The sequence below is a fragment of the Cinclus cinclus genome, chromosome 4, assembly GCF_963662255.1.
Source record: "Cinclus cinclus chromosome 4, bCinCin1.1, whole genome shotgun sequence".
Classification (NCBI taxonomy): domain Eukaryota; kingdom Metazoa; phylum Chordata; class Aves; order Passeriformes; family Cinclidae; genus Cinclus; species Cinclus cinclus.
In genome coordinates, this window is record NC_085049.1 from 69,835,654 (window position 1) to 69,907,742 (window position 72,089).

The 72,089-nt window shown below is 40.5% G+C and overlaps 2 protein-coding genes across 9 annotated transcripts; one reads left to right on the forward strand and one right to left on the reverse strand.

Moving 5' to 3' along the window:
- Positions 1-7,531: 7,531 nt before the first annotated feature.
- YARS2 (tyrosyl-tRNA synthetase 2) lies at positions 7,532-19,550 on the forward strand. Its single transcript, XM_062492583.1, has 6 exons — positions 7,532-7,649; positions 14,772-15,648; positions 16,542-16,709; positions 17,805-17,960; positions 18,281-18,451; positions 18,718-19,550. The coding sequence occupies exons 1-6, from the start codon at positions 7,532-7,534 to the stop codon at positions 18,875-18,877; spliced, it is 1,650 nt and encodes a 549-aa protein (XP_062348567.1). The 3' UTR covers positions 18,878-19,550.
- Positions 19,551-22,130: 2,580 nt separating this feature from the next.
- On the reverse strand, positions 22,131-57,283 carry DNM1L (dynamin 1 like). Of its 8 annotated transcripts, none has more exons than XM_062492448.1 (20): positions 57,123-57,283; positions 46,043-46,190; positions 40,905-40,943; positions 39,685-39,731; positions 38,548-38,619; positions 37,981-38,067; positions 37,221-37,383; positions 35,824-35,944; positions 35,076-35,207; positions 34,602-34,808; positions 34,324-34,444; positions 33,291-33,446; positions 33,086-33,175; positions 32,281-32,373; positions 30,442-30,498; positions 29,156-29,233; positions 26,788-26,955; positions 26,019-26,128; positions 24,839-24,998; positions 22,131-24,407 (listed from the first exon to the last, which is right to left on the reverse strand). In XM_062492448.1, exons 1-20 carry the CDS (start codon positions 57,222-57,224, stop codon positions 24,351-24,353), a joined length of 2,208 nt encoding a protein of 735 aa, XP_062348432.1. In that variant the 5' UTR covers positions 57,225-57,283; the 3' UTR covers positions 22,131-24,350. The 8 variants fall into 8 exon arrangements, with proteins under 8 accessions (XP_062348432.1, XP_062348430.1, XP_062348427.1 ...); XM_062492446.1 differs by having other exon boundaries at positions 29,114-29,233; XM_062492443.1 differs by having other exon boundaries at positions 29,108-29,233.
- Positions 57,284-72,089: the final 14,806 nt, after the last annotated feature.

Sequence of the window (72,089 nt, forward strand, 5' to 3'; positions counted from 1 at the left end):
ACAGGAGACCTGGGAAGAAGCAAAGTGCTGAAATGAAAACCACATTCCATTAAGAAATCTGCCTCGGCAGTTGTTCCCTCTGTGTCTCAGACTGAACTGCGTCTCTGTGTTTTTGCCAAGTAGCTTTACCTGTATCATAAATCTTTGGGTTAGCCAGACAAAGGGGAAGTAATAAATTGGAGCATATAGAACAAGATAATAAAATGGAGAAGTTTTATACTGCTGTCCCATCAGCCTGAGAAAATATATGAGATCTTGGCTCTAGCAATGATCAAGAAACACATTAAGCAGCATTAATTCTCTCAAGTGCTTTCTTGAAAAACAACTTATCTTATCTTAGCCCCAAAGTCACCTCTGTTCCTTGCAAATTTCTGCCTTAGTCCCAGCAGAAGGATGGCTATGATTTCAGCAGTAAAAAATTATTTGCAAAGACAACAAACCTACTGTAACTGAAGTGACTGATGGTCCCACTAATCTCAAAGGGAGGAAATTCACATAACTTAAATTTCCCATTTTATTCATTTTTATGGATCTCTTCAGCAGTTCAGCCCACATTAGCAGAGACAGTGGGGTCACAACAGGTTCAAGGCACACTTACACCATTACCTGAACAAGTTTATTTGTGCTGTAAAATCTATTTCCTACCTGGATTACAGGACGAAACATGAGCTGCATAACCAATGCTTCTAAAACTGGTTTTATATGCAGCCCAATAAATGATTTATCTATCTTTGACTTAATCAAAAAAGTTATTTCCACTAAGGACTAGCCTCTGCCTCTTCTGGTTGAAATGTCTGGGCTATAACATCCTGCAAGGAAGTCTGCTGAAATCATAGACAAAATTTCAGCCAGACAGGCACAAGCAGGCATTAAGTGAGAGTCATGGATGTGATTTGTGTCAGGGGAGTGCCACTGTCAGTGTGCCAGAGCTGATGAAAAGAAGAAAGAAGATTGAAAGAAGCTGATGTACAGCCCTGCCAACATGAACTAATTGAGAAACTGCTGCTGGCTCTGCCCCCCCAGCACACTTTAGCTCCTCATGGCCCAGCACAAGGACTATGGAAGCCCAAAAAGTGCACCATTAGGCCTTTTACAATTCAGTGTGCACACAAAGCCTGTCCTGAAAACGTCTCCACAAAAAAAAAAAGAGCAAGCCCTTCCCAGGCAGGGGCAACCCACCAGCTCTGTTGGTTCCCCTCAACTATTCCCAAAATTGGTCTCCATTGGAAGGAGCTGGTTGACAGGCCAGGACTTCCAGCGTTGATTCTGCCATTCTGTTAAAATCACATTCCTACACAGCTCAGACAAGGAGAGCTATTGTTTTAATACAATAAAACAAAAATTTCAGTTTTCACTCTCTCAAGACTTGTGTGAAATAGAGCATGCAGTAAAAAGATTGTTTGCATGGGGCATTGTGCACACTCAAAAGCCAACTGTATCATCAATATTGAAAATTGATATAGATTTCATTTGCCTTTTTTGCTGTACCTGAGAAACAGTAATGGGACACCCCCCCAGGGCTAATTATACTTTTGTGAACAAAGCATCTGCTTCACATCTCCAAGCAAATGAATTTGAAGTCTTATACAGAGCGGATTGCATTAACCTTTCTAATTATTTTTCTCCTGAGAAAGCACTTCCAGATTTCTCCTGACAAAACATATTTCATTCCTGAAGTGTATTTCCTGACAATAATTAAACAAAAATAGAGCTAATGCACACACACTCCTGTAAAACAGGCAGCCCAGCAGCAGAACCACCAATGCTAAAGAGCCTTACAGCTCCATAAAGCCTTGGAGCAGCCTGTAAACACAGCTGATAACAAATTCCACCCAGCAAAAAAATGCGTGCTAGCTACAGATTAAACAACAAAACCCCTGGAAGTTAAGGTCTGACACCAGGAGTGTGTTTAGTCCTCTCATTTGAAAAGCCCTGTGTTTGTGTTAAATGCAGAGGCTTGACATGCTCCAGCAGAACGCGTCTGTGCATTCCAACATGGCAAAGGATCAGAATTTAACATCAAACAACACCAGGAACATCCCCGGGGTCCTCAACTGACAGAAAACAGAATGTGTGTCCTCCCTTTCTCTCCCTGCCCCAAATGGTGCACAGCTCTGTGTGATGTTACTCCACAGGACAGCTGAGACACTGAATGGTATCTCCCTGTGACAAATAGGCACATTTATTGGGAACTCAGCACATGCATAAAAATGAAATGAACCGAAGCAAAAGCGCAGTGATTCACCAGTGGCTGGTCCCTTTGAAGGGAAGTGGAAATCACAGATGGCACACTAGGAAGGATCACCTTTCCTCTGCCTCTGTCAATGCCATTTACATGCCACTTGCATTTTTAGCTCAAATCTGCAAAGGAAAAACAATTCTTTCATAATGGCTGCATTGAGCTGATAAACAATGGAAAATTGCTGATTTGATTCTATTTAAAAGAAACACAGAATTACTTTGGACTAGGCACAATAGCACTAAGTTCTGTTATAACTTGGTATAATTACAACTAGCCATTCACATGCTGAACTGACATCAAAGAACAATTTATTCTGAGTAATAGTCCATAATTCACCCTAACATATGTAAAAAGAAATGAAATTTAATATGTGCCCAGGGTACTGAGAGACAATGGGAAGCACAGACTTTTGAACTCATACTGTGAAGGAACTGCTTAAAAATACGACAGCTAAAGATTAATCACCTGTCACCGTGCAAAAGATCGGGTAATATTAAACAACTAAACAAAAAATTAAGCTGCTGAGCACAAAGGAAACCCATTATAAGCACAGTGGAAATTACACATGCCAAAGGTAAATTAATTCCTGGTATAACTCAACTATTGTGAGAAGAAAAAATAAAGAAAAACTATTTAAAAGGGACTTGGGCGTCTGTTTGTGCAGCACGTGGTAGTCCCAAAGAGAGACTGAGGCTCTGCCTTGGTTAGAAATGGCCATGCAGCCTCCCAGGACTGCAGCCCTGGGGAAGGGACACATCCCAGACCACTGAGCAGCTCCGACGCTGCAGGAGCCTCCAGTGAGTCCTGAGGGGTCTCAGCTGAACCAGTGGCAATTGCTTGGGCTAAGTAATCCCCTGGGGAGGCTCCCCAGGGATCCTGGACCTGTCCTGCTGCTGTTTTTCACTCCTCGTGGCTAACACAGTGACACAACATCTGCATTTCTCCAGCTAAACCCTCCCCTCCCCTCGGTCTTCCCCCCCCCGCCAGTATTTGCACACAGCGGTCAGAGTCCTTTAGGTAAGCACTAAAGGACCACACTATAATGTACCAGGCAGACAACAAAAAGAATAAATAATCTCAAAATGCTGATGTGAAAACCTCTATGTAAACTGGAAAGAGCGAGCGGAGTACAAATGTGCAAAAAGCTTTCAACTGTTAAATTGCTGTCTTATGAAAAAGAAACAACTGCTGCCTGTAAAATACAGTGACTTATCTGCTTCAAATAAAATAAATGAAGTAGAAATATCACTGTGATAAAACATCTATATCGTGTAGCACATAGGGAACAGGTACAACTCAAGGCTAATGACTCCCCACCTTTCTAAGTACTTTGTCCCTGTAGCTGCCACACATTTTCTTGAGATGGTGTCTCACTGAAGCTTTTGTAACTGATTGATAGTCTAATAATTCTGATTGCATTTAATGGATTTACCACTTACCTTCGAATGGTTGCATTTAAATCTTTTTTATCCTGACCATTTCTCAAGGTATTCTGTGATTCTACCTTGCTCCACCCCTCACATCAACACTGAAACTGGGCTTCAAGAAGAAAGCAGGGGATACCTTTTATGCCCTGAGACAAAAATGCTCTTTTACTGAGGCATTCAGGCAAGAGAATACAGTGAACAGACAGAGCTCCCTTTGGGTTTAAGTGTTGTTGGGTTTGGAGGTTTTTTTGACTAGGCTCTTCTGCACTCTTCCTATTCTCCAGCTCTGAACTCAACTCGTTGTGTGCCAGGACTTGTGAACAGCTCAAGCTGAAACAATGCCTTGTGGAGGGCACGTGGCTCTGAGCATCTCCATTTGCTGCAGTGGGAGGAGAGCTTTTCTGAGGCTTTTGTGACAGGAGATATGAGGAGGAAAGCTCCAAAGGGCCAAGTGCAGTAAGTCACAAAAGGACTTCAAATGTTTGTCAGTCCCTAGTAAATACCCCAATATAGTTTGGAGGTAACCAACAGTTGCTCTGGATTACTGAGATTTCTGTAGCACTCAGAGTACCATCAAAGGAGCTGCCAAAGCTGCCAGTGCTTAGTGTAGGGACCACACTTCTGGGTCTTTTGGTTTGGTTTATTTTAAGAAGTTGGCTTCTGAAGTTACTTCTGTTCTTCCTCTTTACTCAAATGCATTTGACCAAACAAATGTCAGCAGGCCATGATCTAATTCTGTGGAAGACAGGTAGCAAGAGCCAGCTTGCATTGGTTTTAGCCAGCTGGGAAAGTCAATAGCCAGGGTGACTTCCCTGTGTTTTGCTCTTCCATCTTCACATGAGTTTCTGTGAACTTTAACAGGACTACAGGGCTGTATTCATGCATATGTATATATATATATATACACACATCATTCCTATATACACTTTAAAATTAATCCCATATGTGCATGTAGAGGTACAACCTGTTATATAATCATAGGTCATATAGTAATATATAGTATGGGTTATATAGCAATCACGGTTAACCCTAATAAAATGTTAATAACGATCCACTGCTTGTATGTAAACACAATATCAAGGCCACACATGCAAGAAGCTCCTTTACCCACCATGTTAACAAAACTGCCATTTATAAAAAAATGTGTTTGCTTGTGTGTGCTCACGATAAAGACTGAGTAATGAATTCCTCAGGGTTATTTCAGGTTCACACACACACACAAAAATTTGAAGTGCTTACACAGCTGCACCCAGACTTCTATTTGGCAGCCAGGAGTTATCCTGGGCTCTGGAATAGCTTGTCTTGTTTAAGATTAACATTAAGCAATGTAAACAGCTAACAATATCCCATAGTTAGCCATAACGGCTAAGATACACATAGCACTGAGGAGCCCTCACTCTCCTTATTTGCAAGGATAATTAAGCAATTGTAGACAGGGAAGTAGGGGGCCACTGTTTGCCTGGTTTTCAGGTCGCTGAAGTCCCACAGAAATAAGGAAGACTGACCATTGTCAGGTCCATTTCAACAGGATGAGGAAATTTCTAAGTCTCCGTTACCCAAATCGCGACTGAGCAGCTTCAATTTCCACGGACATCTCCCAGGCTGCAGCTGATGGCCAGGGATGGATCGGCAAAGGGAAGGCAAGCAGGCCACTGTAGGAGCACAGAGATACTTTCAGCCGATAATGACAATGAGCATTAGGCTAACCTAACAGTCTTTAGCAGACACTGCACCCAGATCACTCCTGGCACGGAATCACCATGGAGAAACTGCTATTTCAGACTGCTCTTCCATCTCTGCTGGCCTGGCCTGCCCAACTTCGCAATTTCACAGCTAAAACAGCACTTCTGGGCTGACAGACACTTCACCCAGACTCTCCCTGCAGCTCAGAGCCAGCAAAAGCCACTGCTGCTTACAGAGTTCAAGACTTGGGGCTACTGCTTTTTACCGGAGTCACACAGAAGGGCCGGCGCGTCCTTGCAGGGTTAATGGCCCCAGCTGCAATGCAGCTGAGCTTGAGGGCAGCTGCAGCCTGGGGACTAATAGCTGCCTCTTAAAGGGGAGGGAAGGGGGAGATCCAGGACCACGCTCACGCCGAGAGCTGCAGCTGAAGGCAGGCGCTTTTCGGGAAAGACGGGAAACAAAGCCCGCCCTGCTGAGACACCCGGCACCCCCAGACGTCCTGTGTTTCACTGATAGACCTGCCTGAGCCTAGCTATAACCCTGTAGTGCCACAGTGGCTGCCCCAGGACAGGGCAGGGCAGGGCAGCAGCAGCAGGGGACAGAGGGCAAACCCCACACCGAGTACAGCAAGGGGTGAGCCAGCACCAGGGTGTTCAAAGGGGGCCAGGCAGGGCTGCCCCTATAAAGTAGCCAGGACAGAGATCCTGGGCTGAGCTGTAACAGGGTCCCGGACCTTGCATAAGGTGGGGAGACTCCAAGGCAGGCTGGGCAGGGCAGTGAGGGATTGTTTCTTCAAATTCAACGGCTGCTTGTACCAACTACCGCTTTGCTTTGTATTTAAACTACAAATGTGTTTGGGTACAGGTACAGGCCAATGCTGTTTACAAAGGGGTCTTGTAACAAAGCATTTCTGGTAACAGAAGGAACAAAGTGTATTTCCTTTTAGTGAATCCTGCTTTAGGAAAAAAAAAAAAAAGAAGTGGGCTTTTTTTCTACAAACCTAGAAGAAACTTTAAGGTTTCTCCTCCTCCTGCATTCCATGCAGCCTGTTAACTCCGCGATGGCTGAGATACGATAGCACCTCAATACACAGCAAACGTCTAAACATGATTAGGCTGGAGTACCCTGAAATGTCACTGGGAGCTGACAACATCCCCTCCTCAACAACCATTCACTAACCAACTACTTGCCACATTGTTTATAGGTATTTCAAACAGCACTGATCTTACCATTGATCTGTAAAGGATTCCAGTTGGTACACCCCCCCCCCCCCCCCCCATTGTGGAAAACAAACATTTTTCTCTATCTTTTATTAGTATATGCAGCTTGCCTAATCATGTATTTGAAGAAGTCTGTGACATGCTGAGGAAATTTGCAAACTTAATCCAATTAAAATCCTGGCATTGGGGAAGAAAAGTAAACAAGAGTGAGGAGAAGACTGTAAGGAAATGAAAGGCTAAAAAAAAAATATGGGAAAATTCCAAAACCAAGTGAAAACATTAAAAGTGAATGGGATGACAGGAAATGCAGGGAAATGGGCCAAAGCTTGCCCAAATAATCCTCACTGAATTCACAAGATTTCATTCCCTTTCCTGAAAGGATATCCTTCCTTTCAGGAAAGGGAATGAAATCTTGAAATCAGAGAACGAACTCTGACAAACACTCTGGAAAGGAGATATGAGGGAAAAAAAATGCAATAAAAAAAAATAGAAAATTAGGAACTCGGGTGAATACAACAAAACAGACTTAGATGAAATGAGGGGCAGTTTGAAGGAGCATAACTTGACAAAATTACTCAAAATAAAATCCTGAAACTACAGAATAGAGGTAAACAAAGAGTGTAGAGAAAATGCAAAGGAAATTAAATGTTACAAGAAAATAGGGGAAATTCCAAACCCAAGTGAAAACACTAAAAGTGAATGGGATGACAAAAGTGCAGAGAACTGGACCCAAGCTTGCCCAAATAATCCTCCTTGGAATCACAAAACTTCCTTCCCTTTCCTGAATGAGGGAAACTTTCTCCTCACTCTTTGTAAGTAGTAGTTTGTAGTTTTGTAGTGCAGAAGGCAATTTTCCTCAATGAATTACAGCTGTAGTGAGCACCAAGCAGTGGAAACAGCCTTGCCTGCCCAAGGAGGATGGGTGTTATAAAGGAGCAGGATAGCTAGCCAAGACTAAGATGCAGATGGAGCTTGAGAATCAGGATGTGCTGCAGTCTGGGATGGAGTCTGCTGGCAACGCTGTGAGGAGGAAGGGACAGGCAGTTGTGCAAGGGACAGACAGGGTTAAGGGGCAAGGTAAGGGATGGGTTGGGATTAGCCAGACACGCAGGAGTAAGAAGGAAACTTCTGCAGAGAAGAGGCAAGGAGTTAGTGCTGTGTGGAGCTGCCTGAGACAAGACATGAGAAGTTTTTAATAAGGGACTGGTGATGGTGCCAGTTGTGTCCATCTTGACAACTGCAATACCTTTCTTCCCCAATGCCCAGATTTTAATTGGCTTAAATTTGCAAAGTTTTGATCCTTTCACTGCCTCTTGTTTCATCTCACTCCATTTGGTTATAGTCACTCCATTTCCAAATTTTCTGGGGTTCTTTCCATTGCATTTTAATGAATCATATTTCCTTTTCAGAGCATTTGTTAGACTTCATCTTCTGATCTCAAGATTTCATTCCCTCTCCTGAAAGGAGATATAGAAAAATATATATATATATATATATATACACACACACATATATACACACACACACACACACACATATATGGAGAATAACTACCAACCCAGAATGAACACTGACAGTGATGTCTGTGTCAGGGAACATCATTTCATGTCTTGCTTAAGTGGTCATCAGGTTCCTTCTCTTTGGCTGAAATATATACTAAACAGTTTAAATCAGAAATGAGCAATACAACAAATGTATTCATTTCAGGGTAAACACAAGAAAAACTCCATGATAAGAGAAGACACTGTGCTGTCATCATTTATTTTTCTGGAAGAAAAGTATATGGTGTGTAGTCTCTCTCTTTAGCACTGTACTTTCAGGCTAGTGGTCACATTCTGTTCCTCTTTTCCCTTTCAAATTCTCTCTTCCCAAAGGCACATGCTATTCTGTACGGTCATAGGTAGCACAGTAATGTTCAAAACCCATGGGTTAATAAAAGTGTGAAATTATTTGACACCACAGAACAATTCAGGTGGACAGAAATACTATCTTATCAACTCAACACTGAGTTGAGTTATCCTCCTGCTGGTACAACCACTTACTTGTTATCCCTGAAAAATGGCTCCCATTGTGCTCTCTATGCCCAGCACCTTGCCCACAAGCTGGTGGTGGTAACTGGAGAAAGCTGCAAGGGAGAAGCAGTAGCCATCCAGTTCCCCAAAGATCATGTCCCAAAGCTCACACTCCTTCAATCACCAGACAGGTTCTCAAAGGCATTCCTCAGGTAACCTGCCAGGAGCATGGCCTGAGGCTGTGCAGCATCTGAGCAAGAAAGTTGAGAAGTGCATGCAAACAACTTCAAGAAGGAGGCTTTGGGGATCCTGCACGTTTTCTCAGGAGAAATCTGTTGTTATCAGCTTTCAAGACAAAGTTTGTTTATCAACTGTCTAAGCAGGCTGCTTGATGTTAACAAATAGGGTTAGAGATCCTTTTGAAAGGCACTTGGGCTGTGGTGTATCTGCTCCTGCCAAACCCAGGTCTCCCTTTCTGCAATCTCTGTCAACTCTTAAATCCCATGGCCATCATTGTGCAGAGGGTCAATCAGCCCAATCAGTTTCCTTCAAGCTTTAATAGCTGTGAGTCTTGAATTCTGAGGGGACAAGGGCACACGTGTGCCAGTGTCCCTGGTCCAGCAAAGTATCCAAACTGAGAGGGGCCATTATTGCCTGTGCAGAAGAGCTTTGTGTTATTTGAAAACACAAGGCAGTCCCAGCACCTGTGCCACAGCACTTCTGACAGACTGAACATCCAACTTACAGGCAGAATTTTATCTCCAATCTTTCTTAGGGAAGTTCCCTTCTCAAAAGTTATTTACTCTTTTAAGGCTTCCTACTATGGCCTTCTCCTTACACTGCTATTCATTTACTAAACCATGAACTTGCATGTACATGAAAGACATATTTGCTAACAGACTTCACAGTTCATTGTCTGATTGAAAATAAGATTTCCCATAAAGCACTCAGAGGACAACTGTTTCCATGTCAGGAAAAGATAGCAGGCTGTTGGCACTTTCATGTGAAATAACAAAATGCACATCCATAATTTCTCCATGTTCAAATAAATACTGTGGTGAATATAGTGACATGAGACATCTGCCAAGTCCACGATCCATTTCTTATGCTAGAAGCTTTTCAGTCTATCTGAAGGAGAAAACAGAGAACTCCACCTTCTGAAAAGCTGTAGCACTGACTGCTACTGGAAGAGCTAGTGTTAAAATAGAAAATGTCTTAAAATACTTTCTCCATTACAGTGTGTGGAAAACTAGTCCTCGAAAGTACAGGATATTGTTACTTTTCCTAATGCCTGAAAATGAGAAGAAAGGATGAAAAACACTGGAAGTTAACTATTTCCACCTGACACCAGTGTAGAATGTTCTTATAGGGCAAAGAAACAAGCATCAGCCATGCTGAGAAGTGCATCAAAAACCTGGATGAAAAGACAGACTTTAATGTTGTGAAGAAATCACATCTGGGAATTCCACACATGTGAGGTGTTCAGGTTTCCTTGGCCTGCAGGAAGGTCAGAAGTTAAAGCCAGGAGAAAACTCAACAGCAGGACACCTGTATGTTGCCAGTGCATCTGCTTTCTTAAGATATTTTGCTTTTAACAGCAGCTGAGTTCCTTGCATAACATCTCTCATCCACTACCAAGCCTCTTAAATAAAGGTATCAATTATTAGCCACAAAAAAGGCTTCAATCATTGATCCAGAAAATCAGCTTAGTCTCCCCTGGCTTTTGCATGAAGTCAATTATGCAGATGTGGAGCACGTATTACACACTGCCAGAGAAAGCCGAATTCTGCAGAAACACTGTAAATACATTTCTTTAGCTAATACCCCAAAGCTTACCCGGCACAAATGCTATGAATACCACCAAAATTCAGGATATCAAGTCCTTGTATTGCCACCTCGTGGCTGATGCACGCATGACTTGGCTTTACCGGGAGGAGAGCGGATCAGGAATTCCTTCTATTGCATAAGAAGGGGGGAAATGCTGGCATAAATTGAAGCAGAGTTTTAAACTGAGTTACATTTAATAATGATACTTTGTATTGGAATGAGGATCTTCTCTGGAGGAAGAATATGAATCAAATACTGGGTGAAAAGTTTCCACTTCACGCCTGAGTTAAGCGAACACTTCATCCAAGATGCATCAGCTCCCTCAGACTGGGAGGACACAAAAGACAACAGTGCCAGTAATAAGTGACTTCAAAATTATGCCAGTTAAGTATCCTGTCTGGAGATTCTTGTAATAGTTTCCAAGGCCCCTGGGTGACCTGATATTCAATGGACATGGAGAGAGTTGTGGTTTACAGGAAATGTTACCCTTCTTTGAAAATTAGATCCCACAGTACTATAAGGGTTGAGTTTGATTATGTCTGCATCTACTTGATTATAATGAGAGCAAAAGAGCCATGGGCCCAGTGAAGAACATGGAGGAAAATAAGTGGAGGGGTTCCTACCAATGGAAGTGACATCAACTAGTGCCCAGAGAACTGTGTGGCTGCTCCTCAGGCTCCACCCAGGCCTTTCATACCAGCATTTTATGTTTACTTTAATTTCACATAGCAGTTCCCCGAACCCTCCAAGTAATTTCCTTCAAATCACCTGGAAGTGGCAAGCAGAGGGAGTTCCAGCTTTTATATTTACTTCTATATTTTCTGAAAGCAGAATGGTTTTCTCCTTTTCATCAGCATCATCCAGAAGTCAGGCAGCCAGGATAAAGGATTCATCCTCAACAACTAAATCAGAACAAGAAACATTCTTATTTTCATTATCTCTTGTTAGCTCTTGTTCTGATCTGTGTTATTTTTCCAAGTACATTGCCATAAAAATAATGATCCTTTCGTCACTATTCTATTTATCATAACGGAAGCTAAGCCTTTACTATCAGCTCTGGATTTCTTGTGTGCAAATGCTTTCAAAATGCCAGCAAAAATCATTTGCTTACCAGACTAAAATAAATTGCTTTATGATTTATAGGAAGACAATCACACATAAAGAGTGATGATTTATAATGGAAAGACTAAGCACCTTAATCATCTCTAACTGCATCCACATTTCTTCTAATTAGGCTTAGCCTGTCTCCTAATGGGATTTAGTCCTGAACACTTCCTACTTTCCCTGATTACATTACTGGTATCCCATTATGCAGCCAAGAGAGATCACCCTTGGCTCTGCCTTGACCTCTTAAGTGATTGGTTCTCAGAACAAATCATTTGACCATTACAGTACGGCAGGGTGGCAAAATAAGTCACTAAAGTTTTCTCAGCTATGTCACAAGCAAATACTTTAGTGACTGAGTTAATGAGTGATACCAACCCATAAGCTTTGGGGGAAAGATGCCATGTGCCTGTACACATTGTGTAATAATTTAAATTTCATGGGAGATGCAGAACTTTCTTCCCAAGACTTTCATCTCATTTGAAAATTAAGTCTATGCACGACTGTTTGTAGAGAATGGAAAGATTCTGGACTTAAGATATTGCCATATCTAAAAGAGCTGTGTAAAAAAGAATAATTTCTGAAAGCTATCAAGACACAAATAATAACATTCTCACAACAGTATTTTAAAAATAAAGGGGATTTTCCTGGTTAATTCTGGGTTTTGGGTTTTATTAGAAAAACCCAGAGCTGAAACTGAATTTGAAAAGCAGCTGTCAGCACACAGTCTGCAAACCCCTAGGTCATTGTAAAGTCAGCAAAATGATTTACCACGGAAAAATACGAAAGCATATTCCATATTAACTGGTCTGACGTTTAAAAGATGGACATTAAATTTATATCTGAATAAAGATCAATAAGGCACAAAGAACAATTAAACACAGTTGTGCACCTATCAGAGGACATTATAAGAGGTCCATGAAAAAGAAACAACCAACCTATTACAACAGAGAAAGAGAGAAGGAAAAAGGAAAACACAAGCACCAAATACCCCTAGGTGGAGAGAGACGAGGAAACAGGGAACTAGCTACTTTTCAGCTGAAATAGATGACAAGAAAAAAAAAAAGTATATATACTGAGAAATGAGATCAAATGAAATAAAATAAATGCGAGGGAGGATGACAAACCACATCAAAGAAAAACTACTCATTCAAATGCTCTGATTAATCCGAATGATAAAAGCTGCAGGGGGATTAAGGACTGCAGAAAATAACCAGTGCCCTCTTGCCTGCAGACAGCACAGTCAGGTATGACTACCCCATAGATGTATATTGAAAGCAAGGACTTTTCCCACCCCTAGGCCTCATAAAGAAACAAAACCCTTGGAGTACAGCATTAGCAATAACAAGAAAAGAGGTGTATTGGTATGAGGTGTGCTTCTGGTAGGGAGTAGGAACAACCAGAGCACCTGCCATCACAAGGTGATTAACCCAAAACCAGGGAATTTACCCTAGAGGGGCTGGGGGAGGTGTACGCTAAAGCTCATGTTGTTGTTGTGGAGCTTTATGCTGGTTCACCATCCCAGCAGCCAGAGACTGTCCCTGTGAAATGAAAGCAGAAGTACAGGAAACATGAACAAAGAACAAAATAGCAAAGATTAACTCTGTAACAAAATTAACTGGTTCATTGCAAAGGGAGGGGTGCTAACACAACACAGCATCTCAGAGATTTCAAAGAAGTAAACTTCTGGTCCTTCAGCAGCTCCATCACCCTTCTCCAGACATGCTCCAGCATATCTCAGTGTCTTTCGTTGTCATGAAGGGCCCAAAACTGGCCATAGCATTTGAGGTGTGGCCTCACCAGTGCTGAGGACAGGGACAAGCACTGCCCTGCTCCTGCTGGCCCCACTGTTGCTGACACAGGCCAGGTGCCATTGGTCTTCTTGGCTACCTGGGCCCACTGCTGGCTCACGTTCAGCCATCCTCAAACAGCGGCCCCAGGCTGATTTTCCCCAGGCAGCTTTCCAGTCACTCTTCCCCCAGCCTGTAGCACTTGCAGGGGGTTGTTGTGAGCCAACAAAGGAAGAAAGAGCAAGGGATTGTCTCAAGTCAGTGGCCCCTTCCAGCACAAAGCAACTGAACTATCAACTCCAAGTAGGCATTTACCTGAACCTACAGCAAGTAAAGACTTGCCATAGTAGCTGTTTTTGCTAGCACTTACATGTGCTAGAGAATAGGAATTTCAGCTGAGTGTGAAAGTGGTGCATGGAAAACATTACCAGACCCCCTAAAAGATAATGCCTATTTTTTGGGATCTAGTGCATCTGAACTAGATATTCTCTTCTTGTTAGTATTATTTAGAGAGTTAATATTTCCTATGTCTGCAGAGTATTTCCATTTATTGATCTTCCCATTGTATTACCACCTCTACACACTAGCTCTAACACAGAATGGCAACGATGTCTATAAAATGCTTGCCATTGTCTCAAAGGTAACAAGGTTTTTAGCACCATGACCAACTTGAGCCCCTTTTCCAGTCAGTAGGAACTTCGCCAGGCTGTCGGAGCTCCTCAAATATGATGGAAAGTGGCTTAGACATTTCATCCACCAGTCCCCTCAGGTCCCATGGACACATCTCATCATGTCCTACAGATTTGTGAGCCTGCAAGCTCCTTAGATGGGCTCAAACCCCATCTTCTCCTACAGCAGGTAGTTCATTTGCCTCATCGTTACCTTTGCTTCTGCAACTCTGCTGGGACGCTTAGAACACTTGCCAGTGAAGAATGAGGCCAAAAAAAAAAAAAAATCATTGCATAGCTCAGCATTACCCATATCCCAGATGCTCCATTCCGCTGTAGAGAGCCCATGTTTCCTCAGTCTTCCTTTCATCACCCACGTGCCTACAGCTGCACACCTCCATCTATAGTTTGAGTCCCCTCCTCCCAAGCATTCAAAGCACGTAACAGTCAAAAACATCTAGCAACACAGCTAATACGTTCCAGTAAAATAGCTATTACATTCTGGTAGCATGGATAACAACTTCTGGGGTCTGTACATTCTAAAGCCCCGGCGTGCGCGACTAACTCAGGGGCACGTGGTTCCCGCTCCGCCAGGCGCCTTACTACCAGCTGAAGGGCTCATTTCCAGCGCCTGACACCACCTGAAATCCCGGTGTTCGGGGCTGGGAACAGAGCAGCGGAGGGGGAGCCAGGACACGCCGGTTTCCTCGCATCTTTAACGGCGCGGAGGAGAGCCGCGGGCCGGCGCGCAGGGCGGTCGGCGCTCGGTGCCCCCCACGGTCCCGTCCCCCCCCTCAGCTCGGCTCCCGCCCCCCGCTCCCGGTTCCGGGGCGGTCCCAGCGCAGCGGCCCCGCCCTCCGCGGCGGTCCCGGCGTGCCCCGCGCGCGATGGCGGCGCCCGCGCTGTGCCGGCGCTGCGGGCGGGCGGCGGGGCCCTGGGGCCCGCTCCCTCCTCCGCCCCGCCGCCGGGCCCACGAGCGGGCGCGGCGGGCGAGGGGCGCGGCGGGGCTGCTGGCGGCGCAGCGCGAGCGCGGGCTGTTCCAGGAGGTGTTCCCGGCGCGGAGCGCGGAGGAGCAGCTGCCGGCGCTGCTGGAGCCGGGCCGGCCGCCGCTGGCCGCCTACTGCGGGTTCGACCCCACGGCGGACTCGCTGCACGTGGGGCACCTGCTGCCCGTCATGGCGCTGCTGCACTTCCAGCGCGCCGGCCACGACGTCATCGCCGTGGTGGGCGGGGCCACGGCGCGGCTCGGGGACCCCGCCGGGCGGGAGCGCGCGCGGGAGCCGCTGCCGGCGGCGCGGGTGCGCGCTCAGGCGCGGGCGCTGCGCGCGGGGCTGGAGCGGCTGTTCGGGAACCACCGGGAGCTGTTCTGGGAGCCGGGGGCCGGGCGGCTCGGCCGCGCCGCGCTGCTGGACAACGCCCGCTGGCTCGGCCGGGAGCCGCTGCTGCGCTTCCTCGGCGGCGCGGGCGGGCGCCTCCGCATGGGCGCGCTGCTGAGCCGGCAGAGCTGCCAGGCGCGGCTCCGCAGCGCCGAGGGCATGAGCCTGGCCGAGTTCCTGTACCCCGCGCTGCAGGCCTACGACTTCCTGCACCTCCACCGGCGCCACGGCTGCCGCATCCAGCTGGGGGGACACGACCAGATGGGAAACATCATGTCCGGATACGAGCTCGTCACCAAGTACGGCGGGAGCGCGGGGGGAGGCGATGCGCGGGGTCCCGCGTTAGCAGCAGCGTGTTCGGCCGGACCGGGCGCGTCGCCGTCGCCCCGCGCTGGGCGCCGTGTCCGGCCCTGGGCCCCGCTGGTCGCTGAGCGTCTGGAGCAAGTGCGGGGAAGGGCGGCGACGGAACGGGACTGCCCGGGGATGGGGTGGAGTCGCTGTCCCCGGTGGTGTGCGAGGAGAGAGGGTACATAGCGATTGGTGCCGGGCTCCGGCTGTCGCGGTGGCGTTCGGTCACAGGTTGGACTCGACGGTCCCCGAGGTCTTGTCCAGCCTCAGCGCTTCTGCGGTTCCGTGACCGAGTGCTGTGTGAGCTGGTGCTGACGGTCTCTAAAGCGCCGGGAGCAGAAGTCGGGGCTCCAGAGATTTGGCCACGCGCAAATCTCTGTGACTTGAGAGGAGCAGTTAATTGCCCTGACCGTAAACTCGGTGCATACGCACACTTTGACCAGGTTTATATGAATTTTTAACAAAAATAATAAGTTCTTGTATTAGCGAATCCAAGAACCAAAATCAAACGCGCTGAAGCGTGGGACAAAATGGAGACAACTCTGCCAGCGCAACACCCCCTGGTGTAATCACACCCAAGTAGAGACGGTTGTGGCATATAACATATTTAAACTACTTAAAGTACATGAATGTCTTTCATACGTACAAAAGAACTTAAAAACTTAGGGTGCTGGGTTTTTTCCCTAAAGCCCTCTTCACACAATGGTGTTCTGGCATCTTTCTGCCCATCAGCCCCAACTTTAAATCAAAGATAAAATCTTGCAGAATACTTGTATTTTAGTCAGCTTTACCAAGTTATCCATTTTTTTTTTCTTTTTAACATGCAGTGACTCTTATTTTTCAGGATGACAGGAACAGATGTGTTTGGAATTACTGTACCTCTTATTACCAGTACTACTGGTGATAAACTGGGAAAGACTGCTGGAAATGCAGTTTGGTTGAACAGAGATAAGACTTCCCCATTTGAGCTGTATCAGTTTTTTGTCAGACAGCAAGATAACGTAGTTGAAAAGTAAGTTTTTCTTCACCTTGTTTTTTGTCATTGTTTATAAAACCCGATTCTAACTGTTCACCGTAACTGCTTCATTTAATTATGTGCAACACAAGCTCTATGTAGAAGTGTTAATTATAACTGTTCATGAAATAAACAGGTATGACTGGTTCCTAAGTAAACGGGATAGTAAAGGATAGTCGAATTTCCATATGCTGAAATATGCACCAGAAGATTAGAAGGTAGATGACAAAGGAGTGAAGCATGATGCATTTTGTTCTGCCAGTGGTTTGACTTTTACATGGCGTATTAGTTTCAGTACTGTAGCATTACAGGTTTTCTCAGTACACTGCATTGCTACATTGATTTTAATAAGTTGCTCTATGTTCTTTTCTACATCTGCTTTACTTTAAGCATCAATAGCACTGTTAAATCTGAGCTACTTCCTTCTCATACTGGAATCTAACTCATAACTTACCTCTCTCAAAGATTTGTCCTCAATAATTCAAATCCATGTTCTGATCTCCAACACCTTTCAGACTGAAAAGAAGGGTATGTGGGTACTTAACACTAAAATATTTCAGCCATTCAGACATTTTACCAGTAAAGGTATCTTTAATACACTGCATGGGACTGAAAGCTCATTAAAATTGACTTTGTTGTAGATTTTGGGATGCATCTTTAAATGATTATCCTAAATAATCTTCTTGCTGAGATACTTGCCAACACAAGTATGCTTTGTCCCATGATGGCCACAGACTGGCAGTGGGATTTTGTATCAGCATATTGTGGATCTCTTAAGATAAATACAAAACCCTGTTACTTGACACATGATTCTAATAAATCCTGTAAAAGTTTCAAGATGAAATTAAATTTTTGCTTGGAGTACAAGCTTCATAAAAGCATCTGATTCTATCTTATGAAGACTTTACCCTCAGGTAAAATATTAAGTAAAATGTGAGTTTTAAAGGTTTGATTGAAAGGACAGAGCAACTTAGTATGTATTTATTAAACTGACTACAAATCACTGTAGTGCAGTTACTGAAGTTTGAATGACAAAGGCAGGAAATCTGTAATGATGGCTATATAGACAAAATATTTTTTCCCTGCTCATAGATACCTGAAACTATTCACCTTCCTTCCTCTTGAGGAGATTATCCACATCATGGAAATGCATGCTAAAGAACCTGAAAGATGGGGCCCTCAGAAACGACTGGCTGCAGAAGTAACTAAGCTTGTCCATGGTAAAGAGGGGCTGGAATCTGCTAAGAGGTAAAGTCTGACTTTTCAACCAGTTTTGTTTCACATTTATTCTATGGTAATTCTCCCTAGCTTTTCAGGGACTATTTTAATCTATTAAGTTGTTGCTTCGATGTTAAAAGAGAAAAATGTAATAATCCTGTAGACTTAAAAATATGCTGAAAATTGCAGGGCAGTAGGGTACAATAAAAAAAATGGGGGTGTATTTAAAATATTTCTGTTAGTTTGTGGACTCTGAAAGGAAACTGGGGAGGGGAATCTGACGAATTGAGTAGTACTTTGTGTGAAGAGAAGACTTAGCTCTGTATTTTGAGTGCTCTTTGTTCTCATAGGTGCACTAAGGCCCTTTATTACAGCAGTGTGGAGGCACTGGAAGAAATGTCTGACCAAGAGTTAGAGGAACTTTTCAGACAAGCTCCTTCTGCTGAATTGATGCTTGAACCTGGGATGACTGTTCTTGACTTGTGCCGCAAAGCAAATGCCATTCCAGATGGACCTAGTGGGTAAGTTCTCACCTGTGCTTGTGGGTAATACTCAAAACAGTACTGGAGTAGTACTGGCTAAGGTTAATTTCTGTCACTGTTGGCCTGGACTGAAAGTGAATTGCAGGAGAATTAAAATTTATTAAATTACTCATCCAAAAAAAACCCAACAAAACAAGCAAACAAAAAACACCAAAAAAACCAACAAACAAACCCTAAGTGAACTTTCAATTCTTAATAAACAGCTTTCTCTTGCAATTAACAGTTATTTCTGTTTTGTTTTTAAGGTACCAGAAAATTACAGATGGAGGAGTTTCAATAAATGGGAATCGTGTAACTGATCCTGAGACTGTTCTTATTCTTGGACAGCATATTCTGAAGAATGGAGTATCATTACTTAGGGTTGGAAAGAAAAATTACTACATTATAAAATGGCTGCAGTTGTGATAATGGAATATCTCCCTGCAATGACAGGTCTTTAACTCTGCTGCTTGAAGATGTATTTGAAAATATTTCTGTACTGTGCAGATCACAGACTGACTTTTTTAAATGCACCAGAGTTCAAATAAAGGAGGCGAGTTACACCACTGAAGAGATGGTGGACACTCTGTCTTACTCAAAGCAGCAGTCACAAGGATCTGCGTAAGAAGCGATGGAGATGTGCTTCCCCTCCTTTAACAGCCTTTGGTGTTGTAGAACAGTGGCCAGTTATTCCACAGGATAGCCCAGAGGAAAATGAGCCAAAGCAAACTCAAACCTACTCCTTAACAGCCAGTGTGTGCTCGTGTAACCAAGAAACCTTGCTGAGGGCAAAGACAACCATGGGCATGTTTCTCTGAACAGGTTTGCTTTGAAAGAAGCTGCAGAAAATTCATAATAAAGGAGTAAATGATTAAGCACCAGTGTAAGTTGGTTCTTGGGTATGTAGGGGGACACATTGCACCAAGGCTTTCCTGCTTTCATGTGGGAATACACAGCAAATTCACTTTTGAAATCTGGAAGCAGAGAGCTTTTCAAAGCTTTAATCAACCTAATGAAGCCCTTTTAGGCCTTCTGTGTGCAGAGTATGACTTACAAGGAGAGTGGCGGCAGTTCCACATCTTTGGTCCTGTGAATGACATGGATGCATCCATGCTATCCAGCATTCTTTGTTGAAGGAATATGCTGGTAGTAGTTCTGTAGGCTCTGCAGTCAGCTGGAAGATAGCACATTATACCAGAAGACTTGGAGCATGTACATGAAAGGGTTTCCCTTAAATGTTAACTGCCCAGGAGTTGTGGGTGAACAGCACCACAAGGATCTCTGGATGAGGAAACACACGAGGGAAGCTGAAATACTTTGCAGTGTTGCTTTCAAGGACCAAGCCTCACTCTTAGATGGTGGAGAATAATTTCCTGGTGCATGAAATCGCCAGTACAAATTTGCAGTAACAGCAGCTGCAAGGGGGGGAAGCCTTAATCTTAGCTTCTAAGCTATAGAGTTGGGTTGGGAGTTGTTATTATTTTAGGTATCTTTTTTATGTTTCTTTTTACTTGATAAACTTGATGCTGATTTCACTTGCACCATGACTCAAGATTTCAACAGCAATAAAATAATAGTGGCTTGCTTCTTATAGATGATGGTTTCTTCTGACAATAAAACTGAAATATGGTACTTTCAGAAGCTCAGCATGTTCTTAGTGTTAATTTCAGTTTCCAGATCCTACTTGCCTGTCTCATAATGAGACATCTCTAACCTAATCTCTATTATGTAACAATGAAAAGTAGTTGAGTCACTTCTACCTCAAAGCACAAGGAGGGGAAGGCAAGGCAAGGGAAAAATTCATCCACCTAACACAGCCATCTTGTTCCTTAAATGAGAAGCATCAGAAACATGCACCTGGGACCAAAAAAACTCCAGTACGCACCCACGTTCACCTCCCGAGAAATCCACCAGAGCCCATTTGAGAGTTTCTTTGTGCTGACAGGAAAAAACTCCTAGGAATAAGTAGTGTTTCACATCTGATCTCCTTCCTGCCTGTTTTCTGTATCACCAAATGGTGCCGACACACGTATTTGTGTATTATACGTGCACTTCTAATAAATTAGTGTATTTATTTTTTAGAAACGTGACACACACACAAAAATGAAGTTCTTTGCATGCAAGGTTTATAATAAGACTCATAAACCCTGAGAAATTTAGTCCATGCTTGCCTTTGACCAAGTCCTAGCAACCCAAACCCTTCCCTGATTTCCCAGAGAAACAGCTGGATACAACCACTACTTGCCATGACCATACAGGGCCATCACAACTAAGCATTTGAACACTTGGGCTAAGGATCAAGGATGACTGGAAAAATCAACTGTTCTTTCAGAGCCTGGTCTTATTTCTTATATACAGGTACATTCAGATAATCAGAAAAATATTGTCCAAACTTGTTCAAATGTGAACAGGGAGTAATTAATATTGAAATATTTAACATGGCTACAAATGCATGATTTGAAAGTGCAAAAAGAAAAGTAAGTATTTGAGCAAGATATTTTTAGAAACCTAAACCAAACAAACTAAAATAGCTCCCCCAAAAACATCTGTACACCACAACCTGGAAGACTTGAATTTAACCTTACTGTGGCAGCTAGCAGTCAAGAGGTGAAAGGTGAAAGGGCATGCAGCAGGTAAACTCAAAACTCTGGGAGAATGAAAGCACCTTCACTAGTTTAAAGTGTCACTGAGAACAAAACCATATCCAAGTGGTATTAATCCTCTAGCTCTCACCTCAAAGCACAATTTAATTAGCAACAAAAAGCAAATGCCGCAGAGATCCTCAGTAACTACAGAAAACACCAGCTACCCATTGCTCTCACAGTTAAAGTGGAAAAGTGCAGAAAAAAAGAATTACTCAGGTAAATTCCATTCAAGTTCCCAACAGGGGCACAGCAAAGGGGCACGTTGTTTCCTTCCCCGGCTGTGGTCCATAAAGCAGACCCGAGTCTGACATACCCACTCGGGCATCTGTCATTCATCCACAAAGCAGTGAATAAAGGCAGCTATCACACAACTGCTCTGTTTCCTTCAGAGTAAGGGCTGAAGCACACAGACACCGCCACCCCCTTTACCCATCTATTTCACTAAGTAAAATTTGAACCTGACTACTAAATACAAGCTGTTCACATCAGGATACTGTGCTTTAGTTACAGCAGGACTACACAACAGCTCAGGTAACAGTGTCAGACATTTACTAATCTGAATTTGGCTACAAGGAGTTTTCCCCTCCAAGATTCTCTCCCCACTGGAGAGCAAGCTAGCTAAAATTTGTGCGACAAAATTGACGACAAAATTATTTCAAGTTTAAATTAAATTAGGTAATCCAGAAGACACTTGTAAACCATCAGTCTAATCTGGAAATTTTTCAGTTGCTGCCCTCGTTAGGCTTGTTTCCACAGCTTCCCCATAATTTCTTTTAATGCTGGTAGTAATAGTGGCATTTGAAGTATTTTTAGCCCAGTCCCAGAACACAGCTTGTTTCAAGCCTATCACTAGGCATGAGCAGCCTGTCTACATTATGAGTTATGGAACTATTCAAAAACGCAGAACTGAGTGAGAACAAGTGAAATCATAACTAAGGCTGTGCACATACACGTACTTATACTACTAACTTACAACTGCATGTAAGTCCTGCCACCAGAACTACAAGGTCAGTCCAAAACTATTTCTGGCGTAATTAATTTTGTGTATGATCTGTTTATTAAATAACAGGATTGTTACAGCATGGACCTTCAAAGTCTTGCATTAAAGATTACAAATCAAGTTCATTTCTTGGCACTCAAACATTACTAAATTGAAACTTTTTATGAAACTTAAACAAAAAAAAAGTCATAACATTTCAGAAACCAAATTAACACTGGAAATTTCACATGACATTACAGAGCCAGGTATCGCTTGCAAGAATTTCTTCAATAGATGAAATTCATTTGCTCTACGCAGCATTTCAAAACTTTACAAATCAGAGTATTTCTTCCCAAAGAGACTGTTGACTGAACTGTGGGAGTTAAAGTTTAGGTAGCAGATCACTTATGGATGGCACTGCCTCATTGGAAACTTCTTGGATGTTGAAAGCAAAAGGGAGAGAGGTGTCAGGTGAACTCCGAACTGAAACGTAATGTTTTGACAAAACTTAAAAGTTTTCACTGAACACCAAATTGATTTAAAAAGTGGTTTTCACTTCAGTCATATTTCTTAAATCTGAGAACTACCATCCCTGGATACAATGCAAGATACAAGTACCTCCTTTGTCTTCATTACACGTAATGCATACACCATGACTTTTCAGGCTGTTTAAAAATACACTATATATATATATTTCTGTGTTCTGCATGGATTACCTCTGATGCTACATGAAGTATCCAAAAGTTGCATCTGTCAGACTTAACTCTTTGTGCTCATATTGTTGCCAAACTGAAGATTACCATGAGAAAAATAAATTTTTAAATAGAGCTTCTTGTAAAGTGAATCTTTAAATTTTCAATCTTTAGCAGATTACCAAAGGAATTCCATTTTTGCTGATTTCAGGGGCAAGGAACTGCATATGGCAATAAAAACCTCACTATCTTGGCCCAATACCATAAAATCAAGCCATAGAGGTTAATAGCAGAGTCCTATTTTTCAAGCAAGTTGTGTTAAAGTACCAGCAACACTATAGTAAACATTTTCACTTTATACAAAAAGAGTGAGTCTGCTTGAAAAGTACATGCAAGTATGCTGGCTGGAGTTTAAATAAATTTTTATTCATAAAAATTAAAATGTTTACTTTTTCAAGGCTAGTGTGATCAATAGTTATCTGTATGAATTACAATCAGAAAAAAAAAGAAACTTCATCAACTTAATTTCCAACCTAAAATTTCATCATTTTACGATTGTCCTCAAAAAAAAAAAAGCTACTTACAGCACTATTTCCTCAAAAGCAACTGTAATCTCTGATATAAATATTCCAATTCAACAGACTCTTTCATACTGTCATACATTCCAAAATTTGCAGAAGTTGTGGGTATCCCCTTCTCCCTGGCCAACTTCATCTGTTTTTAAAAGAAATGCTTATTATCCCATTCCATTTTTGAAATCCAGTTTTATTTTTCAGTTCTGCCAGAGCAAGTTTAGTACCAGATGGTCCAGGGGCTTGGTCCCAGGGGGGAGGGAGGGGAAGCTGTCCTTGTGCCTGATTATAAACCCCAACATTCATACACAAGCTCCAGCGCACGTTAATAACTCTGCAGCCACTTTTTAGTAGGCTGTTCCTGTTCACAAGCTCCAGGTTAATTCTTCCTACATGATACTCCATGAAATCAAGTCTGTAGTTTTATCTGCCATTGAAACATTTGGGGACAAAGAGGAAAAAAAAGGGAACACACATACATAGCAATACGCTCGACATCTCTACTGTGCTATAAAATGGAGACCTCCATCTGTCACAGTGCATGCAATATATTCATGAAAGAAAATACTCGGTGCTCTCTTTTCTTCACAGTATTGAAACTTCTACTGGAAAAGCAGCTTAAAACTATGCCACAAGACTACACCGGCCATCTTAACCACAGGCAACCAGTTCAGCAAGTCAGGCACTGGAACTTGAACGTTTTTCCCCAAGTTCAAATGAGACTGTCATTGAGACAGAAGACTTGGTCTGCTATAATTTGCACCAGAATCCTGGTAAGGAAACATTTAGAGCCATTTATTATATGGATTAAATACGACTTCTTTTGCAAAATACAGCATATTTTTCTGTTTGCAAATCAAACCAACTGTCTTTACATGAGCAGATTTACACAGTCGCAGTACACAGATAAGAGGAGTTCATAAATAAAAATTCTACTCCGTATACCATGCCTAGCAATTGTCAAGCCAATGTAACCTCCAATGCATATAAATAGTGTGGCTGATACAGTCTTCACCAAAGATGTGTCTCACGAATCTCTGCAATGATCTGGCTGGCTCGCTGCAGGGCCTGCACACAGGAACACACAAAAACCAGAGTCAGTTATGCTGGAGAGATTTCCCAGGGACGTAACAGCAGCAGTCTTGGAAGTAAAAAGCTAAAAATTAAATCACAGCTAATCAGTGTCATCACAAAATGAGTGGCAACCCATTAAATTCTCAAGAAAGGCAGACTTCTTCACCATACACACTTTTAATGCTGTAAAGCTTAAAAGTAGTAGAGAAACTGCACCTACTTTTTATCTAGTCTCCTAAACCGCAGATTTAAAAGCTTGTATGTAATCCTTTCTGGTCATGTATTGATTTTAATTCCTCCAGCAGAGAAAAGCAATACACTGGCATAGTCTTAAAAAGCAGTAAAGAAGAAAGGAAGACAAGTCTTCAAAAAGTCTCCCACTGATATGGTTAAGTGCTCCCTTGAGCTCCTGATCTCTTCATTACCTTTAGCATGTCAGCTGCCTCTTTCCTGCGCTGTGCCATGTCCTCAGACTCCGTGAGGAGGTCATCCAACAACAGGGATTTGTACAGCTGGCCCACCAGCTCACTCTGGAGAGTGTCCTTCACGTGGTTCACCAGAAAATGCATCACTGCCTTTGGCACACTGCAAGCACAGAAAGTGTTTCTTTAAGGTAACTGTTCAAAACCAGGTCTGCTCCAGATTGAAAAATGCACAATGAGGGCAAGCAGCTACACACAGCCTTGGCTCAAACTACCAGGAATCTATCACTACCATAAATAAAATCTCTCTCAAGTAAAAGCAGCATCACGTACAATATTAGAGTAGAACGAATTCATATAAAATTAATTTCTTCCAAATAGAGAAGCTGCATTGCAAAAAAACATTAACAGTACAAAACACAAAATATGAATAAATAACTTTGTTCATTAGGTATCAACCTATCTCTAATGTGCTACGGATGACACACGTTAAAGTATGTCAACCCTAAAACCAAATGTTATGCGTAAATGGGAAGGGAAAGAGGCAAAGAAATAATTCACCTCTGATATTACATAGTACAAACAGTGCAGTAAAGTCAAGCTAAACAAAGCACTCCCCTGAGATGAAAGACTAAAAATTACATGGAAGGTTTTAGTTTACTGGATAGACTAAAACACCTATGAGCCTCACTAACCTGCTCTGAAGTCTGGTTTCCAGACTCCTGTACTTCCCCCCCAAACTTCCCATATACATAAAAATATAAATCTATTTGAAGTTAGACCTTTCCACAAAGACTATTTGACTTCCCATTAAAAATAGCAGGATGGCAAAGCTGAATTCTGTCGGGGTACACAGCACCTAGAGTTCATTCCAGTTATTTGCTGCAAATCTTCCATCTGAATTAAAGCATCCTCCAGAAAAGCAGGTATCTCCTAAATAATTAAACCTTTTACTTAGTATTACAAAGAACTTGAAACCATTAGAGAAAACAAGTGCTTCTTCAAACTGCTTCATTCTGTGAAGGGTCAAGTTTTACTGCTGCTGTCCCTTCTAAAAAATAAACATATTTGCTCTCTTCTTACAAACATAAGAACATGATAAAAATAACATGATCATATATACGATTATTGAAATATCACAGTATTTGCATGGCTTGAATATTTCAAGGAAGTTTGGGTTTACCTGTCCTGAATGTTCTTCCTGACAATAAGGAAGTAAGATTTAATAAGTCGTTCAATCACTTCACAATCTCGTTGCTCACGGGCAGAAAGTTTGCGTGCAACAGGTACAGGCTGTGTGAGAAAAAAAAACCCAAAAAAACCAAAAACCCTCAGCTTACCAATTCTGCTCATTTGCATTTGTAAATAAAACTCAAAACTGTAACTACTGCTCTTTTAGCCTGAGTCTGAGAGATGTAACCCATCTTGCAACAAACCTGTAAGTCATCAGAAATAAAATTAGAGACATATCAAAATCCACGTGTGTGAAACAAAGGTCAGAGGGCACCACTACATTTTTTCTAAAGCTCTCCAAATACTTCAAATATCTCCATCTGTTTTTAACTTAAGTGGGTTATGTCTTTAATGATTCTTCTCCTCTAATATCAACATTAAAATTCAGCAGAAGAAGAGCAGGAATTTGAGTTGAGCTGAGATTTGTTTCTGTACTAACAGCTATCTAGACAAAGAGCTCACTTGCACAGGAATTTGTGAAAGGAAGCCAGTTATCCCCATTGTAGCTTGAAACTGGAGCAGGCAGGGAGGCTGCAGGAAGATTGGAATTGGGCAAGGAGCAAAGCAGAAGAAGACTGGCTAGAGCTCCCTGTAGCTATAATGGGAATTATTTACAACGATACCACATATTAGCAGCAAATTTACAAGATCTGGAATTCAGGTGTTTTCTTCCCTGAGCCTCAACTACAAAGAAAAGGAATTTGTCTTCCAAGACTCACCACATCTAACAGGTTTACAGCATGTCCTTTTTGAGGACTAGCAGGTAGGGCTGCAGCTGGCTTGGATTTTTCCTCTGCTGATACCTCTTCTGCTTTGGAGGGTTTCAGCATTCCTCTCCAGCTGCCTGTTCCAGACTCCTGAGATGCATCAGCTCCTACAGAAGGAGTCTGCACAAACAGCACATTGAAAACACATGGCAGAATTAGAACTCGGGCACTGTAGAGAATTGTCTGATCAAATCATTACAGGTAAAACTCACTGAAAAATAAGATTTTCACGTATATTCCCTTCATTCTGTTCTTCACATTCCACACATTTATTCTCCCTTTGCTGGTTACTGCTCACAAAAGGTACCAGCAAAATGAAAGCTTTTAGGACTCTTACTCTACCTAATAAGGTGTATGAAAATGTCTCACATGGAGAAGCATCACAGCATTTTAAGGAATATATATCACTTCTGAAATATGGGGTGGTTTTTCTAAGCGATTTGGCTTTGACCACACATCCTATACTATTAGGATTATTCTGAAAGTATATTTTGAAGATCACTATAGCTCTTGCAATACTCAAATCTGAATTCTTCAAGTTTTATTTAAATACAAACTAAAGTTTCTTACAGCAACAGCTAAAAATATGCACATTTCTGTTTTGAGGTACCACAGCTATGATCCTAGTTGTGCTGTCAGAATTTACTGAAGGCTTTTTTTGTAACAAATCAAAAACAAAAATCTTCATCCTCTGGAAGTGAAGATGAGAGATTCTGGGGAGTTCCAGACAAAGAATGACTCAATAATCTTCTGCAAAAAAAGATGTAACAACCAACTCTTAAACATTAGGACTCACTGGACAAAAGAAATATTAGTGGATGGTATCTACCATATGTTAATTATTATTAAAAACCCTGAAGTTTATTTTGATGTAGAATAGGGGCAATGTTTATTTTGTACCTTTCCACAAGCCTAATATATCTTCTATTTCCTCTGTGCTTTAAAATCTACTCCCGTTTGAAAAACAGTCAAGGTCATTCAAGGGTTCAGATATAGGAGGAAAAAAGCTGAATTGATCTACTGTGCTTACAATGAAACACCACAAGACTGATCTTAAATCTAAAAAAGAGTGAGAAACAAAGCATAGCAAATAGAATACCAGAGGTAGCATACAGGAGGAAACCCAGCTAACCTGTGAACATCAAAAATTTTATTTAAACTGCACAACTGCTCAGAGGCATTGTAGAACACACCAGGAATTCAAATCAAACTCTGGTAAAAAGAGAAAATTATTGTTAAGGAAAGCTCCACTGCATGATTTCTGATTGCAAGACAGCTGTTCAAAATGACAAAACCTCCCCTCTCCTTCTGTGTTACTGTGGAGCCTGCTCTGCCTTCAAAGTACTTTAAGAAACAAAGCTACACAAGAGAGCGTGAAATGTATCACAGCTCACAGAGGACAGGTTTTATGGGAAATGCAAGCCAAATCTAGCAGCTTCCTGCAACTTCCTAAGTCACAACACTATCTTCACAGTGGCTCTTGATTTCTTTTTCATTTTTGCAGCATATCAAACTTCTAAACCATTGATGAAAGCAATAGTCAAAATTCTGCTATTGATTAGATGTTGACTTCAACCACTTTGTTCAGGACAGAAATGGAAGCTTTGCGTTAAAATTTGAATTTGCAATCAAGCAGAAAGCCTGAGTCCCCTTGGTCCTCCTAATACACAAACTTGTGACTGCTCATCTTTTCTAACTCCAAGCAAGAGCAATTAGCAGAAAAGCCTTCAGAGGAATAATGAGCTGTTATTTCAACACATGAGACAGCAAGCACACCTAATATGTAAAAAATCACTTTTCTAAATATAAGCAGAACACATTTCAGAAATGTAAGTAAACCAGGGATTCAACAGTTATGTGGAACAACACAAAGGAGGTTCGGTTTGAACACAGGCTGTAAAGATTCCCTGCAGGAAGCAGGAAACTCACATTTTAGCATATCTTCTGTCCTCCATCTTTAACTGTCAACACATTAAAAACATGCAGTTTAACAGCCATGCTGAAGACTTTTGATTACAATACTGTTGCACCCAACAATCTATTGACAGTTTGAGGCAAATTAGGTGCTTATTTGCACCACAATATATTGCAAACAAGAGATCAAAGAGAAAGCAGTGACTTGGCCACCTCATGGCATGTCTTGACATGCCACTGCACATAAAACCAGTAGTGCCAAGTAAGCCACACTGGAGAGGATCTCCAGACTGGGTAGGACATACTGTTGGTGACAGAACGCTAGAGACAAACTGCTTTCCTTACACCTGTGGGGCACCACAACAGAAACGTGCATGCAGTGCTTAGAGGAAAAATCAAGACAGACCTTGCCATCAGCCTCAGCAGAAGCAGCAGTAACAGCCTCCTGGGAAGCAGGTGCCAATGCACCTGGAGCTTTAGTAGACTAAGGAAGGTAAAAAATGCAGGGAGGGAAAAAAAAATTCAACTGAAGACCACCAAATTTACCTAGCAAATTTCATACACTTTTACCTACTAAAAAAAGTATCTTCCAAAATCCAGAAAAGACATACTTTAAATTTGCAAGAAAAACAGTAACAGAAGCAGAAAAAAGGAAGAAAGAAAAGAGAATGAAGAAAAAAAGAAAAATAAAAAGCATCTCCAAGACAATAATTTTGGATTATCTGACCTTCAACTTCATTTAAGCTCCTACACTGATGATATAAGTATGAAATCAATAAAATGAAGGATCAAAGAGCACTGAAAGCAATCTCTAGACAGTTACCTTAAATTCCCAGTTCATCCATCAGTTGTCTTAGACTGATTAAAGGCAGCAGTATTAGATCTACTCTGGGACTTTGTCTCACTTTTTAAGGTAATGAACTTAAGTCAACAGATTTCTATCAGATGTAGAAACTCCTGTTACAACCTAATGAGGATCCTAAACTTCAGTCTCTACTTTTGAATTCTTAATAATTCACATGGTATTAAATAACTGTCTAAAATTCCAGCTTAGTGTCAGACTGTTCTGTTCTACAGCCAGACAATATTTTCCATGACACTTGGTTGGTTCTTCCACTCCAATCACTGCACTAATCCCAAAACCTGGTAAAATTAAGCAAGCTCCAGAGACAGAGCTGGATTATGACAAAACTGGATTATGAACAACCAAAAATGTCACCTCCAACATCTGCTCCCAAAGAAAGCAAGACTGCAATAAACTGACTCTTTAAGAGTGACTTAAAAAATCCAACCACAAGTTTCTGTGTTTGTAGTAGATATTTTAAATCACTTGTTTATCTTTGGAAATCAGTGTTTCTCAGCTATAAATGTAAGCATGAAAGTTCTGAGTTGATCTTCAACATCTGCAGGCATTTTATATCTTACCTGAGATGACATTTAAGTAATAAGTGTAATATTACAACATTTATAGACAAGTCTTCTGAAATATCAGATTTAAAATCTCCCAAAAACTGCATCTTTCTAAGTAAATGACATTCCCCTTCTATCTTAGGAAACTGAAAGAAAAAAGCTCAATACCTGGAACTTCCCAACACTGCTACTAGGGCAGCATATCAGAATTTCCAATATTAGATTGGATCTAGGAGAATGCATTAAAGCTTTCTGTGAAAAATAAAATCAAACATTCCTTACCTTGTCTCGTGGCACAGCAGAAGGCAGTTCCCGGGCTAACCTGTTCCTCCTCTGTTCCTTTAAAAACAATCCCACAAGACCTCAATTATGTATTACTCTGTATCAACACACAGGCAAGATTCACACTTTGCAGATGACTTCCATTTTAGACAGGAACATGAGCCATTTCATCTCATCCTGTGCCATGCTAATACTGTGGTCTATGAAACCCTTGGTTATTTGGATAATTGGATTACTTGGACAAAACTAAATTCTCAATATAAGAAGTTCTGCAAAATTTTTTTCGCACCACACTCCCTAATCAAAACCTGAGCCTTGAAAAAGCATCATCAAAGCTCCACTATTTGGCTCAGCTCAGATACCCTACATTAAGCTATAAATCCTCCAAGTAATTCAAAGGATTTGATTCTGTGGCCAACACACAATTAGCCCCACAATGAAGGAGGAAGCAGAATTTGCTTCATAGCAAAATAGAATTTGAAGCATTCGGACAAAGAAATATCTGATTTTGCTTGAAATTAACAACTGACTGTCCACCAAATAAGGCTTGGGTTTACATGGTTCGGTCTTCAAAAAATTCCGTGTCCTGTTTAGGAAAACATTAGGAAAGATATTTTAAGTAACACATGATGATACAATTTTGTATGTTCAGCTTTACAAAGTCTTAATTTCTGTACTCACAGCAGTTTCCATACACTTTATTTTGGAACTAGATTAAAGAGCAGTCTACCAAGGCAAATTCAAATGCATACCTAGTCAGTACCAAGTATATGTATTGAAGGAAGGAAGTAACAGGTTAAAACTAGAGTAGAAATTGTAATGTAAGCACTTAAAAAAGGAACACTACAAGAGCACGTAGTGACAGGACAGGGGGGAATGGCTTCAAACTGAAAGAGAGTAAATTTAAATTACATATTCCATAGGAAAAAAAAATCTTTATTGTGAAGGCGGTGAGGCAGTGGCACAGGTTGCCCAGAGAAGCTGTGGATGCCCCATCCCTGGAAGTGTTTCAAAGGCAGATTGGATGGGGCTCTGAGTAACCTGGTCTAGGTGAATGTGTAACTGCACATAGCAGGGGGGTGGGAAAGACATAACCTTCCAAGCCAAGCCATTCTATGACTGTGTGATGAATGAAAACAACAGGTTGGATAAACACAAGGGTATGAACAAGCTCTTAGCCAGAGAGATGAAGTATTGCAACAACACCAGAGTGATTCTTCCAATCTAGCAGACTGGCTGCTGAACTGCTTTCACAGGATGATGGCAGAAACAAGTATTACCAATCAGAGCTGGACTTGAAAAACACAAGATTACTGTTGGGAGACTGATGGAGAGAATGTATCAAGGAGACTGAAGTGTGGAAACAGAGATTCAAGAACAATGCCAAAAGCAAGAAGAAATCAGAACCTGAACAGAGGAAACAATGCTTCTATTAGCCTTTCATGAATGAGAGGAACAGTATAGATACATTGTGTCAGAGACTAAATGCAGTTACTTCAACATGAAATGACATTTCACAACTACATATTTAAACTTCCCCTTAAAAAATATCATTTTATAGGCAATACTTAATTAGGTGCCCATCTTATTTTTCAGGCTGAAAAACAGGCAGAATCCTTTCAGTGAAGTATCAACCAGTGATTCTGAATGTAATATGCAATAGAAATGAACAAATCCACAGATCACAAGAGTATACACCATATTCATGATCCATCACATTTCTAATGCCTCAAAATGTAGAAATGTGCTTCAAGGAAAGAAGTTGAAGCATTTGTTATTTTATCAATTTTACTTTCACGTAAAGAGACAAGAAGCTTTTTAAGAGAACATACTTCTTACCTCTATGTTGTTATTCATTAACCCACAGGCATCAGCAAAGTCTGGATGTTTGGTATTGATATAAGCTAACTCAATGGCCACCAGATTATGAACCTGCAATGCAAAACATTCCCAGATCAAAAATTCAGGGAGCAAACCTAATGCCAATGCAGAGCAATGACCTACAATGCTGGCAAGCACAGCTTAACTGCCCACAGCAAAAGACCACTTAGACACAAACCACCTATAACATGTGAACCAGGGGGAGATGGCTCACTGTGGGCGTCACTGAGCATACAAAATTTTTGCTTTTCACATCAAATGCAGAGTCAAATACTGAAACACTCTTTACTTCCCAACACACAGTCAAAAGCAAACTTTCATATTAAAACATATTTATTAAAAGGTACAAGTTGAACTTTTACTTTTCACTAGCTGAAGGGCATTACAAGCCTCTGAAACACACAGAATAAGGATTACAATTCAATTTTCATCACTGCATCCCAAACTCTACCGTAAATGCAGCTTCTGATACAAGGGAGGGAAATAACCTATATGAGCAAGGCTACAGGATGTTAAATTGAAATTTTGTAAAATTCTTCTGGAAAATTGAAACATAGGGGACAATATGCTTAACCCTAACCCCACCACTTTGTTTTACATGTATCTATATTCTAATATAAAGAAGAATATTAAAGAACTATCAATTTAACAAGTAAGTTAGGATTCTTTTAATAACTTGGGCTCCTGAATCTGCAAACAGAAGCATCAAGAGTCCAGAAAGCATGCACTTTTACCAGTAAAGTTACAGTAGATGGAAACCTACCATTTCATTTGTGACAGGAAGCCTCCTACGCAAAAGACAGGTTACTACTTCAACTATGGCATCATGCAATTTAGGAAACCTCAGTAATTCCTAAAAACAAACCAAAATTTTACTGGTGAGACTTCCAGAAGTTTTTAAGCAAGTAATGCCACCCACACACACGCATCAGTAATTACAAACCCAATTCTAAAGCATGCACTTTTACCTGTGTACTGTAATTACTACAGTGCTGGATAATCCTCTGCATTTCCTCATGAACCAGCTCCACACAGCGCAAGCTCGGTTCTTCCAAACGTTTGATTTGCCTTTTTACCAGCAACTCAAAGGAAACTTCAGGAACAAACAAGGCAGGACGAGGACCCTTGTTCAAAAGGAGGGAAGAAGCTGATAAATTGCATATAAAATAAGATGCATTTCTAAGAAGTAGTATCTGACGAGGCCCAGAATAAATCAGATCACAGTGATCACACATGACACTCAGAACAGGTCTCTAGAGTAAAATATGTTACGAGAATATTTAAAAATGAAAGCTATAAAGTACTATCTTTAAGGCATCCTTATAGAATCTTGGAGATTTCTACCTACTCATGTCACTTTCGGCTTACAAATCTGAACAATGCTTTTTCACATTTGTGGATCCACATTTAGATGAAATCTATTCTCGAGGCAAAGATGTTTTCTTTCTAATTTCAGAGATAAAAACTGACATTATTTATTGGACAATCTTGGGCATATACAGTACCATACCAACAAGACAGGTGGGTTTTGGTGTTTGGAGTAATTTCATTTATCACCATACAGACCAATGCTTAGCTACACATATAGCTTTTTTTACCTGAAATACAACATCTTTCCTGTTACTAAATATTGTTTTTACATTTCACATTTACAAGAGGATAGAACATATGCAGACATCATTGCTATGGAGTACCTCATGTTCCAAGACCATGCAGAAACCTGCCTGTCTGTCCACACAAAACAGACACAGTACAAAAGCAGACTGACATGTCTGACACACAAAGTCAAGCTTGGAGTGAACATTTTATTATATACTGCAAAATTTAAAAGGGGCCTTACTCTGCTAATTCTCAGCAACACCATTTCCCACATTAGCAAGAACCCAAATCTGTCAGGAAAATACTGAACCATCTCAAAGTTGTGCCTCTTATAGAGAATTAAACCTTAGCTCCCTATCTAATATACAGCCACAACACTCAGAAATACAGAAGAACACTCACAGTGGCATTTCTAATGGCAGTCAGAATGTCAATTGTGTTAAGGCCACCCAGAGGGTCAACAGATTCTAAAGTTCTTCCAAAAGTCTCATGAAAAATATAACAGATTCTGGCTCCACCACATCTGAAAGAAGAAAATGACAACTGAAGTAGCAAATAAGAAGAAAAAAAGCTAACATTGAAAACATTTTTACAGTTGCTTGTATTCAAACATTTTTTAGCATGTTATAGTCCAGTGTAGTAATAATGCCAGTGAGAGCCAGGAAAACATTTGTACTTACAGCTCAGAAGTCTCTATGTATTTTGCTGTTCCTTCAATAGTGTTACAATATTCTGTGGCAAATTTGGTGATCAGCTGCAATAAAGTAGCACTTTTGTCTTCAACAGGTTCCCCATAGCTGTTCAGTAGAGACTGGTACTGGGCAGCTAAAACATTAATTCTGGTTTTCAGTTCTGGCAAGCAATCCCTGATATGATGCATCAGCAATCTAAAAATATAAAACAGTCTCTTCATTAGAAGGGTGGAAAAGTTTCAGCTTCATCATCTCCATCAAAACAGAGAAGCAGCATAAAATAACCACCAAAGGAAAACATCTACTTGGGAAAACTACAGTAAATCCAGAAACAGCGAGAACCAGAGTTTGCAACCAGAGTTTTCTTTAATGCATTACTGTACAGCACCAAAAAGACACTAAGGGTAAAAAGAAAGGTTTGCACATATGTCTAACACATCAGTTTATATCTTCAAGTAATACCTGTTCAGTGTTCTAGCAAGATACTTGGTTCCATTCCGATTGGCAAGGGAAGGGTATTTCTTCTGAAGAAACCCATACTCATCACGAATGGAATCGGCCACGCTCTTCTTATTGTTAATATCCAGCTGACTCCTGAAGGCAAAAGGCAGAGTTACACACCAGTTAATGGGTGCAAAGTAAAAGTAATTTACACTTCTGCTTTCCTGGACAGAACATGTAACAACTGGGTTTTGCTTTACACACATAACTCACCTTCCTCAGACTTCAAAGGTTTTTATTTGTTTCTCCATGAAGGCTAGTCAACAAATAGATATTAGTAGCAACTATAAACAGAGTAAGCAATGCTCTTATTGAAACTACATGAGATTTGACCTAAGTAATGTAAAAAAATACAGCAAACAGTACCACAGCCATATGCAGTTAGGACTAATCTATAGAGGACCTGTGCTGGATCAGAGCTAACGTGAACAGCTGACCAGAAGCACCCCTTCAAGCTGAGGAACAACAGCAGAAGAGGTGGCTCTACAGTTCTTTTAGAAGTGTCTCTACTCCTCTCTGCATTAGCAGCTGGGTGAATGGAAGAACAAAGGCTTTTGAGAAGTGAGCAACAAGCTTCTCACTTGCTTATTCAGAAGCTTATTTCAACATTGTCACCTTGTTCTTAAAACTACATTCATGGCTGAAAAAGCAAAAGCATTACTTCATATTAACACCATTTTGAAAATAGCACCAATGTGCCCACACAGACCTATTCACTACTCCAATGATGCCAAGTTTGACTGGAATCACTCTTCCCATGAGCACATCCATAGCATCAGTGCCAGCATCCATGAGATCCAGCTTTGTGATAACAGCAAGGGTTCTTCGACCTACCAAAAGGAAAACACTCAGAGGGATGTTCTGATTTGATCAGAGTAACTAAAACTCATAATCTAGCAAAGTGGAGAATTAGTGACCTAAATTCATAGAGTAGGTAAATATTGCCAATCTTAACCAGTAGCCTAATACACACAGGATTTGTCCGGGACCTTAATATTTCCTGAGCTCTTGGTCCGAAACAAAAATGTGCCAAGAACATTTTCTTTAAAATATAAAACGCTTTTGGGATCTAAAAAATAAACCAGCATCTCAGTAAAATCAGTAAGTTCTTGGGTCTTGAAACTTTCATGTGAGTATAGCTACTTCAGTACTGTAGGTTCCCACTATATAGCATTACTCTTGCAGAACCTGCAGAACTCCTGCAACATGATCTGCGACTCTAGACCTTTAAGTTTTAGAATTTTGGGAAGTGATCCAAAAGACACTGTCAATCATTTTTAGAGGAGTAAAATAAAAGAGGTCTGATATCTTGAACCAGGACAGTTTAACTGAGCAGATTGCCAGAAGAGGTTTTCCCTTGAGGTTGGCAGACAAGCCAAAGCAGACTTGGAGTCTGAAAACAATCAAGAAATGTTACATTTTATGGAAAGAAAATTTTGAGGGTACCACCATTAAATTTTAGCCTAATTTCTGTATGCTTGTTTTCCAAGTGTATTAATCCATGTACTTCCAAATCACACAGTGCCATTTGTTAGTCAGTGGCACTGACAACATTTTACAAAGCAAGAAGCAGGCTTAGGTAAATATAAAATTATAATTTTCCTACTCCATTAAGTCAGTCAGTTCTGCTCCATAAATACAGGGCATCAAAAGTCATCCTTACTAAAAGACACTAAACTTACAGCTAGACAGTCAATTACCAGCTTCAGGGTGGCATATATTCTCTACCAAAGGAAACAATGCTGGACAATAAAGCATGAAGTTGCCCTAACAGACCACTGTGAACTACGAAAACTCTGAAAATCCCCAGCATTCTTAACATCATTTTGCTGCTGTGAAAACAGAAGCGACTCCATGACTATTAGAATAGTTACTTGGTCTGCTGGCAAGCCAGAAATCTATCAGTTACTGATTTATCCCAGCATTCTCTTGAGTTGCAGAGACCGCAGAAAGAAATCTTTAAGCAAATCTAAAACTTGTATTTTCTAGGAAATGTGGTGACATTTACTTTTCTTACTATATTTTGCTCAAACAGCATCAGTTTTATTTTAGGACTAAGTTTTAAAAAGCAGTTGAATTCAGCAACCAGTCAGCCTTGGTGCTTACCATCTGGATCCACCTCCCGAGCTATTTTCAGTGCTTCAGAAGTGGCCATGTCGGTGTTAGCAGCCGTGACTGCCAGGATAATGGAATTAGGGTTGCTGATGAACTGAAGGATAAGCTCTCTTATTTGAAGTTCAATGTCTTTAGGCTGATCACCAACAGGCACCTAGAGAAAAAAAAACAATATGGAACTGTTCAAAATTAGGTCTTTATGCCTGCATGAGGCTTGGTGTGCAAGAACCACCTGCACAAGTGGCAGAGTGGGGTGTGTACGTGTGCATGAGCAGGGAAAGAAGTCATCTTGTGTTCTTCATGTCTCAGAAAATTATTCCATATATAGCTTGAACAAGCAGGATTTGAACATTTCCCTCATATCCTTATCCTCACTTTATACAGCCTCTTACACAAAATACACATAGCCACTCCTGGAGAAGCAGTAAGGGAAACATTTCCCAAGCTGCCAAATACTCATCTATCTGCAAAAGAGTGCTACCTCTTTTGAAAGGAACACACAGCCCACACACCTACTATCACTTAGATGTAGAAAGAGGAAAAGCATAAGCAAACCTATCTCTGACATCAGCAAAGTGCATCAGAAACCCAAATCTTACCTCAGAAGACAGTGACACGTCAAATTTCTATAACAATGCTAAACCCCAGGAAAGCACTTTATGTAACAATGCAGAACAATGGCAAAGAGTGAACAGGCACACCTTGTTCAAAAATACACAATGAGTCAGAAGAGGAGCATTCTTCATCTTACCTTTGTCATTCCAGGTAAATCCACAAGAGTCAGATTTACAACATTAGACGAAAAAATCTTAAGATGAATTGGTTCAGGGCTGATCCCCTAGAAATACATGTTGAGGAGTACCAATTACTGCCCTGGATTATTTAAATGCATCATTTGAAAATCCAAAGGCTGTAGTTTCATACTACAAAGACTTTCTTTCACCACATATCTTAAAACACACAACAAGGAAAAAAAGCCAAAGACACCTGTCAACCAATTATTATGTCTTTGGCAGCAGCCAATTTTGTAATTACACATAAAGCAAGGTACATAGAAAAATGAAAGCAAGTTTAATTCAAAGTTTATTTTTGCACTTTTATTACAGAGTCTTGAAGTAAAGCAACAATTCTGTCTTTTAGCTGAAGCAATTTATCTCATGAACACAGTGAAAAAATCTCAAGATAGCAAGCAGTATTCCTGTGTTCTTCATTAGAACAGTTAAGTGCTTTTCACTGCTAGCTGCCAAAACTCTTTAAGAAAGGTTTAAGCAGCAGGAAAATCAATAGCAAGACAACAGATGGACAGTACAGGATTTACCTTATTGTTTCCCGAAATCCTCTCTGTTTCATTTTCTATCTCCTGGCGAATTTCATCAAAATCTGTATAGACCTGAAGGAAGAAAAAAAAGTTCAAAGACAGAATTCACTTAGCTGCAAAATAATGTTCTCTTCTCCAACGGATGGTGAAAAACTCTCTAAATATACAGAATATGAAAAAACAAGTAATTACTATTAGCCCTTAAGCTAATGCTAACAGGACTCATCAGTGCTAAAAATTACAGAAGTTTATATTTAAGCTATTGACTAATTCTGTGAAATAGCAGTTACTAGCACTTATAACAAAAGTCAGACACAAATTATTAATTCCTGTCCACCTGCATAGAATTCCAAACACTTAATTCCATTTTGAGTCTTGCTGGAATCCTCTGAAGTTAATAAGCAACATGTAGACTAAACCACTTTCCATCTTGAAGAGGACAAAGGGCAGTTTCATTTTCAAATTTTTCCACTCTTGTAAAAACTGTTCTCCTGTCACCAACACAAAAAAGGTTAGCACAGAGCTACCCTTGCACTGGTTCCCTCTATATTCCTCTCTAGCTTTCCTTCAATTCCTAGCACTGCCTAGAATGTGAGGAAATAATTTTAGAGTAATAAACACTTATGTAATTTATCTACCAACAAAAAGATTACTTTCTTCAGGCCAGAATTAAGCGTTGACTCTCTTCCTGATGTGCTTGGTCATCTCAGTTTCTGCTCCTTGACCCTGATGCACATGAGGCTCTTCTGTCTTTTTCACAGCTTTCTAATTAACCTCTGAAGTAGCCAATTCTTCAGTGGACTGAAATGACTTATGCTTATACCTATCCTTGTCTTTGTGACATCCTTTCTAACTGTGGCAATGCACAAAATACAATAATCAACAAAATAACCCCAAAAGGACTATGATAACTCAGCATAATCAATGACATGCACAACAGACATTTTATCTTTTTAGACGTTTTCTAGTCATAAAAAGCAAAACACAAAATCCTCAATATTCTGCTATACAGTACAGCAGGTATAATAATGCCAATAAACATCTTTTCACAAAAGTCAAGGGAAGAGATAACAGAATTAAGCACATATATGTTAACATATTTATGACACTGCTACTTCATTAAGAGAGTAAATGTACCTTATTTTTGGTATGAAGAAATTTACCCCATTCTGCAGCATCGACCTCTGAAAACAAAAATGGATACATGAGAAAGAAGTAGATGTTTCACTAACATTTTTCCAAGGCCTGCTCATTGAAAACTAAGATTTTTTTTTCAAGCAGCAAAAGAAAAAGGAGTTAGCTTTCTACAGTTAGATGTCAAACAGCTCAGTATAAACAGATTTATGATTCTGTCTTTTGAAACACTGCACCTCACAAGTATGTCTAATTTGTCTCGCATAAGGTCCACCTTCCTACCTATGACTGAGCCAATCACCTATCCTATAAGTTTTCAGAAATGGTCTTGTTCACTAAATATCAGCTTGTAACAGAAAACAAAGAATTATTAGCAATAGCTTAAAAACCTGGGGGGAAAAAAGCTAGCTTTTAGAAACTTTTTTTTTAAACCATGCAAGTGAGATCAAATTACAGCTGAAAGAAAAAGTTAGAAAAACCTGTAGGACTAAAAGCAAGCAAACAGAAAACACATAAGAATTCTGCATAACTAAGAAGCCTTAGGAGAACAATGTCTCTTCCCAAATCTGTCAAGGACCAAACATCTTGACTCTTGTCAGTCACCAGTGAGGTCCAGAATTACTTGGGGACTGTGCAAAAGCAGTCCTAGAAACAGCACAGGAGGTTTTGCTCAATTCTGCTTTGTAGCACAGGCAGCAGTTTGAGTCACACTGCAAGATTCACACCTTCACTATTAGGTTTCCAAGTAATAGTGGCAAGCTCCATTTCCAATTTCTTGTTTGCAGTCATTTCCTCTGTGCTCCCTGACACAGCTATCTGCTCCACAAGAACTGTCTACAAGAAATCTGGCCTTTTGGCAAACACATGGTTTTCCTACAATCAAGTAATCTTTCAAAGCATTTTTTTTCCACTTAAGCTGAAATTTAAGAAAGTTGATTGACAAAGGTTTTTTTTTTTTTTAAGGATTTGGGAATTAAAAAGTGCAGGCAGTTTTATGAAGCAGCAACAGCACAGAAGAAAAGCAAAAATCATCTCATTCTAATGCAAAAAGGTCAGAAAACTGAAAATCAATCAGATCACAAGACAGCAAAATAATCACCACAGTAGCTAAAGTGTAAAAGGAAAAGTGTAATCGACAATTATGTGGCATGAAATGTATGTGATTAGTGTATATAAGCATGCACTTCAGGTGTAGGGAGAAAAAGCAAGTGGATAAAGGCAACCTTTAGCAAGGTGTCTTGGATTTTTCCATGTAGCAGGGTCTGCAGTTAAAGAGAAACAGCATTGAATGGCATTTAACATTTTTAATCATACTTAATATAGCATTTTATTCACTTTCAGTACCAGATTCTATTACAAAGAGCACAAATGCATGCAGATAGATGTGCATGCTATTCTAGTATTGATGAGTGTGTAACATATTAGCAATATGCACAGAAATAAGACCTTAACTAAACACATATAAATGATGCCTATAAATCAGATATTCCATCCAACAAAGTTTGTTTGATGATGACTATTCTTGCCATTAACCTAATTCCAACAGCTCAAAGTGTTTTCTTATCTAAGCACAGAAAACAGCACCACTGGCTTCCACAAAGCTGATCTTGTTGGCAAAACATGTTTCCTCATAATTTAATCATGGCAAGAACCAGAAAGAGTAAAGAAACATTTATAATGTCATTGGAAGTAGTGTTACTGTATGTGAAGGAAACCTGATGCTGTGCCTCCGTATTTTGAAGATTCAATTGAAGAATAACATCAGTTCTAAGACAGATTTAAGAAGAGACAACATATGCATTACCCTTCTCAACTTTTAATTTTTTCAATTTATGGAAATTTCATTATAAAAAACCTCAACTTCTTATTGAGGAGTTGATGAATTTACAGCTCTATTTTCCTGTGATCTCTGTACAACACCCTGAAAGTGCAATCAGCAAAACAAACTGGTTAAGATACTCTTGGTTTGTGCCTGTTTGGTACAAAATTCAGGCAACATGACCATCATCAACTCATCTGTTTGAAAAGCTTAGTTCATCTGGAGAGCTGATGTTTTGCTCAGTCAAAGGTGTGTGTATCACCAACAGAAATATGATTTAGATGGACTGGATGTGTTAAGGAAAAATTTTTAAAACCAAACTTTCATCCCTGTTGCTCTGCAGGCATATGAGCTATGAAGAAAACCAACAGGAAGAAGTTTTCATTTGTGTTGGTCAGTAAATAGGCAAAATGACATACCAGTCTCCAAAATAAGTACAAAATTAAAGGGATCCTCCATTCCAGGTTATTTAACAGGTTTTACTTAACTGTTCAGAGGAAATAAAGTAAAATGCACATAAAGGAACAAACTACAGTAAGTTCATTACTGTATTGCTCATCTCCTCTTGAAAACTGAATCTAAAGGAGTAAAGAAAGGCCTAAAGCCAGGAAGAAAAATATACAGCAAGATACAGCCACTGTTACATTTGAAAGATATGGACCAAGCATTCTCTGGTTATGTCCCTCCTCGGGAGATTATTTCCTTCTCAGACACTGTTTTAGTCTTATATTATTCTCTTTCTGGTGGCATGGGAATTTGCAGCCAGGTACTAGGCTTAGCTCTATGTAGAAATATTTTTTTTTCTGTATTATCTATAAGCTTCTTAAAATAAATGTTAAAAAGACACGCTTGGGTCAGAGACACTGCATTTTAAGTTGGCTAACACCTATGGAAAAGTTTCCCAATATATCTAATTTAATGGAAATTAAATTGTTGTTTTAGGAAAGGAGGAAAGAATTGCATTTCTCTAAATATAACAATACTCAAGGCAAGAAGACAGTGGCTTTAATTAGCCTACATTCAGCAACCTATTGTTTCCACATAGATTATTGTTTTAGCATTCATTTAGCTAGTACATCAGTCTTCCCTCAGTTATGTTATTTTTTGGAAGCTTTTCAGGCAATACCTTCAGAAGAATTAATTACCTGATTACATTAAAGATTAAATGCTAGATAAAGGTGTGAGGAAATGACACTTTGCTCATGATGAAATCCAGTATTATCCATTGTAAGAAATTACTAAAGCAACAGCTATTAAGAACAAACAGATCCTGCTTTTCCAAAAAAATCCCCACCACATCTCATGAATAAAGCAACAGTCTGTATTTTTCTGGTTTTCTATATCCTGTAGTAAGGCTTGAAAACCTTAATTAATACACAGGAAAAGCACACATATTACTTGATTTTTCTCAGGACTGCCTTCCACCAAAGTGTACTTGCTATGTCCTACTCTGTAACACTCCTTAACGAAGCTCAATACAATACAAATATTACTGAGTTCAGTTATTCATGTATCTCCTCTCCCTTTCTAAAGCAATAGAAAGGTTATTAATTTCCAATGGGAGAAGTTGCTGGGAGTCATAAAAGACCACCACCATAGAGAATTTCCTGCAGCATGGCAATCAGAACTTCCCAAGTACTAACTGTTGTACCATTTTTCCCATCTTTGACACCAACTAGACTGCAAGCACTTTTGAGGGAAAGCTCTTTTTCTCTTGTGCTTCTACAAAGCCAAGCCCAGTGAAGCAGGCCACACTGTTTGGGAGCCAGAGGTAGGAAGAGATTCCTATTTGAACTAGAGAGCAAAAGGCTAACAAAACACTGTTGATTTATCAAGCAATGGATCTGTATTAATCATTCCTGTGCTCTATCAATTCTGTCTGTTCAGAATTTGAACAATGTTCAGTTTCCTATCTTGGAACAAATGAGAAAAAGGAACATATATGCATTTACCACTTTGGCCACTGGTATGTTCTCTCTGATTTTCCATTTCTGAACTACCATTATAGGTCTTCACTGCAAGGCCAATTTAATAATTCACAAGACCAGGCCCAGTTCTCTGATAAGTGCTGCTTCTCTTGCAATTTGATCAGAGAACATCAGTGTGGTATCATCACATCAAACACACCATATGTGCTGAATCACTAGAGGCCAACAATAAACAGCAAAAGCATGATGAGAACATTTCCTTCACATCAAATTACACACATTCTCTGTAGAATATATAGATCAGTCTGCTATAAAAATAAAGAACTTCACATTTAATGGAAAATTTATCTTTGATATTTTCTGACTCTCTTGTTTTATTGCACTGATCACAGTACAAAGGTATCACTTGTCCCTCCCTAAGTGAACAGCACAGCAGTCAAAAGTGCTTTGTGTTAAAAACTGGGAAGCTTTCTGGATGCCAACACTCCAACAGAGGTAAAATTAAAGCTTGTAAGAACCACAGAGTTATTTTGAAATGGCTGTGTGAATATATAATACCAGTAGAGGAGGCATTAGGATGGACACAGGTGACAATCACAAAACAGAAGATGTAAGAGAAGAGAGAGTTGTATAAAACTGTGTGCACAGAGAGTTCAGTGCCAGCATTCAGAAAGCAGCATGCCAAGACTGATACTCTCTTGTCCAATATTGAACTTGTAAAGAAGAAATCCCTCATCTGGATAAAATCCTTTTCTGCAAGATTATTTCCCTCTGCAAGACTATATCCCAAATCCATATTCAACCCTACCTCAACATCTACCTCATTACAAATAACATTACCTCTAAAATTAGACCTCTAATGGCACTTCTTACAACATTACACAGTACAGCCAGGATAAGAGGTTTTTTTATTTCCAAGCTACTTGATCCCATCTTCTCTTACAACTGTAACACCACAATCGGAACATAAACTAAACCAGATCAGTGACAACACCATTTAGACCACAATTTGAATTTTGGAGAAGAGATATTTCAAACAATTGGTAAATCATAATTTCTCTTCCAGTCAAATCTCTGTTCTTACCAAACAAGCCCACATTTCTCTCACAAGAACAAGATGAGACTATAACATTTACATCTTACATATTGATTGTTTTCCCCAAAAAAATCTAAGTGGGCATCATAAAAAATAATTTAGTCCACCATCTCTATGAATTTTAAATTTAAAATCCAAATCCCCAAATCAAATGCAACCTAAAACAAAAAGGCTCTGCCTAGACTCAGAACGCTCCAATTACAAAAGCTCCTTTTACACCTGTAAAGTTGCAAAGAAAAACAAAATAGTATTTTACCCTACAACTCAGAATTCAAGCATTCTGAGAAGTTCTAGAAATATAAACTGCACATTGCACAGTACAAGCAATGTAAAACTGCATTTAAAGATATCAAATGTGCCATTTCTAAAAGTTGCAGATTGAATTCTCCATCCTTCGAGGTTTTCAGACTCAAGCAGATAAAGACCAAAGAAACCTGGTCTTGACTTCTGAGTTGGCCCTATTTTGAGGAGACTGGACTAGAGGTCTCCTGAGATCATTTCCACAATTGTCCCCACAATTTCTCACGTGGCTTGCGTGCTAATTGTTATGAATCTTGTGCTCTTGCTTGTGACAGTAATTAAGATTGGAGCGTAAACCTTTCAAACACCACAATATGAGTAACTGTCCTTCAGAAATCAAAGGCCATACATATTACAGGAAAACAAATACTGTAAAGAACTTCTGATACCTTGACTTACTATTGGTAGAAACAAATTTAAAAACATTTGAGCACAATGAGAATTAACATTTATAGTCCCAAGTTTATCATGCCAAAAAAAGTCTGTGCAGTTGTTAGTGTCTACGTAAGAAACCTAATATTAATCTTACAATCAGAAGGTGGATATGCCCCCACTGCTCCTTCCTAAGATCAGGAGCATTAGTTGGTATAAAATGGGCACTGAAACTCCCAAGGGACAACTGAGATCACTGTCTTGATCTGCTGAAGGATAAAACAGAAGCAGTGCTGAAGACAAGCTTCAAAGTAAACAGTTACAGAACATTTAAAGTGCTGTGCTTGATGCACTTGGAGTCTCTCAGTGCAGCCTAGGAGGGTGGCATCTGTCAGGATGACATCTGCCATCTGACAGAACACATCAATTCAATCATTTGCATCTACTACAAGTTTCTTTTCATTTCTCCTCCTTCCCCATAATTCAGAACTTACCTATTTCCTACCCTCCTTCAAAAAACTCTCAAACTCATCACCCCCTCAACGAAATACCTTATTTACACAACAAAAGGGGAGGGGATGCAAAATACACAAGAAATTCACATTCGCTACACTCCAGACAAGGAAAGCTTAAAACATTAAAGCTATTTTGAATATCGAAAAGATTTTGACTTCATGACATTTGCTAAATGGAAAAAACAGATGGGACAACAGCTGTGTTTTCTTCCAAGCAAATTTCAAAAAGCATACTAGAATTTCAAGATTACAGCAACTAATTCTTCATTTCGAAGGACAAGACTTGAATTCTCCTTGCAAAAGGCAAAACACGTTCTTGGACCACACTTACCATTTTCATCTCCAGCTCCTTTCCGACCGTCCTCTGGGGAAACGTGCACCAGCTGCAGAATAAGGGGTCTCCGGGTGACAACTCCAGTGCCTCGTGGGAGCAGATCCCTCCCCACTAGACTTTCCAACACAGAACTCTTGCCACTGCTCTGAAAAGTGGAAATACAGCTACATTACTTCCTGAAACATAAAAATACTGTGATATTTTAGTTTGCTGTCATCTGGCCTGCAAACAGCACTCTGTTTTGTGCTCTGCTACAGGGTGCCTGAAGGAGCATACGACAGACTGTGTCCCTGTGACATGGCAGTGCCACTGCAGAGGCACTGAAGGACACAGGTCTGCTACAAGCTAGTAACCATCCAAGCCTGCCTGGGATACTCACAGCAGATATCTATCTACGGGGTTTTTACCTCTTGAGGTTAAACTAAACTCATAATAGGTTTCAGAAAAATTAATCTCCTATTTAGCGCTTTCTACCACAAATACCAAACACTCCAGAAACATTTCTGGAAAAAAATGCTTTTCTTTATAATGCTCAGGAAGAAATTCAAGCCTTCTACTTTGTCATTTTTCTAACAACTTGTAGCAAAACTGCTTTGTAAAATAAGGAATTTAGCCCTCTGTTAGCATTTGTTAGAATTAACATGGGCTGGCTATAGTGATACCAACAGCAGCCATTAAACATATATTAACTATGTATACTTGAGTACATTAGGCTGTTACAATGCTGTATTCCTCTCAGTTTGAGATTTAGTTAGGTAGGGGTTTTTTGTTTGGGTTTTTTTTTAATTCTTTAGTGCGTTTTTGGGTTTGTGGGTTTTTTTTGTGTAATTTATTGGATCAGCTTGGTAAGTACAGACGTTGTTTTACACCCTAAACATAGAAACAAACATTGTTTCATTGCATCCCACACTCTCTCTATATATATAAAAGTATTTGCATAACAACAAACTGTAAAAAGTTCAGAAATACTTAAAGGCTGTGAAATTACAAATACTCTTTGAGAGACTACATTTAAAATGTTCTCCTGTGGGACATTTGCATAAGATTCACAATTGGTCCAACAAACAGCAGTCGAAACCTGGGTTTTAAAAGTGATTCCAGACAAATACCATATTAAAACTAACAACAAAAAATAGACCCAGCTATGTCAACAGAATACTCCATCTGATTGAGAAGACTTTGTCTTTTTAATAATACTGTACTAAACTCTTCCAATTTTCTGCAGCTCTAAGTCTACATAGTGATGCCATGAGAAAACCTGCTCTGACAGTCATTCCCACTATCTAGGAAATGTTTCTGTATTAATGCAACAACCAAACAATTCTCTTGTTAAAAAACACACAAACAAGAAAACAAAACAAAACAAAAAAAAACACAACAGATGCTTCTGACAGCTGGAATGTGCATTATGTAACTGCTACACAACCTCCATTCAGCCTATCAGTTCTGAAGTAATAGACTTGAGACTTACAAGCAAATGACGAGTATATAACCTAGAATAACACAATATAAAAGTGATGAATATCCTTAAATCTCACAAATTTAGTGACATTAGCTGACTTTTCTGAAACTGAAAAATAGATCAGAGGTCAAGCAACATGTTACTATCAGTATATTTCCACTAGTGCAGCAAAACAAGACACGAATACATTATGAGAGAGCTATAAAACATACTGAAATAGGGCTTGTATGCAGAATGACAAAAGAAGTATTAAAACACAAGGCCAAAGCCCTAGAAAGTTTGAACATCAACAAATGAAAGGCTTCTTTTATTGTATCACTTTATTGTATATGTTTTATGGCCCAGAAAAATAGAAGATGCTTTATCAAAAGTATCATTTATCTTAATAGGCAAATTAGATTAGATTTGTAGAAGTGTAGATTATGCATATTTTTCAAAGCAAATCTAAATCACATATGATAGCACTGAGATCAGTGGTCTAGAAAGACTTGGAAAAAGAACAGGATTAAACAGAAATACAGCCTTATTAAGATTTGGTTTACCTTCAAAAGACTCCCCTAGAATTTTATTAATAATTTCTTCATCTGTCCTTCTCCAAACCAACTCTGGGCACCTTCCCTGCAAGCACCTTGTAACAGACCATAGGGCACTGAACTCTTACCAAATAACTTAAGAACAACCTGACCAAAGCATGAACTAGGTCTGCAAGTCTCCCTGAGACAGCTCCTGTTCTGGCCCACTTCTGAGAAACTACTGACATTACAGACTGTGAAAAAACAAACTTCACAGAGACAAATAACAAACCACCTCTCAACAAACTTACTTTAAAACAAGTGAAATGTTTAACCAAAAGAATGGGAGATGATAAAGGTTCGTCTGTTGCATTGGAAAAAAAACCCAAAGAATACCAGTGTTTCATTTACTAAAAATATTTTAAACATTAAGAGGCATCTGGATGTGGCACTTCAGGATATGATTTACGGGTGATTACGCCGGGTTGATGGTTGGACTGGATGATCTTGAAGGTCTCTTCCAATCTTACTCATTCTGTGGTCTCTTAAGCAAGATTTTCTCAGGCATGGGAAAAATGATCACTCAGTCTGGCTTCTCATAAACATATAATCCAAGCACATATGAGATAGCAACAAACAGGTGGAATCCTTATCAAGAACCTCACCACAAAAGGAAACCAAAATCCACGGGACAAGCTGCTGCACACTGCTGCTCTTAAGCCTTTCCAAAGGAGTGGTAATGCAGGAAGCTAAAATGGGCACACCAAGCTATGTATCTGTGTCTTACACCACCCCCAGCTACCCCTGGATGGGGAAGGAACGACCTGGAACCTTTGCCAACACCCTAAATGAAACATTACTGTACTCCATGCATCAGGAAATTCTTTCAAATTGCATTACACTCCCAACTAAAGCAATCTGCTGTTGGAATACAATTATCTAATGACGCACTTCTTAATCTGGACTCCTCAGCATCCATTACACCAAGAACTGTCTGGGAACACGGTGAGGAAGGCAGTAAACACAAAGCTGATCTTGTTCTGCCAGTGGGAAGAAGCAGGGATATGGGTCCTATAAGAACACAAAGTCAGTTCAGCCAGTCCTTCATATAACAGATGAAGACAGACACTAATACTGAAAACCAAAGGAATTTTTAGGAATGAGTCTGTAGAACTACCACACTTGTTTTGTCATTTCACTGAAATGCTCATCACAATTTTAAGCATGGACTGAAATCCATAAATTCATTTCATGGTGGGGGAAATACAGGAACATCTTGTGCCACTCCTTTAACCTTTGTGTCAAACTACCATGGCTGAATGTTTTACACTCTGCTCTGTCAACCACCATTAATATCACAGAGAAACAAACACCAGAGTCTGGAGGATGGTAAAAACCATTTCCCCCCAAGGTACTAAGATAAAAAGAGATGGTGCACATAGGACTTCAGTATTTTACATCGTATGTACTCTCAGAGTATGCTGAAATGTTATCAGCATTCTCACTGCCTCTGTAACATCTGTATGTTTATCTTTGGTTTAGATTAATCTGAAGATGATGTTGACAATCAAGGACTAAGGACAGTCACAGGAAACAATTGTGCACTTATCTTCCCAAATTAAAAATCTGCAAGCTTTGTGATCCACTCCAAAAAAACAGCACCTCTACTTTTAACAGTCCTCATAAGGTTGTTTCTCCACCCTTCATTTTTTCTTTACTTGTCCCTGCATGTTTCATCTGTGTGCACTTAAGTATCAAAAGGCATTTGCTCCCATCCATTATACTAACTCTTAAAGAGAAAATGTGGGTTACAGTATGCTGCATTACAAACCACAGCTTTACGAGTTCAGAAGCAGCACACAGCAAGTGCATGATTTTATAACTGTTCAGCATCATTAACAGAGAAGTTACTTTCAAAAACACTTCAGGGTTATTGACAAGTCAGACGGAAGAGAGTCCGTCTTGAAAATGCTGAAGTAACACCATGAACAACCGCTCAGATTCATCCCATCCACTTACTTCACTGGCTTTTTTATTCTATTTCCACATCTCCCATTAGCATCACTATTTTAGGAGTCTTGTGCCCTACACCAAACAGAATGCAAAGATGTTTTCTCCATATCAGAAACAGAACCCCGACCCAATCCTCTTGCACCACTGAGTTATTCTCCACTTTTAACCCAGTATATCGGGACAAAGGCCTAGAAGACCCTGATGGAGAAGACCAGGGCAAAGAAAGGTTCAGGTGCCTCAGCCTTGTCCTGCCTGTCACAGTCAGCAGCAAGCCTGTATTTCCCTCATTTCCCTTAACTCCTGAGCCAGTGCTGGAAATTCCTGCTGCCTTTGATGCCCCTACCAGTAGCAATGGCTTTCTCGATACCATCTCTGCCAATGAAGGCAGGATTTTTATATTCCTGAGCGAACTTGTCCTCATTTCTACCCCCTGCATCAGTCTGCTGTGCTGAGGCTGTCATCAGTTCCCTCAATACTGCTCTCCTTAGACCTCCACTCATTTTCCCAAGCAGCTGTATGGACTACTGCTTTGTGCTCCATGAGGCTGGCCTTAAAGGAGTGCCAGGTCGATTGTGATTCAGCATCCTTTAGCTCATGGGGTCCCACCAATTAGCTCAGTAAATAAGCAAAGTCTGCTCTTACTCATGAAGCACGATGGCAAATTAACAGAAGGCCCACCTGGAGTCTCACCGATGCGCAAGAATCACCACATTTCTTAGTGACATGCTCAGATTGTTGCCTGTTCTGTATTTCAAGTATTATTAAAATGATAACGGACTTTAATCAGCTGCAACGAATTTCAAGTCATCTTACAAGAATCTCCTGCCTGCCTTTGTCTATCTTTAGACTTCATAATGTCTTTGTGGAGCTAACCCACACTACATCATCTGCGAGAAAAAAAAAAACCTTGTTATGGAAACATGTCCAATAAACTACTGGGAAACTTCCAAAACAAAAATTAGTTGAAAGGAATGTAAAATTTAGCTCATTGCTTTTGAACAGGGCAAACTGATAAATTTTTTTTACTATTTCATCCAATAGGGAAAAAATGCAAAGAAGTCCTGCAATGCAACACAGACTTATTACAGGACAGCACAAGAAAATAGAGGCAGTGATGTCAGAATTCCCTATGACTTCTGGAGTGACACAATGCAAATATTCAAGAATGACAGTAAAGAACTGTGAAGTAAGAGAGACTTCTCAGTGAGACATATTCCTGAAGAGTTCTATTAAGCAAAGCAATGCATCTGGCTTTGACACCCGAGATAAAATGGTGGCAATTTTGCAGTTTCTGTCATAGAAGAAGTACAAAAGTCTTGTTGGTAAATCTTGCTCTTGGCAATACATACATACAGAATTTCCTAAATTTTCCTCCTATGACCGGGAAATAAAAGCTAATGCACTTGTGCTGGGATCTCATCCATGGGAATATTACCCACATCAGTGCTTTAAAGAGTTATTTGCAGTAGCCATCCTAGAGGAGTTATATAACTAAACTATAACTAAAGAGCAACAGAATTCTCTTTCTTTCCTTATTTTGCAAATACAAATTATTCTGGAATAAAAGGTGAGTATACATGCGATTTCAGAGCAGTTCCACAAAGGAACTGCTTGGTTGGAACAGCTATTATAACAAAATTTTCCTATTCAAACTAGGAATGCCCCAAGCTAGGCTGGTTCTAACAGCTAACAAATTTTAAAATTTATTTACTAATCAAAAAAGAACATTAAAGCTATAAGCAGGCCAAATGAATTATTTTAAGACATTGTTTGAAACAAAGTAAGACTTCTAAAAGATGCAAAAAGAGACAACAGGCTGTTCCCCAACTTGAGAAAGCAGTAAAACCAGCATAATGCATTACTCGCTGCAAAATGCATGCCAGATCTTGTCCGGACTACAAGACTGTTGTTCCTGCAGGGCATTCCCTATTTACTTGAACAGCGAGCTCTCCTGAGTAAGTCAGGAATAAACTCGAAGTAACACGAACTACCTCCACATAAAACAGCTTATAGTAGTAAGGAATGCCAGAACTGGCACAGTTCTGTCAAAATTCTTCAGAAATCCCGCACTCACACCGTAACTGCAGACACATGCCAAACAACAGCGAATGCAGCAATGATTAGCAGATGTTTTCTTCCTCACTACATCGACTCCCAAAGCCCTCCAATAATTCACTTAAGAAAAAAAAAAAGCCTCATCTAAGTAGAAACAGATTCTCAGTTACATCATGGAACTGTGGTATTTGAAGACTGACATTTGCAAGCCAGATATCCTGACCTCACACAGTATTGTGCATCCTGCTATATTCACGACTTGCAGTAAAGTGAATCAAAACAAAGACAACTTGCATATTCAAATTTTAAAAGTTCTAAAGAGTATTATAAAACAAACCCAAACCCCAAATCTCTAAGTTAGTCAACCTTCTAGCTACCACACAAACAAATCTTTTCCAAGAACTACACAGTTCCCTGCCATTTCCCCTCCAGATTGTGAAAAACAAATGCCTGTGCTGTCTGTTTTTATACTCCTCCCCTCCATCTTCCTCAAAATATGTTTTTGTTGCACTGTGCCCCCTGGACAACATACAAGATTTACCTGGTCTAATTAAAATATCGGTTTTCCAAGAAAAAAAAAAACAGCCAAACACAAGACAAACAGGACCCTTGCAATAAAGCATCAAAACACAACAAAGCATAAAAACAAAACCAAAAAAAAGAGAAGCACAAGACTTCTTTATCCACATCCTTCTACAACCGTGAATTCTGTGCAGATTCTCCACTCTTCCAAAATAACCAGGCATTTGCAAACAATAAAAATGAATCATAAAATGCCAAAAATGCAGGATCAAGTTATTAGACATATCATTTTATTTTAATTCATATGAGTCTACAGATAGAAACAGTGAAAATACCAACCCTTCCATCACAGAAGCCTTCAGGACCTAAAAAGTTCAGCTGCTCAGAAACACAGGAAGCCCATCAGAGAAAATAAACAGTACAACATTAAATGTTGTTTGCACTGTATCATATTAGCAGCAACATTTATATTATGTCTGGTCAATGTAAACAGCTAATTAATGTCAGCCTCACTTTGCTGCTTGTCTGAAGCAAACAGCAGAACAGTCAGGGCATGACTTGACAGGGGCAAAGGATGGCAAAAAGGAAAACAGTTGCACCCAAAAGCCAGAACTGTAAATGTCAGATATGAAAACAAAGGGAAAAAAAACAAATTAAATTAGGAAGTTTGCAAAACGCTTTGGAGAAAAAACAAACTGTCCCCAGCCAGCATGGAAGCAATGCTCTGGTTACATCCTCTATCCAAATGTAGATAAAAATGAATTTCTGGATCTGCCCAAATTGACAGGAAAGATCCTTGGACAAAACAAAAACAAACAAACAAACAAAAAAACCCACAAAAAAACAACCCACAAAAAAAACCAAAGAAAAATCAAAACAAACAAACAAAACCCCACAAAAATCACACCAACAGCCCGGCAAGAGAGGAGGGAGGCAGACATGGCTGTGTTTGGCATGGGGTTTTCCTGGTTGCTTGATACAAACTGTAATTTCCTTCACCTCAAGCTGGCTTTTTGCCACACAATGTAGGCTACACTGAATGAATTAAGTGGTTTAAATTTCTGTTCCCCTGCCAGGAGAAATCACAGAAGCTCTGCAGAGCACCTGAAGCTTCAGACCAAGGCATCAGTCTCTCTCAAATGGGATGCTTTGATAGCATCTGCTGGATTCATCACCTTATCCCACTAGCCAGGACTGTACATTACCTTCCCATTGCTGTCAACTTCTTAACAGCCAAATTAGCATTCCAACTATTTATCTTACCAGAATATAACCTTATACATATTCAAGTGCTCAGGCTGTGACCTCAAATCAAGAAACTTTACACCTTGCAATAGAAAGTGGTTTATCATTAGCATCAAACATGATACTTATACCAAACAGTAAAAAAATAAAAAAATAAATGTAATGCTCATCTATGAGCCAATCCCAGGGAAGCATCCAACAGAAGTCTAAATGCTGCAAACTACACCTCCCCATTTAAAGTCTCAAAATTGACAGAAGACTGAACAAAAGTACTCTACAAATGTACACATGAAAGGTCTCTCTCACTTGGCAATTTCATCGATTTCACTACAATGTCTCTACTTCAATTAACATTACCAAATGCAAATAAAGCCCACAAGGTGTTTTTATAACATCAGTATTAGAAGAATTTTGCTACAAAGCCAACACTAAATTTTGTATACAGCTAGGTTGATGACTACTATAAACCCCAAACTTATTCCAAGAACTAATGGCACAAAAAATAAATCAAGACAATTAATTTTTACCTACTTTTAGACAGATATTCTGTTGTCTGACTGGTTTTCTTAATTTTATTCTAAATCTTTTGCCTGCTTTGGTAGTGTAGACATTTAAATTTTTTTGTGTTACCACCAATCCACACAAAAGGCCATAATTAACCAAATTACTTTTTCTGTCCTTGTCTCCTTTTACTGTAGTTTCAATGTGTTTGATTGAGGCACTTCAATACCACCTTGTAACCCCACACAAATACAGTGCACAAAGAATTTGTATAAACCAGAACACTGAATATTAGAGTATTATTGAACAAATTGTTTTTATATCATGTTCCTAATCTGGACACTTTTTTATTTCTTTGCAATTCAGTCATACAGTTCTAAAAATGGAACTGGAATACTGAATTGGGGGAAAAAATAGAACACCTATCTGGGAATGGCAGCAAAACCCTGAAACAGTGAAGAAAAATTGGCAGTCTGAAGGTGTCCTCCGAGTCCTACCAGCACAGTCCCCAGTTTTCTCAAATGACCCAGTAGCAGGATACAGAAATAACTTGCACAATATTTATGGGGGAAATGAGAAGGAATTCTCATATGACTGAGTGGCAGGAAAGCCCCTACAAGTGCAAGAGGCAATCAAAATGTGCAACATTTACTGATAAGCAGTTTGCAATTAGCACCACAATGCATCTAGAAAGAGGAAAAATTACAGCACTTCGATTGCTCAGGGCACAAGTGGTAGGAAATGGATCCCAAACAACAGAGGTGGGGGAAAGGGAACGTGGGAAACAGAAAATATTCACAGCTGAATTAAGGGTTACAAACAGCTTCTAGTTCTACACACTCCAGAAAAGAAAGAATTAACTTAATGCACAGAATGAGAAGCCGATAAAGACATAAGCACAAAAAACCAAAAGGGTAGAGGAAAGAGAAAAATAAACAGAAAACTATTTCAAAAAGCATTTTTCCTCTCCTTGCTGAATATGTAAAAAGGTCATTTAAAAAAAGCAACTGGCAAATTGGAAGAAAAAAGCATAACTCAGTTAACAGAGAACTGCAGAAACCTCAATTGGTAGCATTTCCTTCCTATAAGAAAAATGGAGGTGAAAAATTCAAGACCGTTTACCGAATATTTACATGTCACATATTTAGTGAATATTATTCAAAGAAGAAAAAGCAAAGACAGCACATGCCAGTGGGCTACAGATACACCAGCTGTGTGAACACACTTAAAGGCCACACAGCACTTCACAAAGAAACAATATTGTCTGAAAGGCACATGTAGAAAAAAAAAAGTAAGCAAGCTACCAGCAGCGAAACTATCAGCTCTAAGGCCGTATGACACATCTCCAGAAATACAGTCTCCAATAAACTAACTTCAAATCAATAAATCAATAACATTTTATTGAAACTAACACCAATTGCTTTAAATAACTATCTGTGGAATTACTATGTCGGTAAAGACAATTTTTTCTTCCAACAACTCTGACTAAAACCAAAAAAACCCAAAGATCCAGCTTGCTAGATATTTTATATATATTTTTCTGTAGTCCATAAAGGACTTTGTTTTGGCATGACAGGAAATTTCATGCTAATTCATGGGGGTTCATAAATATCATTAATGCAGCACTGAATAGATATTGGTACTGATGGGGAGACTACTGAGGACAAACACATGTTAGTACTGTTTTAACTCAGGTATTTACTTATGGAAAGTATTTACGTCTAGGAAAAGATAACTGAGACAGAGTTGTTTAAGAGTACTTTTAAAAAATGCCGCATCAATATATTTCATAAAGTGAAACTGGAAAAAAAAAACTTTTTTAATCTTACATAGAAAAATGTCATTGCATTTACACATGCAGCTGGTGTTTTATTAGTAAGAATCCTGAATGCAGGGTCCTTGATACTGAAGTCCTTGGCAAGCAAGGCATTGTGAAGGAGCACAGTCTATTCAACAGATATTTAAATTCACAGAAACAAAATGAGAGATCCATTGGCTTCAGATTTTACTTCTGTTTAACGCTTCATCTTCTACTCCCTTGTGACTGCTGCAGTTCTGGTCAGGCACGTTCAGCTGCCAAAAGTTCTGCTGAAGAGCAGCATCCCATTTGAAGAGATATGAAGGGGTCTGAGCTATCTTCGAGCCCAGGAGCATTACCGGGCTCACACGCACGTGTTGCAACTGCCGCAGCCAACAGTCGCCGGCCTCGCCTCTCACCTACGCTCCCCATCACCAGCTAAGACAAAGAGTCCTACGGCACGAGAACTCCGGGGAAAAGACAACCATCCACGCCTGCAAGACGCCGTCCTGCTACCACATCCCTTTTACGCGGCCCTCGCTGCACGGCCGCTGTCGAAGCGGGGAAGCCAAGGACCGAGCAGCGACGGCGGTCACGCTGACGCACCGGGGCGGCCGTCCCTCCACGGGACCCCGGAGCCAGCCGCACCCCCGGCGTGCGGGCCGGAGCCACGGCAGACGGGGGCACGGGCCGTCCCCGCAGCCCTGCGGAGCTCCTCGCACCGCTCCGGGGAAGGAAGGGCGGGCGGCGCACGAGGCGCTCCCGGCGCAGCCGGGTTGAGGCAGCGGAGCCGCGGAGGGAGAGAGGGCGGGGGGGACGCGGGCACCGAGGGCGTCCCGCCCGCCCTCTCCTGCCGCGTCCCCCCGTGCCCTTGGCGGAGGCAGCCGCGGGTCTGCAGCGGCGGAAGCGCGACGGACACCCCGACCATGCCCTCGGGGAGGTGAACGCCCCCGGCCCGGCCCGCCTCACCTGCGTGCCCACCACCACGATCTGCGGCAGTTGGATGATGTCGGCCCCCACCGTGTTGAACACGTCCTGCAGCTTGTTAATGACGGGGATCAGCGCCTCCATGGCGGCGGGCTTAGGGACAGGGCGGGCGAGGCGTCGGCGGTCGATGGACGCGACGGGCACCGGCGGCTCCCTCAGCCGCCCCCTGCGCCTGCCGCCATCGGCGCCGGCCCCCGCGCACGGCCCGGCCCCCGGCAGCCTCTGCGCGCGCGCCGCCGGGCACCATGGGAGTTGTAGGCCGTGGGGGTGCCCGGGCCCGTCCGGGCCGCGCCCTGTTCGCGGGGACACGGCGGGGACACGGCGATGTTGTACCACGAGGCGTCGTGGGTTTTGTTGCACAGAATCAATGAGGCTGGAAGAGACCTCTGAGATCACTGGGTCCAGCCGGTGTTCGAACACACCCATGTCAACCTAGACCAAGGCGCTGAGTGCCGCCTCCAGTCCTTCCTTAAACACCCCCGGAGACCGTGACTGCACCACCTCTCTGGGCAGCCAGTCCCAATGCCCAGTCACTCTTTCTGTGAAGAAATGTCCAACCTAAATCTCCCCTGGTGCAGTTCAAGACAATGTGCTCTTGTCCTTTCGCTGTCCCCAGGAAAAGAGCCGGACTCCCAGCCTGGCTATACTCTCAGGTGGTTGTAGAGAGTGATTAGGTTCCCCCCCAGCCTCCTCTTCTCCAGGCTGGACACCCCCAGCTCCCTCAGCTGCTCCTCACAGGATCTGTGCTCCAGACCCTTCCCCAGCTCCAGTGCCCTCCCTGGGCAGCTCCAGCGGGTGCCCCTGGTATCCCAGTGGGGCAGGCAGGCCTCGTAGTGCCCAGACATCTCACCAAGGAAAGGTGCTGTGATAAGGAACAAGATCCAGGCTTTCTGGGAAAGTCCACTTCGTTTTAGTAAAAGACCCCAAAGGCAGGAACCCAGGATAAGCCCGGGCCCCACTTGCCATGTGAATGCCAGATGTGTGAATAACTGCACTGCACAGGGTGCCTCTGTGGATCCCGAGTTCCATGGCAGGACCTAGGTGCTGGGCACCCGGGGCTTTTAAAGCCTCTGGTGCTTCCTGGTTAGTGCGCTCCTCAATCCTCGTTTTCATGGGTCCTTTTTCTGGCCGCTGGTTGGCCCATATTGGGGTGCAATCTTGACCAATCATTCCGGAATATTCTGATCTTAGACGTTGGCTCGTTTTCCAATCATGGTTCAACTTGTTGCCATCACCCCATGAGGTAATATTCCACAAAGTCCCCCTTGTTCCACTAACTGGACCCTCATCAACTCCCCCAGTGGCCACGCACCCACAGCACATAACAATTCATTAACAATCCATACATAACAATTCATTAACAGGTCATACATAACTTCATTATATTCATTAATGGCTTCCAACTCCATGCCCAAACGTCAGCTCCTTTATAGCAGTGCTGAGTGGCAAATAGCCAGAGCTTCTGCTCTCACAAAACCAACAGAGCAGGAAAACAAGGCTGCTGGGGCAGGGAAGAAACATAATGGAGATAATTTCTGGGGGAGGACAGAACTGGAGATCTGCTCCTACAGACTACACAGTGAAAGGAGCATTCTTCCAATTCTGTTCACATATTGAGAATTGTAATAGACACACGTAAAACAGCTATATTTATTCTGTTTGCTTGCTTGTGGATATTTTTTATTTTGCTGTGAGACTCTTGGATAATCTTCTGAAATTCTGTAACTTAGTGTGTAATAATAGGTTAGGTTGAGGTGTCTTAGGAAATGGGAAACTGTGAGATCTAATACTCAGCTGTGTTATAAAAGGAGATGGAATGAAACCAGATGATGTTGTGATGCGAGATCACAACAAATAAGCCATCTCATCTTCAATGCCTTTCCTTTAGTGCCTTTTCTGAAAGATAAATTATGAATATGGTGGTACTGATTTAATTTGAACTTTGTTCTTCCTTGTAAGTGACAGAGTAAAAAAGCTTCTGAGAGTTTCAGATTTTGGATGGCATTAGATTTCTTGTTCTATACAAGCTAGTCTTTTCCAGTCTTCCCGTCTTGAAACACTCAAATGTCAAAGGAAAGGGCAAGGATATGTGTTCTTATTTGTACATCTTTTCAACAAAGTTTCTCATTCTTGGCCAAGTAATTTTACACTGTTTGTCAGAGGGATAATATTTTGTGGTAAAAACACAAAGATGGCTAAGCAAATTGAAACACTCCAAAATTCAGTGTATTCAGCACAGAGAGAAGCAGTTAATGTGTGTAAAATTTTGGGAGCAAGATCCTGAATGACTAGTGAGGACTTCCTGTCATACAAACATTATCCAGGGGTTTCACCCATTAGCTGTCAGCATCCTGCAGCCAATGGCTCCCAGAGATCATTAATACCAAAAGGCCATTTGACATCCACCTCTCCAGCTTCCAGGACAAAAGGAAATGTTTCCCTGACACAGCAAATAATCTTTTTAAAAGGTTTGCTGTTCTCTGTTAAGGCTGATCTCTCCTTCCTAGTGTCTCTGGAAGGAAAAGAAGGGAAGGGAAGGGAAGGGAAGGGAAGGGAAGGGAAGGGAAGGGAAGGGAAGGGAAGGGAAGGGAAGGGAAGGGAAGGGAAGGGAAGGGAAGGGAAGGGAAGGGAAGGGAAGGGAAGGGAAGGGAAGGGAAGGGAAGGGAAAGGGAAGGGAAAGGGAAGGGAAAGGGAAGGGAAAGGGAAGGGAAAGGGAAGGGAAAGGGAAGGGAAAGGGAAGGGAAAGGGAAGGGAAAGGGAAGGGAAAGGGAAGGGAAAGGGAAGGGAAAGGGAAGGGAAAGGGAAGGGAAAGGGAAGGGAAAGGGAAGGGAAAGGGAAGGGAAAGGGAAGGGAAAGGGAAGGGAAAGGGAAGGGAAAGGGAAGGGAAAGGGAAGGGAAAGGGAAGGGAAAGGGAAGGGAAAGGGAAGGGAAAGGGAAGGGAAAGGGAAGGGAAAGGGAAGGGAAAGGGAAGGGAAAGGGAAGGGAAAGGGAAGGGAAAGGGAAGGGAAAGGGAAGGGAAAAAAAAAAAGCATCCCAGTTGCACAGGACAAGAAGCTGCTGGCTCCCAGTGAAGATAGGTAATACCAGCTTATTTCTCTGTGCAAATCTCTTTTCTCCTACCTCTTTTATTTTGCCATATGACCTCATGGACACCCTGTGAAATAGAGAAAGTGAAACTTGGTTTATGTCTTAATTTAGACCAGAAGTGGGACATTTCAGCAAGAATGTAAAACTGGAGGAGGGTCAGATCAAGACAACAAGGATGATGAAAGCTATGGAACAGTTTCTATATCAAGACCAACTAAGAAAAGCAGGAGCCTTCACTCTACAAAAGAAATGGCACAAGGTAGCAAGGACCAGAGGTCTGTGTAATCATTAGCAGCCTGGAATGGGTGAAAGAGAGTCAGGTTTCTTTACTCTCCCTTCCAATAGAGACGTTTTAGGAACATCTAATGAAAGCAAGAGCCAGCTCAGAGTGAAACAAGGACAGTAGCCCCTTATGTGCTTTGGTGACCTGTTGAGCTCCTTGCCAAAGGATGCTGTAGACAGTAACATTTTAAATTGATTCAGATGCTGTATGGATTAGTTTAAGAAGGAGAAATGCATTGCATGCATAAAAACAGCTCTTTAGGGATCAATTCTAGCTGGGGCTGTTTCTGAGCTGACAGTGTTTGCAAGCCAGGAGAGCAGCATGCAGAAGCACTGTGTGTGCTCACCCATTAGCCTGTCCCACTATGGCTATTCTTAGAATTTTATCAGTGTAATATTTCAAGGAGCACACAGAGGAAATATCAGTTGCTGAACCAAGTTGAGACAAGCCAGCTTGCCCTGCAGAGATGATGAAAGTCCTTTCAAGGGCTGGATGCACCAATGGAGAAGCATGGTGGAGACAGAGGAAGTGAATTAAGGAAGAAATGTGAGAAGGAAGTACTAAAGAAGATATAAAGCTAAGAAGCATCAAAATGCTAAGTTTAATGCATTTTACGTTTTTGACCGAAAAGTGGGAACCAGAAATACTTCTGCTATGAAGTGTCATGGCCTGCACCAGGAGTTACCTCAGCCCTACTGAGGACTGTGCCAAAGCAATAAATATTTTAACAAGCAATGGTTATCTGTAGCTTTAACTTTAAATTTCCATGGCTGACTTACATTGTACTGAGCAAGAAACTCAAAGATCTGATAAAGACAGTAGTAGTCAGACTGGTTATTTAAGTAAATTGACATGAGGATATAGGAACTGCCACTCCAAATGTGACCTGATATCAGTCTACTTCAGGACCTCTAAAGCTTCCAGCATCAGCCCTCTGGGGAAAACATACAAATGCAGTAATGAGATCTTCTCATTTCAAAACTGTCTGTTAAATAATTTTGATGTTGCTGTGAGATCTGAAGTAGACAGTTCAATATTTCTTGTATGTTACTGCAAACTAGATTGCTTTGTTTAACATATAATAGAATTTTGTCCCATCACACTAAATTCTTGGCTCCAATGGCAACCTCTGGTAATAAATTTAATTATCTAATTATATATAATGCAAAAAATCAATTTGGTATGAGTTTTGTATTTGTCATCTTCTAATTTCTGTATAAACCTCCTTGGTTTTATGTTTGACATCGGGAGAACTTTTCCAGACTTTCTTCTCCATTACATTACTTTTCTTTTAATTTTGCATCATCATTTGCTTCCATTTTTCTTTGACAGTTGAGTCTTTTTTATTGGCATACTGACAGTAGTGGACAAGTCATTTGCCATTTAGTTCATTTATGGACAAGGCAACCACAAACTAGCACCTCAGCAAAGCATTCCTGACATCCTTTTTTGTCTAGAGAATTATTACTGAAATATATCAAGTGTGTAACTTAGCATTTATACCTCATACAGTCATAGTATGCAAAACCACTATTTTTTGCTGCAAAAACACTATTAGCAAAATACTTCTATAAATTATTCCTCGCTAATGTCACCTTTTGGAACCATGCAGTACCATGCAGCAATTATATGGGTCTGGCAGAGATCAGATTTTATATGAAGTCAAATTGGATGGTGTTTCTGTGTTCTCCAGAGCAACCTCATCACCTCATCACAGATGTAACAGTTTCTTACACCAGACACCATTAGAAGATGAGATAAATAAATTCCTGGATTCCCTTGACAGAATGACCCTTTGTTTGGCTGCTCTACACAGATTTCTCAAGCTGACAGATTCTAAATCTTGCTTTTTTTTTTTTTTTTTTTTTTTTTTTTTTTTTTTTTTTTTTTCCCCTCTCGAAGCAACAGAAGTCAGAGATTTGAAATCCATAGTCCAGGAATTCTGCTGCCTTTGAAAAGTTAACTGTCCTATGTGCTTCAGCTGGCTGTAAGAAATCATAGTGCTGATAGGAATTCCTGAGTGTAAGGAGCATGTTACCTGTGCTGACACCCAGTCTCTGACAAAACAAAGTTATTCTGGGGCAGGGATGCAACTTTGCTGGACAATATGAACTAAACATCTGAGAGTTCCTTATATTTTCTTAATCTGAACACTGGGAAGCTATTTATGAAAATCTGGCTATTTGGGGTGTCACACAACTTATGGTAAAACTTGGTTGTGAAACTGAAAGCAGGTTTCAAGTTAAGGGAGGGGAGAGCAGAGGTCAAGAGCCACAAGGCAAACACAGCAGTCAAACCACATAAATCAGTAACAAAGCCCAAGCACTTCGATATTTTGAAGACATCAGCTTTTCTCAAGGGGCCAACAGAGATAAAAACTTCAGTTGGAGATGAAAGTAATCTCTGTATCCCAGTGGATTCCTGTACAGCAATGCTCCCTCCTTGCTGCAGCTGGAGTTGCCACTTGAAATAACAAACACAATACTTAAACTGTTACTTCAGTAAAAGATTTTCACAACCCCAATGGTTTGCATTTCAATTTTCATGTGGAGACTTTTTATGTTAAAGGTCCAAGGTATTGGGAATAAAGGTAATAACCTCCTGTCTGCTATCAAGTAAGTAACTTTAATTGCTAAACATAATGCACACTTAACATTCAACTGAAGCAACATAAATAGAAAAGAGAAAATCTTAACCAAACCTTACCTCAACCAAAACTTGCTGATATTCAGGAGGAACTGAGCTTGTATCTTCTACTTCTGGACCTAGTAGTTAAATAAGACCATCTCCTGTAGTCTTTTTAAGGTAAAATAGTATGTCAAGCGGAGCATTTTTTTATTATTATTTTTATGATACACATTTTCTTGTGCACACTGCTAATGATTGGCACAATTTTGAGTTGGCAATGTAACTATATGTGATTTGCAACATCACACTCTGCTTATAACAGTCATGATAGCAGACACTTCATGTCTCACCTGTCATGCTTTGCTTTGCACTGCAGATTTGTCTTAAAGGTCTTTCCATGTGAAACAAAACTGTAGGATACACTTCAGCTACTAAAGGGCATTCAGTTAAGAGAACAAATTTAGTGCTAGTCTGAGATCAAATTCCAAAATACAACAGAGCAAAGGCAGGCCTTTTGCAAATGCTGTGTCCCAGAACCTCAGGCTGTAAGATTTGGATTCACTTTGCAAGAAATATTCAAGTAAGACAAAACATGTAAAGCAGGCAGTTCTGCATGCTAGGCAGTACATCTAAACAGAACTACAATGAAATCCTATCTTCTTCCATCACAGAGTCATTAATTTCATTTCACACCGAGAGAAGGCTCCTCTATTCAGTAGCAGTCAGAGCCTAAAACCCATTTCCCCAAAGCAGGAATTTCCCCTTACCTAGAGCTTGTTAAAGTGAGTCAGGCATACAACGTTGAAACATGTTCAAAAGAGAGCACCAACTTCCAGCCTTGTTTCCAAACACAAGCTCACAGAATCAGAAATGTAAGTTCAGTGTCCAGTGAACCCAAGAGAAGCTTCCTTTCCACGTCCTCCACACAAGAGTGCTGTGACTGCCTGGCTCCCAGGCAGGATAGGAAGGGGCAGAAGAGAACGTGAGGCTACTAGAGGCCAAAAAGAGAGTAATCCCAGATTCTGCTCCCATTTCTTCAACCATGTGTTATTTTAATATTACAAGTGCATAAATCAAATCCAGAAACCTCTGAAATCTGTAAGCTAAATAAGGTAGTATTGAGTAAAATTAATACAAAGAAGTTTTGGGATCTAGAAACTCATCTTATCCTAGATTCCCAGTTAAGGATCTATTCCATAAGGAGATGCTTCTGACAGCAGAAATTTCCTTCATTTAGCAAACAAAAACCTATTCAAATTTGACAGTTGAAATTATTAATGAATTTTCTTGGAAAGATCCTGATGGTTGGAGTCCATGTCAACTCTGAGTGGGGCAGGGAGCACATCCTGCTCATGACACCAGAGAATTGTGCTTTTGAGAGAGAAACAGCACCATGCAACACAGAAGTGGTGTTCCTCAAGGAACCAAACTCCACAGTGTGCATCCTGACTTACCCCAAGAACTGGTTCTGGTGAGGCTAAATATTGCCATGGCTGCCTGGTGCACAGGGCCAAGAAGGCAGGGGGTGAGCAAATCCCAAGTAAAATTGTCACAATCATAAAGATCCCTCTGCTTGTCCATTAGAGACACCACAGGACCCTTCAGAGCAATTTATTTAGAGCAAAGCAGCTCCAAATACTGCCAAATGCTGTTCTGCCACTTCTCTCATGTCAGGAAGTTCATGCAATGCCAAGAACAATTCGTGGTAATGAGGCAGTGTTAGTCAGGCTCTTCGGGAAAGCCAGAGGAGGCAACGCCTTCTTGATGGGCTCTGGACAATTTGCTGCCACGTAGAAATATCAGTGCTTATTAACCCTGCTGGTTTAAAGGAATTAAGTAGGGCCTGTGCTGATGCATTTCCTGTAGTTTGAGTTTTATCATTATTATATTTATAATTATCTCTTAGTAAAGCACATTTTTAGGGTAAATACTATTATTTTTGTCTCCGTGCAGAAGGCATTGCATTGTGCTAAACAGGGAAAATGAGATTTGGAACAGAGTTAACCACAGTACAAAAGAAATCAGAAAGTTACATAAACAGAAAGGGAAGCACTAGTCTCTGTGTTTAATCAATGCTTATTTCAACTACTGGTTTGTTTACGGTGTGTGCAAAGAGAAGAGGCAGAAATGAAACAAAAATTCTTGGATGCAACTCTTCCCAGTCAGGAACTACCAAGTAATACTGTAACTTTTCCTCTCTCTGTTTTGGGAGAAGTGTTTTCTGCAACATTGTGCCCACCTGCAGAAGAATACCAAGAATAAATCAGACACAATCAAAACAGGCTTAATGTGTGCAGATGACGGAAATCAGGGGAACTGCAACCAGTTGTGGTCTGTTAAAGGACACATCCAGCTAATTACCTGCTCATATTCTGCTTTGCAGCACCACTTCAGCGCATGAGATCATGCTGATTACTCAATACTAAGAAAGATTTGTGGCTATGCTGAATATTTTCCTTTATTTCTGCACTTTTCTATGGGGATGGCACTACAGAAATCCATAAAGCACTCATATAATGTCCTGGTCACATTCCCATTACAGAAATCTGGACCAAGACCGTGTCTTTTATCTTCCCCATCCCTTCTAGGATGTCACAGCATTAAATACACCCTTTATAAACTCAGATTGCATCTTTCACCAACTTAGCAGTACTTGGGAGTAACCAGCACTTCAGCAAATTGGATACCAGTCTTCCAAAGTCCTCACCATCACACACAAGAAGAAACACAGCTTAAAGATTTAATCAGCAAAATGAACACTAGGTGGAAAAAAAAAGAAAAAAGTCAGCTGGCAATACTTATTTAATGATGCTTTTATTTTACAGGATACAAATTTCTGTTCTTTTTAAATACTCAGCATGAATTAAAGTGCTTAATTTTTACAATTCTTCACCCACCTTAGGATCAAATATACATATATTACAGAAAATATGTACAATATCTTCAACTTTTTTACATTCATATACTTCTTAACCATAAAAATGATGACTTACATTTGCACAACTTACAATGTCATTTGTATTTCAATATTATTCACTTTATTGCAAAACCAAAACAAATGTACACTTCTTCCAATTATTATTTATTTTAAGAGTTGTTTTTGCAATTAAAATCAGAAATACTTCCTTAGTGAGGGGAAATTGACATGTATAGCCTATAAATCTGATGTCAAACATTTCAGCTGATACAGCTCCCACTAAAATTAATGTATTAATCTGCCTTAAGGGCTGCAGAATAGAAAATACACTGGTACCAAACACAATATTTCAATTGCAAACTGTTCTCTACATGCAACAAATTTGGCTTAAAAAAATACCAGGGCACAAAGATGCAAAAATGCTTTGATATAGTTCCCTCTTTTCTGAATATTTCCATCATCAATACTTAATGAATCTACGAGGATGAACTATAAACAGAAGTAGGTTGGTGTTATGCAGTGGCTGAAAACATGTTTTATTCACAGAAATCTGCTTAAGGATTTTGAGAAAAAAAACACATTCTACATTCACTCGTGCTAGGAAGAGTAAGGGGTGAAAGAAAATGCCATAGTTTATTCTGGGAAGAAATTTAATCACAAGGTTTCAAAGGAAGCTGATTGAAATGCCTCACTGGAATTAGCATGTTTGTGGGGGCTTTTGTGTTTGTTTTTATAGGCTGAAATAGTAAATATGACACAATAGCAAATCTATCTCCATCATTTTCTGGAAAGCATATTCAACACAGTCATTATACATTCTGTTTTGAATGCAGCACAGTGTATTTTTGTTTTTTTGATTGTAAAATACTGCTTGAAAACAAGTAATCTGAATAATAGTCTCAAATATATAAACACACATATATACATATACACACAGATTTATGCATATGTGTATACACACACACACACACGTAATCATTAAATTAATCTTATGATCTGTCAAAGGAAAGGGATTTTGGAAACAATCTGACGAGCAGATTAAAACTCCTGTCTGAGGAACATGCTTACTACAGTGCCATGGGTCAGAACCAGCTAGATAAATTCCTCACACCAACAGGGCCACACACTAGAGCAAAAAACATTAACCCCATGTATTTCATTTCAGATTTCAAATAACAGTACACCACAGAGACTAAAACTTATGCCCATTTCACCAAGGGATTTACCTTGAGGATAGTCAGTTTTGCCACACAATTACTTCTCTCCAATCATTTGCTTTTGGATATGCATTTCCAGTTGTTTACATTCACCCCTACGTCAGTTACCTCCATCTGAAGTTCACCTGAGCTCTGTGACTCCAGGTGAGACTTGGAATCTCAGCAGCTCCCAAACTGGTGGAAGTTTCATCTTCCACAAGTGTCTTTATATAATGTAAGGCAGATTCTATGTGAATTTAAATCACTGAAGATGTAATAGCTCCAGCAGGCCCGTGCTAGTTTATACCAGCTATATGGAGAAAGACTTTTTGTTATTGCTTAGAATTATTTCTACATGGAATGTTTCTTTCTTTCTTTCCTGAAAGTCTTTTCTTCGGTATAAGAAATAACTCTCTTAATTTTATTTAATCTTTCCTTGAAATGAAAAAAATGATGATTTTTATACTAGCTATGTGGTAAGGAACCCAAACAACCTGTCAAGTGTTTCCACATCTTTCCCACTTGTTTTAATATATGTATTTCTTTTTCTTTTGACTCCACTTGGAAGTCTATAGAGCATACTTCTATAATCTCACCTAAATTTTACTTAGGTGGTAGTGTATTCACTCTATATTTAATCAGTGCCTTGCCTTCATCCATAACTTAAAAACATAAACAATATATTCTTTTCTATGAAAGGGAGTTAGAATCCTTGAGGAGATTTATAAAGCACTTTGAGATGGTTTTGCATAAAAAGGTGCTACTATATACACATGCAATTAAAGTGGTTTAATATTCTACTCCAGATAGAAGAGAATATTTTGTAATCTCAATATCTATTTTGCACATAGAAGTTGAACACACTTTGGAATAAACAAAACTACTCAGCATAAAGGGATTGAAAATACTACAGGTTTTATAGCAGCTCTTCAACCAAGCACGAGTACCTGATACCAAAAGAGAATTTTTAGAGGGTCTGGAGGAATGGTGCAGACATGCAGATATCATGATACACTATTTTCCCATGGTAAGGGGAAAAAAAATTGGTAATTTCAAAAAATATATGGCTATGATCCAAAAATATGAATGGTAAAATTAAGTCTTATTCTGGTTGAACATAGATAGAACCACTAAAATAACTTTTGATCTGCTTTAAATCACACAGAAGAGTGATCACTTTTAAAGTGAGAAACAAGCATTACTTGAAAACAAGAGTTGCAAAACTTAAATAATTCAGCAGAGCCATTCACATACATTCATGCATTATGAATGAATGCTTAGTTACAGTTTATTCCTTACACAAAGAGCTTTATGCTCACGAATTTAATGCCTTTTTTATTTTCCTTGAAGAATTTAAGAATTTATTTCAAATGGGAACAGCTTCTACCTTGTTAGAATGATGGTTTTAATTTCACTGCTTTTGTCATAGTTCTCAAGCCACAGCAGCTACAACTTCGTATTTGTTCCTCTGCAGTAATAATTTACAGTTTAAAGTTAAAGTTTGGGATGCTGCTAGAAGAGCTTGTCTCATTCTGGAGAATGAAGACAACAGGCTGGTTAAATTTAGAAGCAATGTCTCCACCTTCTGATGTTCTTTAATATTGGTAATACATAGTTTTCCCACAAAATACACACAGAACCATATATTTGAGTGCCAAGGCATTCTGATTCAGAGGAGAACAATTCTGACCAAGCAATTGATTATGAGAACATGAAGTGGGTTTCACTAGGATAAATAAAATATCCTATGCTATATAAAATTTAATGGCTGAGAGCAAATGCGAGGCTAACATCCAAACAAACAACTCCCAGTGCTAACTTCATTACAGATTGCTTATGCCCAAATGCAGGGCTTTGTCTGGGAGATGCTGCCATTCAAGTAGCTTCAACTACTCAATACCACTATAATAATAAGGCAGCACAGAAACTCCTGCTTCTGATCACTTAACTGCAATGGGGCTTCCTTCCTGGCTTAGAGTTAGGTTTGCAGGAGCTGAGAAAACAGAACGTACTACACAGCACCAAGTTGGGTAGGATGCTGACCTGCTGGAGGGCAGGAAGGCTCTGCAGTGAGATCCAGACAGGCTGGACCAACGAGTCAAGCCTGCTCTAAGAGGTTCAACAGGGCCAAGAGCTGGGTCCTGCACCTGGGTCACAGCAGCCCCTGCAGTGCTACAGGCTTGGGGAAGAAAGGCTGGAAAGCTGCCTGGTGGAAAAGGACCTGGGAGTGCTGGTTTGCCAGCAGCTGAACATGAGCCAGGCTGTGCCCAGGTGGGCAGGAAGGCCAAGGGTGTCCTGGCCTGTGGCAGCAGTAGTGTGGCCAGCAGGACCAGGGCAGGGATTGTCCCCCTGTATTTGGCATGGGCGAGGCTGCACCTTCAAATGCCATGTCCAGTTCTGGGACACGAAAGGCAGGATCAGAGGGACATGGGAGTGCTGGAGTGGGCCCAGAGAAGGACAACAGAGCTGGTGAAGGGTCTGGAGCACAAGCCCTGTGAGGGGTGGCTGAGGGAGCTGTGGGTGTTCAGCAGGAGAAAAGAAGGCTCAGGAGGGACCTTTATCACTCTCTACAGCTCCCTGAAAGGTGATGGCAAAGTGGGGTTGGTCTCTTCTCCCAGGAAACAAGCAACAGATGAGAAATGGCCTCAAGTTACACCAGGGGAGCGTTAGACTGGATTTTAGAAAATATTTCACCACTGAAAGGGAGGTGAAGCATTGGAACAGACTGCCTAGGGAAAGGGTTGAGTCACCATCCCTCAGGTATTTCTTAGGTGTGTAGATGTATCTAAGGTATGTAAGTATTTACAAGGTGTTTAAAAGGTGTGTAGATGTGGCACTTAGGGACATGGTTTAGTGGTGGACTTGGCAGTGCTGGGCAATGGTTGGGCTCAGTGATCTTAGAGGTCTCTGCCAACCTAACTGATTCTACAGCCATATCACTGTATTTTCAGTATAGCTCAGTCCTTCCTATCTGAGGACTCCTTTAAAGCAACTTCTTCCTTTACACTCAACACCTTGACCATGGGGAATGGTTTTAATACACTGGGATGTGGTAAGGCCACTCTCAATATCCCAGAGCTGCACTTGAGGCTCTTGTAGAAGATACCACTCTTGGGAGATGGCCGTGAAGGAGAGATAGCCACCAAGAGTTCTGCTTGCTTACCTGAATGTTCCCCCACCCCATGCCGAGGTGTACGTAAGATTACAGGTATTAGCTTGGGAGATCTTATATTACCTCAGCAAAAAACTGATGGTATTCACCAACATGAATCAAAACAGGCTTGAGCTGCCCATTGCTAAAGGTAAACACAGCTGCCAGTAGAAGTAATTTAAAATCTCTAAGACAATTACAGAAGAGCTTGCACATTGGATAAAAGTAATACTAGGGTTATATCCAGAATAATCTGGACACAGGGAGCACCCAAGGAAGAGAATTCAGAGCTGACATGCACCGAGTCAGCTGGAGAGTTAGTACTCTACCATACCGTGTCCTGATCATTGTTAACACTGGTGTAAAGCTCTGGAATCTAAAGGCTATGGTTAAGGATCCGTGCAGGTGAGAGCAAAATCCACCCCACTAACATTAAACTACATTACATTCTTACGAAGGAATGATGGACACTGCACGCTCACGTACGCTTGACACTACAAACAGATATTAGTCCCTTCCCAAATGCAAAATGGGCTGAGTTTTACTTCCTATAGTGTTGCAGAAAGACTAAAACAGGAGTAGGAGGTCAGTGGATGCTTTGTTTGGCAAACTCATTATAAAAACCCAACAATTTAAATCTGTCATGTTGCTAACAAAACTGAGCCTGAGCTCTTCAGCTTGACATGATTTAAAATACAGATTACAGATTTATTGAGAAGTAAGGCTCCTGAATGTTCTTATGACAAGTTGATTGTAGAAGTTACATATATTCCTTCCTTTAAAGTTTTCAAAAAGGAAAGACAGCAATGATTTTAACTGAGAGTCAATCAGTACCTCTGAGTTTGTCATATTTCATTCAAGCATGTTACAGTAAAATTTTTGGGGAGGTCATTTGCCTCTATGTATAAAAACCCTAATAGGAATGGAAGTTCATAAGGAACTTCCAGTGAGTCCTTATACCCAGAAGCAGAAAACAATGTTAGTTCATAACATTTCAGATTTGCAAGAAGAGACTTCATACTAAATTTTTATAAATCAGGCTCCACTTTAAAACAATAATCCTTGAAGATTGTTGTCATAAATAAGCATTACAATACGTAATCTTCTACAAAAACTAAAAAACTTAAGTTCAAAATGTTCTTTTGCTCCAATAGCCATAATAGCAAAAATACACATTCTCAGAACTTTACTAGAATCTGTTGCTTTTCTCAAACCACATACTGCATTTGAGCAACACACTACTGCACTCTTAAAAGCTAACAGTGATAGGACACTGAAGAAAAGCGACTACTTGTTTAAACACAACTGGAACTCATTTGTCCATTGCATGCCACTTACATTACTGCTAATTTTTTGATGCATAAAGGTATCAAGATCATTAAGTGTCAGCTATTAAAACAAATCACTGAACAGTATTTTTCAATTTAGTACTCTGTTTAATTTCAAATAGAAAACATGCTTTTTTCAAAATAAATTATTCACTAATAAGAACCCATTGTCATGAAATCAAAGCAATAATCAAGTATTGTACATTTTTAATACTGTACATATATTATATATAGTTTTCTCATATTTCAGGTATTTATTTCTAGATTGAAAATCATTAGATTGTTTCCTTGATAAAGTGAAACCATAAAAGCCAATATGCCTGTAAAAGCAATTTGCATTACTTTAATTAAAAAGATAC

Bases quoted from the DNA above. Each gene is read 5' to 3' on its own strand.
- YARS2 (XM_062492583.1), top strand. From the start codon at position 7,532: ATGCAGATGGAGCTTGAGAATCAGGATGTGCTGCAGTCTGGGATGGAG. The intron at 7,650-14,771 runs GTAAGGGATGGG...CCCCCCCCTCAG, and splicing joins AGACAGGGTTAAGGGGCAAG to CTCGGCTCCCGCCCCCCGCT. The intron at 15,649-16,541 runs GTACGGCGGGAG...CTTATTTTTCAG, and splicing joins GGATACGAGCTCGTCACCAA to GATGACAGGAACAGATGTGT.
- DNM1L (XM_062492443.1), bottom strand. From the start codon at position 57,224: ATGGAGGCGCTGATCCCCGTCATTAACAAGCTGCAGGACGTGTTCAAC. The intron at 30,499-32,280 runs GTAAGAAGTATG...TTGTTTTTAAAG, and splicing joins TAATGAATAACAACATAGAG to GAACAGAGGAGGAACAGGTT. The intron at 29,234-30,441 runs GTAAGGAATGTT...TACCTTCCTTAG, and splicing joins CTGCTGTGCCACGAGACAAG to TCTACTAAAGCTCCAGGTGC.